This window comes from Phasianus colchicus, chromosome 1, assembly GCF_987193195.1.
Source record: "Phasianus colchicus chromosome 1, bPhaCol1.hap1.1, whole genome shotgun sequence".
NCBI classification, from domain to species: Eukaryota; Metazoa; Chordata; class Aves; order Galliformes; family Phasianidae; genus Phasianus; species Phasianus colchicus.
This window is the reverse complement of record NC_143436.1, coordinates 149,537,391-149,609,479: the sequence shown is the minus strand read 5'-3', so window position 1 is coordinate 149,609,479 and position 72,089 is coordinate 149,537,391. Positions and strand designations below refer to the sequence as shown.

The following is a 72,089-nucleotide window of genomic DNA, read 5'->3' as shown; positions in this document are numbered from 1 at the left end:
ACTAGCTGGGTGGATGGGGGAGAGCAGTGGATGTAATCTACCTTGATTTCAGCAAGGCTTTTGATACTATCTCCCATGACATCCTGATAAGGAAGCTGAGAAAGTGTGAGATAGATGAGTGGACAGTGATGTGGGTTGAGAATAAGCTGACTGGCAGGGCTCAGAGGGTTGTGATTGATGGTGCAGAGAGCTGTGACTAGCAGTGTTCCCCAGGGATTGGTGCTGGTCTGGTCTTGTTCAATATCAAAATCAGTGACCTTGATGAAGGGATAGCATCCCCTCTCAGTAAGCATGCTGATGGTGCAAAGCTGGGAGGAATGGATGACAGTCTATGCTTCCATTCAGAAAGACTGGAGAGCTGGGCAGCAAGAAACCAGATGAGGTTTAACAAAAGCAAGCATAGAGTCTTGCACCTAGGGAGGAATAACCTTATGCACCAACACAGGTTGAGACATGTCCTGCTGGAGAAGAGCTCTACAGAGAAGGACCTGGGGGTTCTGGTGGATGACAGTGGCCTGGTCACCTGGAGGATGGTGTCCTGGAGGAGGGAGTCCAGTGGAGGGCCACAAAGATGAAGGGCCTGGAACACCTCTTTTATGAGCACAGGCTGAATGACCTGGGTCTGTTCAGCCTTGAGAAAGGAAGGCTCAGAGAGGATCTGATCAATGTTTTAAGTGTCTTAAATGTGGGAGTCAAGGAGACATGCCCAACCTCTTCTTAGTGGTCTGTGAGGACAGGACAAGGGGAAACAACCATAAACTGGAGCACAGGAAGTTCTGCACCAATATGCAAAGGAACTTCTTCACTGTGAGAGTGACATACCATGGGAACAGGCTGCCAGGGAGACTTGGATTCTCCTTCTCTGGAGATATTCAAGACCTGCCTGGATGACTACCTGTGCGACCTGCTGTAGAGAGGGGTTGGGGGAGGAACTGCTTTGCAGGGAGGTTGGATTCAATGATCTCTGGAGTTCCCTTCCAACCCCTCTAATTCTGAGATTCCATGATATTTAATTGCAGGCCACGAGAGAACATTCTGGTTTTTTTGGTTGTTATTGTTGTTTTTCCTTAAATCAATTGCCTTTTTCACAGTCCTTTATAACTTTGGGCGTCATCTTTCTAGACAAAAAGAACATGAGAAGGAAATGTGACTACCCTTATAGGACAGTTTCCATACATTCAGGGCTTTGAAGTCACTCACTGTATGGAAATTTGCCATAAGGGTTTTGCCTGAAACTGGAGATGGAAATATGTGCTGAACTGTAGCAAATTATGCACAAATTTTCTTATGCAGGGAATTTCTCAGTAGGTATCATACATCAAGCTCATTCCCATACGAAAAAGAATGCTCGTTTTCATTTTTTAAAAGATGAGAATTCTGTAAAAAAAAAAAAGATACCTATCCATTGAATTTTGCCACTTGTCGGAACTTAATTTTGACTGGAAGTAGTTTTAAAAATCTTATTATTGCTGTAACACTGGATTACTGTACAGGCAGTCACATGTGGGTGGCTGTTAACAAACTATACTTCATGACATTATGCCTCAGATTTGCAGTGAGCCATTATGAGTCATTAAGCGATCAGAGTCATTTGTGCTTAACTGTAGCTTCTACATTTATCTCACTGTCTATTTTTGTACATAAGATGTGTTTCTATATTTATGTCATGCATAAAAAAACATTAATCACAGTGATACAGAGTGAACAAATTAATTCAGCTTGAGACTAAGTTTGTAATTACAGAGATCTTTAGTACCTGGAAAACAGGTGAGACAAAATTCTGTTGTTTTGCATGAGGATAAAGGTCTTTTTTTGACATGATTTCTTTGCAGCTGAAACTAATGTACATAACATGAATCATTCATTCGAGTTTAAGTAAACTAAAATGTCCTTGAACATAGGAGTGAATCTTGACAGCTATGAAGCCAATATTCTAAGTGCTCAGTGCTTCATATAGCTTTCTGTAGAACTGAGCCAGAAGTGAATATACTTTGCAGTATTCATGCTAAAATATCTGTTTAAATGCAATTAGTCACAGCACTCAAGAAAAGTAACAGATATTTTCCTCAAAACAGTCACAGACACATACTTGCATTTATAATTTTTCCTAAATCTGACACATAAAACAGTGTTAAAATACTGCTTTGGTAAAGTCAGTACTTGGAAAATAAATATATTTTAAAACATTTTGTCAAGAGATAAAGTAGAAAAATCTCAAAATCAGACTTTTAAATGTATGAATAAATTATGTCACTTCTTTAAAAGAAAAGAACAAAAATTATTTATTGTAATTATTCAGTCATAAGCATTTTAACTATTGGTACTGATCAGAAAATTACATATATACTAAAAACAAGGACTAGTCTGTCCCTCAAATCAGAATTTAAAGCAGATTCAACACTGTTCTAACTTAAACATTCCATTTTTTCTAAATAAAATCTATTTTTATCACTTTTGTCTCTGAAAATATAATGTTTGGTGAACTCTACAGCCTTTTTTTTGAATCAACATTAATATTATACTTTTCCAAGCAGAAACACTGCCTTAGTGACAGTAACAAGTTTCCTTGTCCTGTCTTTGTGAGAAGGTCACAAAGAAAACTGAAGCAGGATAAAGGTAATATGAAGAGGAGGAGGATCTCTTGCTCCTTAACTAGAATAGGAGTAGATGTTTTATTTGAAAAATGGCAGTACTTAAACACAGGATGCAGCACTGAAATATTGCTTCCAGGCACAGTCCAACTAACTATCCTACAGACTAAATGATTACCGTTTTATAAGTCAAACTGAAGGTGACTGTTTTACCAAGCTGTCTTCCTGGTTGTATTACAAATGGAAATTGAAAGAGTATCTGTGTCCAGGACACAGGGCTCATAGTGCCAAGAATATAAAAGCCTAGCAATGCAACTGTGAGTTTGGGACACAGATGAGATTTATTCTGTTAGACTGGCCTCTCAATATATTTTGCAGAATGCTTTTTGTCTCCCTTCATCATTACTCTTAGTAGAGCACTGCCAAAAAGCCTTTATCAGAAAGGAGGGATGTGTTTTATGCACAAGAAAAATAACACAAAAATCTATTCTTATTTGAGATTCTGCTATCATTAACCACTGCTGGTAATAGAGAAGTAATATCAAATCATCAATTATAATTAGTTTAGATTCTATAGGAAAAAAATCCAGGATTTTAAAGTTAAAGGATTTTGCTTTGCAAATATCCTCATAGAATTTCCCATGTACCGAAAAGCATTTTTGTACTATTTACATACCAGAGCTTCAGCTGGTCTAAATCAGTGCAATTCTATGAAATCCAGACAAGGTATGCTGTTTAATACAACAGAGGAATTGGACTATATTCTAGCCTTCAAAGAGAATGCTTATCATTGATCTTACTTGAAATCAATGAGTCTATTTGTAGAGCAAGCTGCTTTTTAATGTGAGATGTGCAGTGACAGCACCTGATCTATACTGCTGAAAAACACTTTAATAACAAATAAAAGTTCTCTTGTATTACAAGCACCCTATGGATTCTCACCACAAATATCCATAGGACTGGTTACTGTTATTTAAAATGAGGGAAAACTTTGTAGTGCCACTTGAGGATGCAATTTTAAAAAGTATAGCTGAGAGGAATAAAAGTGTTTCTCATACCGGTGATCGTTTTCAGAAAGTTTCATAGCAGCAATCACTCTCTAAACCTATTGCTTACCTTAACCTCAGGCAGAAATGCAAAGACGACGAATAATGTTTCAAAAGCAGAACTTATAGCTTCTTTAATACATGTCCTTCATTCATAAATCAAAAATTAAAATACTGCTAAGTATTACACTATTAATACTTAGAATACAATCTTTAATACTTTGCTGTTTTGCACACTTCAAGGACAGAATCATAAAGGTCACATGAATACGTATGCCACTAATTTGAGGCTCTGGAATCCCTACTCTTTTAATTGGCTACCAGTATAGATGAGAGTCATTATAGTCAATACGCGTTGACCTTGGTAATAGCATATTGCCACCAAAATAAAGTTATGCAAATCACTGTTATTATGTCTCAAGTTTAGAGAGGATAGCTTTTGAAGCCACTGTATATTACTTGATCATACCCTTTTTCTGAAAGATTTCACAATGCAGATGCAAAACTGCATAAACTTTTGTAGTTCATTTCAGTACAAAACTAGGAAAGAGATTAAAGTAATTCATATTCACCACCAACTGCTATACCTGAATTTATGACAATGCATTTACCAATTTCTTAAAGGCAAAAAAATTAGTGAACCAAGTCCATCTCATTGAAAAGAGGGGGAACGTCATACCTCCCAAAAGCCTCCAGTATTTTGAGAATCCATCATAGAACATATTAACTTCTAGTTTCAATTAGCATGGTTTATTATCCCTCAAGGTCAGTACTTTAATTTAAACTTCATTAATTATAATTTCATCTCAGAAAAAGTCATTATCTAATTATTATTTAATTGTGCATTAGTGTTACTTAGCTTAATAAGGCAATTGAGGATAGACTTAATATAGGAGGCTTTAAGCAAAGTTGAACTCATTTCTTTTTAATGCACATTGTTTTAAGAAATTGTGATAAAAATAACAATCAAATGGTGAGCAATGAAATAAAACAGGATTATGGGAAAGTAAGAAAGGCTCTGTGGTAGATATTTTTCATATAAGAGGTGCATCGTGAAGATTGTACTTTGTACCCCACAAGTGTTCTAACTCAGCCTTTAGAAAACACAGCTTGAATCTTGAATAGCCATGTAATTCTCTGCTAAGAATGTCTTAACAGGAGGCTGAATGCATGTTGTTATCTTCTTATCTCTACTACCTCTTTGATCTCTTACCAAGAAGGATAACAGTTTAAAACATTTACACCAGTTGTAGTAAATACTAGAGTATTTTAGGCTTTAGAGTTGCAAGCTACTTGTTCTTCACACAGTTGAATTTAGTACAGCTTGAGTTTCCTTAAGAACAGTTCAGAAGTTGTGTGATCAGAGCTAGAACAATGTCCCATTAGATTGCATTCCCCTCACTGCTGATTCATAGTCCTCTGTTTAATATTTACTGAATCAGGAACAAGTTGCTCTTAGAGGTGGTGGATATTCAAGGTCAGGTTGGATGGGAGCTCTGGGCAAACTGATCTAGCTATGTATGTCTCTTATTCATTTAAGGGAAGTTGGGCTAGATAACCTTTAAAGGTCCCTTCTAACTCAAACAATTCTATGAATCTATGACTGTCACTGTCTAGTCTATAATGAGTATTAATTTCCTTTTTCTCCCACTAAACAGATAGCTAACAAACTCAGAGTATATTATATTTATATCACTATGATATGCACAAAGGTATTACCAGCTTAAAATCCATCTATCACATGAAGATTTTATTCACACCTGAAAAGACTGAATTGGTGTTAAAAAGCCAAGGGGAAGAAGATTATCTTTGCAGTGGACTGGGCTATCAAAGTTCTAACTTGTAATTCTTCTTTCGAGACCATGACAGGCACTCATTGCAACTGAGAAGCTTAGTTATTATAGTTACAAGGGTGATCCACTACAAGGAAGACAAATTGTGCAGATCTATCAAAGGATAGTTGCTTGGATTATTTTTTAAAAGTAGTGATGACTAAAGTACCAGTGTTCTTCAAGATGATAACTTGACGTTTCATCTGAATTTATGTTGCAATTATGAATAAAATACTTTTGTATGTATTCCTTGAATTTGCCTTCCAAAAAAAAAAAATCACTCAGTCATCCGCAGATCTTGCTAACTGCAGATTATGTTATCCATACTTTCATAAATAAAATGTGGAATTCCTGTATTTTTTGAATATTTTCAACTCATAAAAATTGAAAAACATTTCAAACATATGTATACAAGTCTGAATCTGATATGATAGCCAGGTTAAAAACCTTCTCTTATTTTTCTGTGAACACTGGGGTGTTCAAGTAAAACAAGCACATATACTCATAGAAAAGAGTATATTTCGCCACAAATATTTATTAAAAATGCTTTTTTGTGTTTTATGTAATTCATGTAGTTAAGGAATAAATTTTTTTTTTTAGGTTTGCAACTAATAAGAAGTCTGCTAATTCTAATCATTGCTATGAATTCAAAACTCATAAATTGGAAGTCAATACATTTATATTTCACTGACACTATTTATACCCAATTTTTATTTTGTCCCATGCCATTTAGTCATGGTAGCTATCTGGGATATCTATTCATATTAATTAACTTTGCTATTTTTCTCATTTTTTTCCCCAAAAATCCAGTGCTTAAATTAAACACTGACTGTTTATTACAAGAATCAAACTCCATTAGACTTTGTTCTCACACAAAAATAAATCAGATATTTTACCTATGAAATAAATATTCTGTTCAATGAAGAAAACCTTAATGATTTTGTTAAATATAATCCTCTCTAAAGCCCTGTTTCAATTTACTTCCTTTTTAATGTGTAGGGTTCATACTGTAAAGGAACATTTTGTACTTAGTGAATTAGTTAAGAAATAAAGTGCACATTATAAATGATATGAGGAACATTGTAATAATATCAGTTAGTAATTGTAATTCCTATCAAGATGAACACAATTTTTTTTCCTAATGCTTTATCTTTAAAGGTAGTGTTTGAAAATAAATTTGAGGCATTACTTTTGGAAGAACCTATGTAATGCTATGGAAACAACACTAGAAGGATCACAATAACACAATTTAACAGATAAAATTCTCAGCTACAAAACACTATTTTTCAACGTAGTCACCACCATTAGCTGTGCGTTTCCACCAACACTGAACAAGAACCTGCTTGACTCTTGTAAAAATCTGAACCAGTGGATGTGACTTGCTGTCACTGTCACCACTGCTGAAACATACTACCCACCACCCATTGGGCTCACATCCACTGTTTAGTCTCCATAAATGTTCAGCAAGCACTGATGAATGTCAATGGGTGCCATTTTTTCCTGCATGGAAGAATTCAGTTCCACAGATCTGCTTCATACACACCTGAGTTGAGGCAATCCCAGATATGAGTACAGACAGAACTCCTTAAGAACAGCCCTGCATAAAAGGACTTGGAGGTCATAATGGATGAAATGTCTGACATGAGCCAGACATTTGTACCTGTATCCTGGAAGATGAACAGTGTCTTTGGCTGCATCGAGAGAGATGACCAGCAGGGAGGAGGTGATTATTCCTTCTATTCTGTTATTCTGAGATCCCATCTGGGGTACTACATCCAAGTATGCAGCCTCAGTACACAAATGATATGAACTGTTGGAGCATTTTTTGGTCCTCCTCTGGACCTGATCAAAGCTCTGGAGCACTTCTCCTATACAGGAAAGATGAGGGAGATCTCAAGCTGGATGGGAACTGATTCTTTAGAAGAATAATAGTAATAGGGTAAGTGGGAATGACTTGAAAAAAAGAAGAGAGGAATTTAGGTTAAATATAAGGAAGAAATTTTCTACTCAGAAGGAAGTGAGGTACTGGAACAGGTTGCCCAGACAGGTTGTGGATGTTTCATCTCTGGAGACTTTCAAAGCCAGGTTGGATGGGATCCTGATCTAGTGGGTGGCAACTCTGCTCATGACATGGTAGTTTGCATTAGATGATCTTTAAGGTCTCCTCCAAACTAAGCTATTTTTTGATTCTATGACTGCATTTCTGAAGATGAAACTATGGGAAGCACTTAATGATCTGTCACCTGTAGTAAGCATAGAAGGAGCAACAAGAGATTAAGTTGACTTGCAAGAGAACAGTATGTCTATTAGAAAGCATGAGAAAATGACTGGAATAAAATAACTGGAATATAATTACTGCACCTGCTTTCATTTATCTTTGAGAGATACTTGGACACTTAAGATTTTTTTAAGCTAAATATTTCCTTAACAGTGAGAGATGAAGATGTAAAATTCTGATAAATTTTCTAAGCCTGCTATTTATTCTGTTTAGATACTTCAAAAAGGGAGAAGCTTGTTGAGGCAGACTGAGAAATACTCTAGAACACTTTGTCTTCAGATGTGTCTGAGGAGATCTATGTTATTTCGCTATCATCCCTTTCAAGGCATTTTCTGTTCCAATAACACATAGTTTAGTAGAGCACTAAGTCAGTAATGCTTTGTTATTCAACATTGTGATCAGAATGGAAAGAAGGTTTTCAAATAGTTTGAATAACAATAGAGGCCAGCAACAGTTATTTGGCAAAAGAAAAAAAAAAAAAGAGAATCCAGCAACCTTTCTGGATACATTAAAACTATAAAACTGAGGATGGCTGAATAAAGATGGGAGAAGATAAGCTTTCTTCTGACTTCATATATCAAAGAATTTCAGAGACAGGTTATCTTAACCTAGGTGAATAAGTACCATATGGGACTGTAGCTATCAGTGCTAAATGTGTGGCTCCATGGAATTACATACAACTCATACATACAGAGTACTAACATAGAATACAAGCATTAGGAGTGAAGAGTATGTGTACCTTGTTATTCCTTACCTGTTACTGGTCAGAATCACAATTACCATGAAATGTTTTAATAATGAATAAATTTATAAAAGCCTTACTTTAAACAGTAACACTGGCCTGATTTGCCAGGCTCCTAAATCACAGTGATTCTCATAGTACCTCAAGCAATGCACATATTCATTGAGATGCAACAAAGGAAAGTTAAGTAGTCTAGACCTCAAATGCATTCTGAAAGAGTCTCAGGGCTACCACTGATGCCTTTCTGTGGTCTACACTCCCCACAAGGTAAGAACAACAATTATTCTTCCCTTCTCTGAAACACTTGTATATGTATACCTTCCAACATACTACAGGACAACTCCATTATTCATAGACAGATCTACACCAACCACAGGTGCAGAGTTGCAATCTTAGGATTACGATGACTATACTGTACCTGCACAGACTGCACAGAGAAGCAACCTAGTCAGATCTCAGGTCATGTCAGAGACCACAGCAGCATGAGATAAAAAGAAAACCAGCATCTAAGATAACAATGCTTCTGAGGAACATCAGTATAAACATCCATCCTCCTGAAGAAGTAAGACAGAAAAGCTATTGCATAAACAATATCAAACATCACTAGAGCTCAGCTGAAAAGACATATATCAGTCTCAGTGTTATTATTGATACTACCTTCACAAGCTGTTTGCTTATTGGTGATTGGATTGAGATTACACTACAACTTTTGCAAGGTAGTTTGACCATCTACCATTAAAACAGTTTTTAAATGCCCTCAAGAAGTTAATTTTATTTCATAAGCATTATTGGTAGCATCCAGTAAATATTTTTTTTTATGCCTTTTGTGAACAAATCATCTTGCCTTAGGAGAAATCTTAAGGGCTTCTGTTATACAATAAACACTATTCATCAGTTAAATATTTATTTTCCTGAAAGTATTAGAACTTTTAAAAGCCTTTTTTCATGTTGCTATGATTTCACTTGGCAGACAGATAAACATCACATTGTAGTTGACTTACTCTGCTAAAGTGGGATGAGGAAGAAGATTGAAAATAAAATACAATTAAGGATTGAGATGAAAACTGTATAATCAAAGAATGTTAAGATAGTGTAAAAGCAAAAAAAATATATTAAGATGTTATAATAATGAAATAAACAAGAGAGTTAGGCAAAACAAGACAAGCAGAATAAATAGGATGCTTACCCATATCCTGGGCTCACTCAGGAAACTCCAGTGGAGTGGATCTCCAGAAAAAATCCTTCCCAACTGGTAGTCAGCTCTTAAATGGGTCTAGGAGAGGTGGAGCCAGGCTCCACCCCTTCCTGCAGCACAGGTGAATTGCTTTCACCTGTGCTCCCATGGCTCACTCATTGCTCACCTCAGGTGATCAATCAGAGGTTCAGGCTGTGACTCAGCAGTTCCCATACAAAAACAAAGAGAAAAAAGGGAACAAAAGCCACCCAAAATTATAACTGCATATACAATGATAAAATACATATATACACATAATGCAATCACTCACCACTTGCTGACCAATGCCCAGCTAGCAATACAACTCCTTGAAGACCAATACCTTACTAGCAATGTAACACATCACTATCCTCTGACAGAGCACCCAGCAACACCCAGGCAACAGCCACCACTACTAAACTCCCCACAGCTTTATAGCCTTCTGCACAGTGTCATGTGGAATAACCCCTGGCCTAAGCAACACCAGCTGTCTAGGCTCTGCCATGGCCTATTTGCTGTGCCATAAAGGCAGCAGCTCTTTCTTGCTGAGTGGCTTGACCTGGTCCTGTTATCATCACTCTGCAACAATAAAGGCATAGATGTGCTATTAAGGCTGTTTCAGCTGAAATGTGAACGTATAGTGAATGTATAGCTTTGGCTTTATAGTAGATTTAAAGTCTTTTTTTTGTTTGTTTGTTTGTTTGTTTGTTTGTTTTCCTGATCTGTTGAACCACTTCAAAACGTGGTATGGGATCAGAATTAGACTGTCTGAAATAGTTCTTTAAATACATCCGCTACTAGTATGTTTTTTCAGTACGGGATGTGACTATATACAGTGTCTGTGCTGTGATGGACTGTAATGTGACTATTGTAGTAATCACATCCTACAAGCTAAGAATGTCTCATATTCAAAATGGAGTATTTTAAATTACAAAATAATCTATTATATACATGTAAACTATGATAAGTTTGAAAGCATTCATATTGAGCTGTATAGCCTCAAGATGGTCAACAAAGCACAGTTATTTTCTCTGAGGCATTTCTAATAAAGATTTATTGTGTATTTATGTGCAACAGAAAAAAAAAAAGCTACAATCAGATAAGCATTGTTTTGTTTTGTTTTGTTTTAGCAGTGTCATTATTTTATGAGTTTTGGTTATCAGTATTCCACATCATAACATCATGTAGTGCACTGGGAGTTAAACTGTTAATGCTCCAGATCCAGGCACCTGTCCAGAAGAGAAGAAGAACTACATACCCCAAGGGGCTTTGCAGTCAGAGAGGAGATATAACCCCTGGCAAGGTCAACTGATGTGCTCTTCTTTGTCAGGCTCTCCTCCCTGGCGCTCAACTGGACTGCGCATCTCACCTCAGTGTTATGGTGAGGCCTATTCACCTTTCAGACTCTCTCGATCATTGTATTTGATTTATTAGCTTCAATTCTAATTACATTGTATTATAGTGCGTTATCTTGCATTCCAATACCATATTTAGTAAATTAGTTTGTTTCTTCTCAGATCGTTACCACTGTATTTAATTATTTTGTGGTCCCCTGTTTCCCTTTTCCAGAGGCACGGATTCACGAAATCTGTCTGCCCCACTAGTCAGGGCCGAACTGGGCCAAACCAGCCCATAAACCATTGACAGTAATATTAATAAACATAGTAATATTTTCTCTCTTATTGTTTGAAACAATACTGAAAAATAAGTGGTTACATGTGTTAGAACCCCGTCACGGAGGGAAATCTTTTTTGTCACTATTTCCTGTAGGAATAACAGAATAGAGTAAGATATTTACTAGTAAATCAGAAGGATATATTTAAGTTTGTTGTTGTTTTTTTTTTTTTAATGTCAAGAAGTTCTAAACGCTAAAAAAAAAAAAGTACAAGATACACTGTCTTCTGTTCAGTTAGTTAAAGTTTCAGTTCAATACAAGAACATTACTGATGTTATTCATTTAATCTGCCATTCTCACACCACTTTTTTAAAAGAAAAAGATGAAGATATAGTTTGTTTAGACAAGAATTCTGATGTTTCCTCTTTCATCTGTTTTTGATGACAGTTAGTCTAAAATGTCTCAGAGAAATATTGTAGCTTGGATGAAACAAACACAGTAATGCATTGAGAACATACAGCCTTACAAATGGGCTATGCTATTCTTCTATCTACCCATGTTTCACAGAATTGAAAAGGAAATACAAGAAATTGTATCACTTATTTCATGTATTGAAAAGCTTGATTGGAGGTGTTTGGTATATAATTGTACTTGCCTACAAGCACACTGATAAGTTATTATGCAAATGGCATAGTTCTTATTGTTTTTTATTGTTATTATTGTTTATTGTTATTATTGTTTATTGTTATTATCTGAAATTTATATGCACAAGATTATTTGTAAACCTTCCTTAGTTTTCGGAGTTTACTGAATTGTTCAGAAGACTGTCTTTGACAGGAAAAGATTTAATTTCAAAGTAACTTAAAATTTTTTTCATTGTTTGTTTGCAAACTAAACTTGCACACAGTCTCATTGAATTTAATGAGTGCATGGGAAAGTACTATTTTGAAAGTATATCTGTGTCCTAAAAAGCTGGTTATACAACTCATAGTTTTTCACCTTACATGTATTTAGACAATAACCACAATTAGTAATAGTAGTAATTTATTTTATTTTATTTTATTTTATTTTATTTTATTTTATTTTATTTTATTTTATTTTATTTTATTTTATGACAGTGAATAACAACTGTGGAATTTTCCAGAGGATTAATGCTGAGCGTTTTTCATTAAATGATTTATTGATTCATTTCAGGTATCTTGTCTACCTTCTATTGTATCAAGTGCATAGAGTATAATTCAGTATCTTTCCTGTATTGCACAAAATGAATTGCCTTGCTTTTCACATCTGCTAGCTATAAATAGGCAAGTATCTTGTTAACCCACTCTGTTTTCACTTTTATCACATTTGTGCAATATGTGGATGCCTAAGTATGAAGAAAATGCCTTTATGTGATTTCTAAGATTTTCTTTCAGCCTAATACATGATTGAAATACATAAATTCTGAAGTTTAGCAGCATGCACTTTATCTGTATCTACCTTCTTAGATGTTCTGGAGGAAAAAATAAATAAATAAAATCATACCATGATTTTTTTGGAGACTTCACAAGAATAACAAAAGAAATATAAATGAAACATTAATAAGGGACTCTGCCCATCTAAAGCCATTCTAAAAATTAAGGAAGTGGAAAAAGCTTGTAAGTTATTTTGAAATGTACTGCTATTGTGGCATAGTAAAATGTTTCACTTTAACAAGTTTCTGAGTAATACGCTAATTAAACAATAAGGAAAACCACTATTTTATTTATTAAGTGACACTCATATAACTCTAGTTATAAGCTATAAAGGTTTAGAGATTATAGAGGTTTAAAGATTCCTTGCCATATTGCTGCCATCTACTTCAAGAGCAGTTACATGAAAGGCTGCTGTTTCAGTCTATATTAAATGGTAGCATTTGAATTCTAATCTTGTCATACTGGATAAAAGCATCTGGTCCACTGTCCTAACCCTAGTAGCAAATTCATATACTTAATATCCTTAAAGCTTCTGAAAACAGTTTCTAATCTGCCATCCAGAGACAAAAAAATTAATTTTTGTTAGTGGTTGGCCTAGAACCAGAACTTGGAGGTTATATTTCCCTTTGTGCCTTTGCACTTGTGCTTGCACACATGAGTGTGTGCTGTGTGTGCATGCATGAATGTGTGTAGATATTATGTGGAGGGGCAGTTAGTACATTACTATTCCCATACATAGATGTTAATTTTGTTGGTTTTTCTGTTTTTAAGAAAATGATAGTACAGTTTCTAAATTGCTTAAAAACAAACAAACAAACAAACAAAAATAGAGAGATAAGAGAGCAGTGATTTTTCTCATACTTTTAGTACTACTACAAAAAGAACATCAGAAAGTTAAGTTGATCTTTCGTTTGTTTAGGTGCGGAGATCTTAAGAATGTGATCTATGGAGACCTGCAATACATACATCAGAAAACAGTCAGAAGATGCTTTTCTCATGTTCCCTCAAGATAACCTCAACAATTGAGTAGTCTGACTTCATGCTGACAGTCTCAGACTTTACAAAAGGATGTCACTTTTAAAAGCATATATATGCTCTATTGTCTTGGAATATAATACACACTAGACATCTGTGCCAGCACTGTAACATATGATGTGCATGTTTACTTCTCTACATAATTACCTTGTATGTAGATATCAATATCAAGAAAATTGTGTGATTATTAGAACTTGCATTATTTGGGGCTTTTTGTGTTTACTTCTTCTTTCTTTTATGTAAGTTTGATAGAATATTGCTTTTTTTTCTTCTTAAGCCACACAGATAGCATTGTGGATAAAAGATCCAATAGCTTTGGAAGGCAGTGAAAAATATCGTGAAGTTGAGAAATGTGTAGACAGTGAGCATAGAACTTTCGAGTAGTTGCTAGTAGTAACCAGATAAGAAGTAGTGACGCAAGTGCTTACGTACGATAAGTGGGGTGTAGACGAAGTTGTACAAGGCTATATAAGCTGTTGCCACGAGTTAATAAACGCCATTTTACCACCCACCACATTGGTGTGCACCGAGGTAGATGGACAGACCAATGAGTCCCTAACGATTGCGAACACCTGTATGAAGCTGAAGCGGGCTTCCGGCTTCATATGGTGACCCCGACGTGACGTTAGGGAATAGTGGTCGGCCACAGGCGGCGTGGCGGGTTCCTGCTCTCGTTCCACCTCCCTTGGGGAAGGAGGTGATGACCCTAGAAGAAGGGGCTGCGGCTTAGGAGAGTGGAAGCTGGGTAGCGTCGGAAGGTACGGCCGATAGCCTATAAGGCCTGTCCGAGGACCCAGGAGACCATCGGAAGAGGTGCCCGGTGGTCGCTTGTTCCGTCGGGGAGATTACGCCCGGCGATGGAAGCCGTCATAAAGGTGATTTCGTCCGCGTGTAAGACCCATTGCGGGAAAAATTCTCCTTCTAAGAAGGAAATAGGTACAGTGTTATCACTGTTATTAAAGGAGGGGCTGCTTACATCTCCCTCGGATCTATATACCCCGGGGTCCTGGGATTCTATCACCGCGGCGCTTGCCCAGTGGGCGATGGTACTCGGGAAGACAGGAGAGCTTAAAACCTGGGGCTTGATACTTGAGGCTCTCAAAGCGGCAAAGGTGGAAGGAGGGTTCGGGGAGGAGCGGAGCGTGACGGGGTTGCCGGGAGCGGGTCTTTACTTTCTCATAGATCCGGCGAGGCAAAGATGGCGGCGACGGCAGAGAGCGGAGGTGGAGAGACGGAGAAGAAGGAGTCGCCGAGTCAGTCATGTGAGCCGACAGCTCCGCCCCCACCTTACCCTGTCCCGTCTTTATGCCCTTCTTTGGACAAAACGTCTCAGCCAGAACCGCCCCTTGAAGAACGCGATAGGGCGGTGGGCGGAGCGGGGCGGGGGAGCCCGCGGCCACGGGGGAGCCCGCGCCGGGAGGGGGGGCCTGGTTACTGACTGGGCTAAAGTTAAAGAGAAAGCGAAAGAAAAGGGCGTAGCGAATCCAGCCGCGTTTATAGTTAGCCCTACAAACACAGGCGCTTTCTCTATCGCATTGGGTTATTGCGGAATCCGATTGGCCCTCTACATGGCCAACAGGGGCGGCACAGATGATAGCGGGAGTGGGAGGAACAACGCCCACCCGGAGGTCCGCCCAGATGGTTGAGATTATCGTAATCAGCAGGGATGGTTCCCTGGAAAGGCCTGTTCTGCTTACCCCGTTAGTGGCGCAGGTGCCGGGAACCCTCTTAGGGAGGGACTTTCTGCGGGGTGTGGCAGCACGCATAACAATTTATAGTGGGGGCCACGATCTGTCAATTGTCAGCGCAGTATGCGATCCCACTGCGCTGGAGACAGGAAGTGCGACCTGTCTGGGTGGATCAGTGGTCCTTACCGACGGAAAAGCTTGTAGCGCTTCACGCATTAGTACAGCAAGAGCTTCGCTTAGGTCGTATAGAACCCTCTCTTAGTCAATGGAGCACTCCTGTATTTGTGATAAAGAAGCGGTCAGGATCCTATCGCTTGCTGCACGACTTGCGCGCAGTTAACGCTCAGTTAGTGCCTTTTGGTGTAGTTCAGCAGGGTGCGCCCGTACTATCCGCCGTGCCTGCAGGCTGGGGGGTTGTTGTTATCGATTTGAAGGATTGCTTTTTCTCCATACCCCTGGCTGAGCAAGACAGGGAGGTTTTTGCCTTTACGGTTCCTGTCCGTAATAACCAAGGCCCGGCTAGCTCAGTCGGTAGAGCATGGGACTCTTAATCCCAGGGTCGTGGGTTCGAGCCCCACGTTGGGCGCCAGCGTTCAGATGCTCAAGGTCAGGGCTGTTGCGATGGTGATTGTTTATTGGCCCTCCCTTCCCTGTAACATAGTCACAGATTTTGCTTTTGCAGCTAAGCTCGCTTTGAAAATAGGCCAAGAAGGCATCCCTAGTACGGAAGCAGCGCTTATCTTAGAAGATGCTTTGTGCACCCGAGTAGAGCCTGTAGCAATTTTACATGTAAGAAGTCATTCGGATGTACCAGGATTCTTTTCAGAGGGCAACGCAGCCGCAGATGCGGCTGCAGGGTCCCGTGTCCTGACGATCCGGAAGGCCAGAGACCTCCACTCCACGCTTCACATAGGTGCCCGGACACTCGCTCGAGCCTGTGGTATTTCCATTACAGCTGCAAGGGATGTGGTGCAGGCCTGCCCTCACTGTAATTCAGCTCCTGCTATTGGGGCGGGGGTCAACCCCCGCGGCTTAGGGCCGCTGCAAATATGGCAGACGGACTTTACGTGGGAGCCGCGAATGTCACCTCGGTCGTGGTTGGCAGTTACTGTTGACACAGCCTCCACGATGATCGTGGCTACCCAACACGGAAAAGCTAATTCTACCTCGGCCCAGGCCCACTGGGCTGTAGCTATTGCGGTCCTTGGCTTGCCAGTGCAAACCAGATCTGATGAAAGAGAACAGTAACGGGGGACTCTGAGTTTTACAGGTATGGCTCCTGTGAACGCCGAAGAAGGAGACAGCTCAGGAACCCCGAAAGAAGGCCGGGAGAAGCGTGGAGGAAACTCAACCGTTGCTGCCAACGAGAAAACGCGTTTCTAACAGGGGCATGGATGTGAAGACCTAGAAGGAATGTACTGTTTCAATCTCAGCGATCACAGTGAATCCATGCACAAGAAGCTCCAGTATCTGAAGGAACATGTCAACAAGATCGGCGTGGAGACGGACACCATCGGGGACTGGCTGAGAAGTGTGTTCGGAGGCATCGGAGAATGGGGTGTGCACTTATTGAAGGGACTGCTTTTAGTGCTTGTAGTTATCCTACTTTTGGTAGTATGTGTACCGTGCTTTCTACAAATTATGCTAGGTTGTATTCAAAGGATGATTGACCGCACAGTTAACTATCGCGTAGAATATAGTAAAATGCAAAAGGCTTGTAGGCAGTCAGGAAACGCGGCGGTATAAGGGTAGTGCGGGATTACTTTGCGATTCGGGATGTAACGGGGCAAGGCTTAACTGAGAGGACAATGGCATGTATAGGCGCAAAGCGGGGCTTCGGTTGTACGTGGTTAGGGTCCTCTCAGAATGGGATAATTACGCTTGTGCATAAGGAGGGGGAGATGTAGACAGTGAGCATAGAACTTTCGAGTAGTTGCTAGTAGTAACCAGATAAGAAGTAGTGACGCAAGTGCTTACGTACGATAAGTGGGGTGTAGACGAAGTTGTACAAGGCTATATAAGCTGTTGCCACGAGTTAATAAACGCCATTTTACCACCCACCACATTGGTGTGCACCGAGGTAGATGGACAGACCAATGAGTCCCTAACGATTGCGAACACCTGTATGAAGCTGAAGCGGGCTTCCGGCTTCAGAAATGGAAAGCAAAGAATACACCAAAAAAGCAAACAAGCAAGCAAACAGACAAACAAACCACAAACACATATATATTCTGTGCTTTCACAAGATAGGTATATTTTACACTGGATATATTTTATTTATGATATAAACTAAAGACCTTCTGTTGGAGTCAAGTTTAACTAAATTCTAACATTTACCAAAGATACTAGTCAACTCTGCATCCAAGACAGTTCCTACACCTGAAAATATATATATTATCATAGGTTACTCCCTACTCTGAAGACACTGTAACATTCATCTCTGCAAATGCCTCTTCTGGGGAAATAAGTCACTCTTGCAAACAAAATTTTAGTGACAGAGCACCTAATCATTCTTTATGTTACCAGAGAATCCAAAAAACATTAGCTTTATTAAATCTACTGCTGACTTCATTAAGGATGTTGTTCATACGTTTTATGAGATTACATAGTTCAATTTATTCAAACATACTTGAGCTCTAGTTTTTAATCAGGGCTTTTCACTTCAAGACTATGTAAAAAGTTATTTCCACCTCCCAAGAGAGCAACTAAATTTGTTAGTCGTTGGGTCATTTTGGAGAGGGAGAAGAGCAGGTATACTTAAACTGTATTAAACTGTAATTCCCAAATACAGTTGGGAATATCATTGAAACAAATGATTGTAGCTTAGTGTTAAAAATGCATTGCTATATATAATACTTTTAATCTTCTTCTGGATCCTAAGGACAGTTTTCTTGATCTTTTTGTTGTTCGTTTGTATTTGGTGGGGTTTTCTGCATATTTTTAGAGTCAGAGAATATGCCAGGCAAAGTCCTCAGCATCAGAACGTCATTTGTTTCTTCCCTTATCCTTCTTTATGTTGACATTATCTCCTAACTTTGTGGCAATGTTTTCTATTTGTTTGTTTTCACATTGACTTGTTTATTTGCTATATAAGGGATTTGAATCACCCTCCCCTCTCCATTTTAATACCCTTTCACAAAACTACAAATGAAAGCTGTCTATACTTTAAGAATAAAAATTTACCACGTTATAAACTAGCATGTTTATTTCTGAAATGAAGAGCATCCAAAATGTGTAATTATGTGTTCTAAATATTTCAAGCCAATTCTGATATGTTGACTAGTCAAAGAGCTCAGAAATCAAGTAAATTATTTTTTCACTCTGATCATGTACTCTTACTTGAAGATTTTTCATTGTTAATCTCAGCAGGAAATCTTAAATATAATATGCTTGAGATTCCCTTTGCAACTGTCTTCAAGTACAACAGCATCTGGATATGCCTTAAGAAACATTTTTTTAAGTCCTTGATTTAGCCTTTTCTTGATAACTTCAAAGACTTGAAGCATACAAAAAGAGGACTCCATATAAAAATTATTCATTCAGCCATGTTTTCTTTACTCTTTGGTGACAACTATGAAATGAAATTCCTATTATATTTTTCAGATGAGATTTGGTGTGTATATTGAGGAATCCCAAAAGACTGAAGCAAACACATATTTTACAGTGTATGCATAATAAGCATTTTGCCTCCAGCATAGCTGTCATTTGACTATAAAATGTTTTTTTAGATTTACATTCTGAATATGTAATCATGATTATAATGTTTCATATCAATAAATTAAAAGATAACAGTTATGATAGGAAAGCAGCAAAATAACATGTCAAAGTCAGTTTACTTTCCAATTTCCCTTATCAATCATCACACAATCATAAGTCTTCAGAGTCTCTACAGGCAAATAAATCTGTAGACGTGTTTATTTTTGTTGTGAGGATTTTTTTTATGCTTTTATTTGCTCCCCAGAAAATGTTTACATGGTGATGTGCTTCCTCATCATGTGCTAATTTCCCATATTAGTCGTGAATAAAATGAAAAATTGATGTGTGGACTATTTTGTGCTGTGTTGTTATTGCTGCAGTGCGTGTCTTTGCTAACTTTGTCTGGATGACTGAATTTCTGGCTTCTCAATTCACTTGCTTTTCATGAATCCACTTCTTTTACTTTTGATTGGAGACTACCTTCCTGTCGTAAACAGCAAGCAATCTTGTTCAGCAAACAGTGATTCCGTGGTATGCTAGAGATACTCTTACTTACCATGGAATGAAAAACAGCTTATTGTGAATGGCTGTTACACAGAGCTAAATGCTCCTTCATTGTTCCTGCTGACTTAAACTAGTCTGGAGAAATTTTCTACCAAAAGATTACCCACAGTAAACAGTTCAACATCATCCAGCTTGTTCTAAAGAGAGAGATTTTGAAAGAAATTACTTAAACCTTTTTAATAAATAAATCTATTAAAAATTCACATGCTGATTTACAGTCATGTTGGAAGCACATATTTCAAAACCTTTCATTTTTGTTAAATTTCTCAACAGAAATATGTAAGTTTAAGCATTACATATATTTTCTGTGCAGAACTGTACATCCAGAAATAAAAGACTTCATAAAACATAGTGTATCCAATGATTTATAGTGAAAAGCTATACATTCAGTGAGATAGGTTCTGACTGAATACCCCCAAGAAGAAAGTTTCATGAGTGTTATATTTTGAACAATATACAGGAAATTATAGAGATGAAGTGAAATAATGTCAAAAGATGGAGATAAAATTTATCACTTGGATGCTGTTCTTCTGCTGTCTCACAACAGATTTTCACAAATTCTTGTATTGCCATTTTTTGTATTTTATCTTTTTGTGTCTTATTTTTGTGTTGCCAAATTGTATCTTACAGTTTGCATTTTGAGCTGCTACAGTCTAACATTTCAAACAGCACATTCTCACTTAGAAGATCATGCTTTAACTCGGACAGAACTTAGGAAGCTGGATGTCATCACCCAGATCTTAAACTGCAGGTCTTCATGTGGCTGGAACAACAGAGTGTGGCCATATCTGTGTGAGCTGTACTCTAGGTACAGTATTGCCAGCTGAAGGAGCAATGGGAAGAGGTGAGCAGACTGCATAGCAAAGAGAAGATTGCACTTCACAGAGACTTTGTAAAGACAAAAATCTGACCAGCACGTTACAAGTAAGAAAGAATAGCAAGAGGATGTACTTGAACAAGAAGATTGAGATACCAAAGATGGAAGTGTTTGGAAGCTTCTGACTTTTAGAATCAGAAGAGCCTCCATCTTCAGACCTGACTTTATGAAATTGGTGCAGTACCCTAATCACCAAAGAGAAGGGTCAGACTCCATTTAGGAAAGCTTCAGAGCCAACTGGGTTGAAAACATTATCTTCTCCTCCTTCCCAGTGGAGGGGAAATGTGTGGATTGCATCACAGTTTCATAGAATCATAAAGAGGCTTGTGTGAGGAAGGGACCTTAAAGATCACCTTATGACAATCCCCTTGCTGTGGGGAGGGCTGCTAACCACTAAATCAAGCACTATATCAGGTTGCTCAGGACCCCATTCAACCTGGCCTTGAACACATTCAAGGACGACACATCCACAGCTTCTCTGAGTAACCTGTTCCAGCACCTCACAATCCTCAGAGTGAAAATTTTCTCCTTAACATCTAGTCTAAATGTCCCTTCTTTTAGTTTAAAATAATTCAACACTGTCCTGTCTTAGTAAAATTCTGTCACTCTCCTAATTATAAGCTCCTTTAAGTACTGGAAGACTGCAGTGAGGTCTCCCCTGAGCCTGCTCTAGGCTGAACAAGTCCAGCTCTCTCAACCTTTCTTCACAAAAGAAGTGGTTCAGCTCACTGATTTTCTCCACGGTCCTTCTTCGGACCCACTCAACAGCTCCATGTCTTTTTTGAACAAGGGACTCCAGACCACAGTAGAGTGAGTTGGGGTTCAGGATGCAAGTGTACACTGTTGATTCATCTTAAGTTTTTTGTCCATCAGAAACTTTGCCTGCCCCTCCTTCACAGCTTAGCTCTTCTGAAAAGCCTGCAGCTCCTGATTGTAATGCCTCAGTTGTGCAATTTGTCCCATTAAATTTCTGTAACAGCAGTTAGGTTATAACTTTCTAATTGCACCATTGCTTCCAATCCTCTTTGTAATCAGTGAAAACAAAGCACTATGGATTAACTACACTTAAAACCAGCAAGGGAGAATGATGAGGACATGAGGACATTGTTGCTGGTGCAAAGTCCATGAAGATGGTTAAACAAACAAACAAACAAACAAACAACTTAATTTCCAAAATGTCTTGCAACCTGTGACAGACTATAACCTAACTGGTTATAGGAATTGCTGTGGAAGGTAGGGGGGGATAGAAGATTTTAGACTGTATAAATATTACTGTGAGATATTTTTAGTGGACTGTTGGAAATCTATTGCAAAATATGTAGGGTGAGGATCGAAGTGGAAGAATGAGATATTCCAGACTAGTAAGGGAGAAGGTATAGGAAAATTCCAGGAAGGAGTTCTACTTTTTTGAGAAATTTTATGTTTTTCAGATTATGTACATGCAATACGCACCAATTCTGTTTTACATGCAATTGTGAAACTTAAATAGTCATCACTGTGATACTTAAACTAAAAAGAAGCAAATAAGATTAGAACCTCAATTAATGTATTTTGGTTTTTTTATGAAAGGATGACTTTTAAATAACTTTCTCAGCAACTCTTGACAGTACCATATTAGAGCAACTGTCAAAATAGTATCCTTATTTTCACTATCATTCTGAGGATCATCTATTTCATTACATTATCACATCCAAACTTTTATGCTTTTTATTTTTGTTCATCATTTATTTATTGTTATTGTGTGGTTCATCTTACATAGCTTTGGTGACCCCAAGTTCATCTCCCTGTAGTACACTATTCTCACACAAAATCACAGAATCACAGAATCACAGAATGGCCAGGGTTGGAAGGGACCTCAAGGATCATGAATCTCCAAGCCCCTTGACACATGCAGGGCCACCAATCTCCACATTTAATACTACACCAGGCTTCCCAGGGCCCCATCCAATCTGGCCTTGAACACCTCTATGGACGGGGCATCCACAACCTCTCTGGGCAGCCTGTTCCAGCACCTCACCACTCTCTCTGTAAAGAACTTTCCCCTGGCATCCAACCTAAATTGCCCCTCCCTCAACTTAAAACCATTTCCCCTTGTCCTGCAGTTATCAACCCTTTCAAAAAGTTGATTCCCTCCTGTTTGTAGGCTCCCTTTAGGTACTGAAATGCTGCAATGAGGTCACCCCGCAGCCTCCTTTTCTCCAGGCTGAACAAGCCCAGCTCCCTCAGCCTGTCTTTGCAGAGGAAGTGCTCCAGTCCCCTGATCATCATTGTGGCTCTCCTCTCTCCAACTGGTCTCTGTCTTTCTTGTACTTCAGATGGGGCCTTACAAGAACAGAGTAGAGGGCGACAGTCACCTTGCTGTCCCTGCTGGCCACTCCTCTTCTGATGGAGCCCAGGATACCATTTGCTTTCCAAGCTGCAAGAGCACACTGCTGACTCATGTTAAGCTTTTCATCCATCAAGACCCCCAGGTCCCTCTCTGCAGGTCTGCTCTCAAGGACCACTCCTTCCAGTCTGTGTAGATGCCTGGGATTCCTCCGGCCCAAGTGCAAAACCTTGCACTTTGCCGTGTTGAACCTCATCAGGTTCACCCGGGCCCACCTTTCTAGCCTCTCGAGGTCCCTCTGAATGGCATCCCTTTCTTCCACTGTGTCAACTGCACCACTCAGCTTGGTGTCGTCAGCAAACTTCTCAAAGGTATATTCCCTTTCCTTAAGCTTGTTGGCTTGTTATCCTTTGACGCTCTTATTGAATTAGCATGAGACTTTGATTATTGCCAGCTTTAATGTCAAAAATTTAGGCAAATAAATAATTGTTTCAAATATAGTTAACAAACATACAGAGGAGTTGACTTAGTCAGGACTTAGGGACTCCATTCTCAATAGGACATAACACACTAAAATTCTATACTTTAGAATAACAAGAACAGCAACAACAACAACAACAAACAACCATAGTAAATGTAGTAGCTTTAATAGGCATGTGTACTTAAGTCTGAGGAAGACAGTCAAAAGAATATCTGAAAAATTATCTGAGGATAGAATAAAGGTCAGGTAAAGATGCTATAACCAAAACTCAGAGTAAATGTATACTATCTATCAAATACCATTCAAAACCAATATAATTCTGCAGGAGAGAAAAGCTGGTAATAAGGATATAAAGTCGAAGGCTTATCCAAATGAAGAAAATAGAGGCATAAACTCTAGCAAGTTAAATATGGAATTGTTGTAAGAAAGGCCAATAAATATTTGGATGAAAAATCTACCAAAACCATAAAAACAAGTAATGAAAAAAATCTTATCTGTTTCAGAAGATGGAAATATACCTTTTGGTAGATGCAGCCAATAGAAAAAAATGAGAAGTAAAATTGAGTATCTAAAAGTAAAAATTCTAGGCAAAAACACTACAATATATTTTCATGATGGTGTCCACCATGGGAGATTCCCACAATGAATCAGATGGGTGTTTCAAAAATAAATGTAAGTAGAAAACTTCTTAGAAAAAAAAAAAAAAAAAAAAAAAGAGAAAATAAAATGAAATGGACACCTTAGACAAATGATATTTGTCCAAGTAAGTAGATCTCAAAGAGAACTCACAGAACTCAAATATAAATGTCAGCATCCTATCTGTTTAAACCAGCCTTTGTAGAAAAATGAAAATTGTCACATTTAATAGCACATTTGAGAAAAAGGACTTTAGCTGTTAAGAGGAAACTACAGCAAGACAATTTTTATATTTAATGAAAGATGGAATTTGTAGACAATTAATATATTTGTAATATAAGAAGGATACAACTTCAGATCCTTTTTATTAGAAATTCTTAGCTCAAAAATAAATAGGAACTTTCATAGTAATCAAGCAACACATTGTTCTGTCATCTATTCTGCAGTGCGTTTCAAAAACGAACTTCAATTCTAATGTATTTTAAATAAAAGACTATGAAAGAAATAAAGAAAACAACAGTTCCTGTAAATGATTAATAACTGACTACAAGATAGGAAATAGGGGATATGAAGTGAAAATCTTCACTGTCTAGGGAATTTACCATCTTAATCATCAGAAAACTGCACTGTTCAATGTATTAGTAAATGACCTGGAAAACAATGCTGGTAGCATTAAATTATTCAGGATATATGCACAGAGGTCTTTAAACAAATATCCCACAGTACTACAAAGAGCACAATGAAAGGGAAATCTGCTGATAAATGCAAAGCAGTTAATACAGGAAAATGTTTTAACAAGACATATCATTGATCATCAAATGAATTATCATTTTAGGAAAGAGGTAAAGTAATTAATCAGGTTTAGTTTCAGACTAAACATAATTAAATTATGAAATTTGCCAGCGTGTATACATGTGAAAGATATTACACAATTAAAACAAGATCAGAAGCAGTCAACAAATAATAGATTTAGTAGAGGCAATCAAGAACAATAAACATAATCTACATCTGAAAAAGTACTTATTCCCAGATATAATGACAGAGAAAATACCATTCTTCACTTACTGTTATGTTGCTTTTCCTAAGTATAGGCTAATAAATTCTGGTAAGTCATGACTGTTTTTTAACCCTTTTGTACTATAAGGGTAATAATACATTTTAAGTTTTCACTGTCAGAATGAGTTAGGCTTCACAAAACAAGCCTGAGTGATATTGTTGTATTTGTTATTAACACGTTTAATAGCATTTTGTCCTTTCTGAGTTTAAAGACTAGGATTTAAAGCTAGTACGAAAGGGAATTCCAAAAGTGTAGTACAGCATACTTTTAATCATTTTTGAATTTCAAAACTAGTTATTATTTTTTATCTTTTCATTAAACAATAACAGAATGTTGTTTTTATAATCTTAGTCTCAGACTATCCACTGTGTAAATGGATGTGGTTTTCACTCCAGATTTGCACAAATTACTTTCCTGTATCTATGATGATAATTTATTTCAATATTTATCATATCTTGCTTTAAATAGACCACAGATTCCACTGAAACACAAAAAATTTCTTCTGCTAAAGCTGTCCAGAATTAACTAATAAACAGCATACTTAAGTTTATCTGTTTACATCAACAGGAAGCAAACCTTATACCTTTTAACTAGAAACAAAGTAAGATTGATTTGCATAGCACCCACTTTTGATGCAAACTAAATTTTGAATAGAAAATTTCAAAGAATTTCTGATCTACTCAGTCATCTAGGAAAATCCAAAGGTATTGAGCCCAATTCACAATAACTTATAAAATTCTAACTCTGAATTCTGTTCCACATACATCATTTTGTTTAAATGAAGAATGAAATTACACCTGTTACAATGCATAGCCCAGCTGAAAAAAACTTTGGGGGTAACAAACATGGACTCACCAAGGAAGAGTCCTGCCTGATCAACTTACTGGCTTTCTATGATGGTCTAATTGTGTCAGTGGGCAAATGAAGAGCCAGATGTCATCAATCTGGACTTAAGTCTTTGTCCTGGTTCCCCACTATATCCTTCTCTCCAAATTAGAAAACTGTGGATTTGATAGGTGCACTGTTGAATGGATGACGAACTAGTTGTGAGATTGCACACAGAGAGTGGTGGTCAGTAGCTCAGTGTTCAGATGGAGATCAGTGAGGTAGGTATCACTGAGATAGAGATCAGAGAGGTGTCATGACTGGGCCCAATGCTCATCAACAACATAACAACATTGGCAGTGGGATCGAATGCACTCTCAACATGCCTGAGGGACGAGATGCCATCCAGAGAGAGACTTAGACAGAACTGAACAGTAGGCCTAGGAGAACATCATGAGGTTCAACAAAGCCAAATACAAAGTCTTGCACCTGAGTTACTGCAACCTTTACTATCAATACAAGCTGGGGCATGAAAAAATCTAGACCTCTTGAAAAGGATTTGGGAGTACTGGTAGTTGGCAAGCTGGACATGAGCCAGCAATGTGCCCTCGCTGCCCAGAAAGCCAACTGTATCCTGGGCTGCATCAAAAGAAGTGTGATCAGCAGGGCAAAGGAGGTGATCGTGCCCCTCTACTCTGCACTGATGAGTCCTCACCTGGAGTACTAAATCCAGATGTGGAGTCCTCAGTACAGGCAAGACTGTTGGAGCTTGTCCAGAATTCCACACAAATGATCCAAGCGATGGAAGACCTTCCCTACGAGGACAGGCTGAGAAAGTGGAAATGTTTTCAAACTAAAAGAGAAGAGATTTAGATTAGATACAAAGTTTTTTGGAATAAGTAAAGTGAAGCACTGGAATGGGTTACCCAGAAAAGTTGTAGATGCTCTGTTTCAGTAAACATTAAAGGTCAGGCTGGCCAGGGATCTGAGCAACCTGATCTAAATGTGAATGTTCCTGTTCATTGCAGAGAAGTGATTAGTTGATCTTTTAGGTCCTTTCCAACTCAAATGATTCCATGATTCTATGATGTTTCTATTTTTTTCAAAATAATTTTGTGCAGAAAAGACACTCTAAGTGCTGTAACAATTTAAGATTGCGCTGCCATAAGTCATTAAAATATTACAAGGGATTAGAATAATAGAATCAATCATAGAGTACTCAGAATTCAAAGGAAACCACAAGGATCATTGAGTCCAACTCCTGGATCCACGCAAGAATCTAAAAATTAAACCATGTGTCTGAGGGTGCTAATTACAAATAACAAATTATTTTTCAGATATCCTAGAGATGCAGTAGAAAAAAATTGGAAATAAATAATCAATCATTCAGCTGACAAAGGTTAAGATAGCATGTGTAGCTTAATCTTTCCACTGTGAAGGTTTTCCATTTTTCTCTTGTTGCCTTTGATTTTCTTTCTTTCATTTTTTTTCTTCTTGTTTTGCAATTTAAGTAAGATTTCCTGTATCAGATATTACAAAGATAACCCAAAATATTATATTGGTCCAATTTGCTGTATGAAGGTGACAACACTATTCAAGGGAGACTAACTGAATCACACAACTGTAATTCCATAATACAGAAAAATATTTGCTATTCTAGCAAGTGGGAGACCACTACAGCTATTAACTACAAGCTAATTCAATTTATATATTACTTATATATACTGGAGAATAAATGGCTCCATATTGACAATACTAGCAGGATTTTTCTTTAACAATTTTATTGGAAAATGAAGAAAAGTTCTTGTCAGGAAACTGAGTGTAATTAAGATGCTGCATGCATACTATAGGAAAAAATATCAAAATATCAATGAAGTTTTAAAAACTAAAAATGGAAATTAAGAGAATCTTTCCATGAGACTAATATTTAAATTAATGTAAAGCACAGAACTGAACAATAAATGTACTTATTCTGTTTATTTACTCATCCATTTTCTATGTTAATACATTCTTTAGTGCTTAAAGTACAAGTCACTAAAATTAAATATAAGGGGGAAAAAAAAAAAAAAAAAAAAAAAAAAAAAAAGCCAGAAAGATAAAAAGCCCTGTAACTGTGAATTTCTTACTTGAAAGGAGATATTTTATATTTTAAGGCTCCAAGTAAAGAAGAAGAAGAGGACAGATAAGCTGGTATGTAACCATAAAGAACTTATAGCAATCAGTCCATATTAAAATCATAAATTCATATATCTTTTCTTTCATGATTTATGCATGAATATCACCTGAACATCATAATAGTGTCTTCATTTGAAGTGAGCTTCCAAAAATGAATTTCTTCATCTTGAAATGCCTCTCAAAGTTCAAACTACATGGTTTCTCCAGGCAGATATGATCTTTACTACGCTACTTCCATTTCATCTTTATCTACAATTTATTGATTCACAAGGGTCAAAAGTATACATCTAGTATTAAATAAATAAATAAATATCACAGAAGAAGTCAAATAATATTTAAAGAAATTTAATATTCTACTCTTTCCATCTTTTGGAAGATGGATCAGTCCCTATTGACTGTAATATTAATAATAATTTTTGCAAAATCGATGTCCTCAATTTTTCAATGTAAATTGAAGGTAAAAACAAAACTCTTATTAGTATGCATTCTTGCATGTCTTTGTCCCTCTGTACATTACCTATAATAATATACTTTCTCTTGTACTTATCTCAAAGATCTACTCCCTTAACACCTCCAGAAACTTTATAATAGCAATGCGTTTAGCTCAAAAGCACCTGGATTTGGTGTGCTTCTGAATGGCTGAGGAGAATTTTTATTTCCCCTTAGGTTTTTTTGGGTTTTTTTTTTTTTGTCTTAAACAAAAGAGGAATATTAAATTAAACATTTGAATGTTACAAGCATTCAAAAATATCACTTCTAGAAAACTGTTACCATATATATGCAATTTGAAAAACTTTTCTTTCTCACAGTATATTTGGTTTTATTTTAGATAATTGTCATATTAATAAAGACAATTAATGAATAATGCTATATTTCTGAACAGAGCCGTACAGTGTTCTCATTCCTATCTTTTGTTCAAAGATTTTCCTATATAAAATGTGAAACAAATCTGGCCTGGGGGAATTAGAATGCTGTAGCCATAAGAACAGAACCACAGCTTTCAGTTATACATGGTGTCAAATCTACATGGTCTCAAATTAACTAATACAGAAGGTGGTTAGTGAACTCTCTTCCAAGCTTCTAAGCTACAACAAAAACACTCTTCAAACTTGTAAAAAGTAAGGCAGCAATCCCCTGCTCCAATTTAGACCTCTGTCATGGATTCAGAGTATCCCTCTATGTAGAGACAACTGGCATTTGTTACATGTGCCATAATCAAAACCCTCAAATGAATTGCACAAATATAAAGTTGTTAAAAGCTACATGACAACTCTGGTCATCTGTACATCTTTCTTATCTGTGAATACGGAAGTAATCATAACAGGCAGAACAGCATAGACATAGTCCAGGTTTCATTTTACCTGATCAATGATTTCAGGGATAGACCTTTGTAGGTATGCAAAGTTTGCAAAGTTATGACTGATCAAGGTCAAAAATCAGTACACAAGGCTTGCATGAGAAATTAACAATGATGAGAATCCAGCAAAATGCCAAAAAGAGATTAAGGGACTGAAGCATCTTTCATGTAAGAGGAAGCTGTAAGACCTGAGAGAGTTGAGCCTGAAAAAGGGCAAGTTCAAGTGAACAAAGAAGAGGGAGTCAGATTCTTCTCACTGGTGCCAAAAAGCATAATGCACAGATTGAAATGGATGCTATTCTTCCTGAACATAGAAGAAAGGTTGCTCACTCTGAGAGCAGCTGAAAACTGAACGGGTCTACCAGAGAGGCTGTGATGTATTCAAGTGTGGAGATACCTGACTGGATATAATCCTGGGCAACCTGCTGTGTGTTAACATAACCTGATAGAAGCATGGCTAAGAGTCTCCAAATGTGTCTTCGGACTTAACCATTCAGTGATTCTATCCTCTCCAGTCACCTCAGCACTTTCATTTATCCTCTTTGCCTTTCCCCAAGTAGCCATCATAAACCTAACAGACACATTAGTTTCACACCATGTGTGCCACCTCTAGTGAGTTCAAACTAGTTAACACCTCATACTGCATTTTTAACTGTGTTAATTAATGGCTGTGATTCTACACCAGGAAAGCTGCACAATCACAGCAGAGGAATCCAGACTAAATATTATTTAAACCAAATTTGCATTTCTTACTGTAATTACAAATGAGAAATAATCACTCAGGGTTAGCAATTATTTGTTTTTAAATTCACAAATAACTTGCTTATCTAGGTTACCTTGAGAGATTTATAACAAATTATGTTTGGTTTTGCTTTTTTTTTTGTTTGCTTGTTTTCTGGACATGCTGAAATACCATTGGAGATATCTGAAAAATCTAGGACTTCATTCAAGATGTTCTTGCTCAAACCTCACTGGTTTAAAATAGTATAGGTTATAAAAATGTAATTACATTGGTAATGAGTTCAAGATGTGTCTTAGAACAGATAGGATGTGATATGAACACTGACACTAATTCTTGATATTCATTGTTACAATTGGTATGTAGTAGTAGTAAAGTAATTAAGAGCTAGAATCAAATTATCTTGCTTAGACCTTACTGTCATTTTATTTATCTAATAAAATCCATTTATCTAAAAGCATCAAGGACTGTCTGAAGAACTGTGTATTGCATTATTTAAAAAAGAGAAGAAAAAAAAAAAGACATTAAAAAACATCAAGAAAAGAATAAAAAGAATATTTAGAATGATCCAATCTATAAGTAATGTAAATGTTTTTTTCAAACATTCTTAAAAGCTTTACTTTCTGTGTTGTGCTTTTTTTACTGTATAAACAAATCAGAGAAAAAAAAGGAAATAAGAGTTCTATTTCCCATGTAAGTTTTCTTACTTTATCCTTTTCTACACATGACCTCACCTCAACAGGAATTCAATCATAGTACAATGGTTTCTAGTTTCTAAATATCCTACCTAGCACAATTAACCAACCATTTACAGGACACTGGAAAGTAAGAGTGAAACAAGAGCAAGAAAACGGTTGGGGGATGAGGGGAATCTCCTTAAAAGCAAAAACCTGCTAAAGGACCACAAAGTCATTCATCTGCAGAACCTGCACGTGCCTTTAATGGTGCACAAATAGTGCCTGGTTAATTCCAGCATCTGCATGGTCTCTTTTCTTCTCTGAATTATACAAAATTCACAAGCAGTACAGATGTGTTGTGGTTTGTCTAAGGCTTTTTCATGTTCTTCACTTCTCCTACTTTTATAAGAATTATTAAAAACAAAATGAGCCATTTTAATTCTGTAAGTGCTAAATGCTCCATTTAAAATCTAATTGCAGTCCAACCAGTCATAGTTAATGCAACAGCTAAACAAAAGATATTAAGTATAAAATAATAAAATTCTGCGTTTCAGAATTTGAAAATTAGAAAATAACTTGATTGAACAAGCTGTAGTGCAACAATACATACATCACAGAAAATATGAATCCATTCCAAAACAAAATGCTAAGTAGGATAATTTATATAATCATTATCCCATATTTTCTTTTTCTGAATTTTTCTCTTTGACTTTTTTGCATTAAAGTATGTATATATATTTCATTTAAATTATCAAATGTTTACTCATTATGGTTATCACTGTACATGGCTTTTGGGACTAATACATCACTGAAAATATGCTGTTTATAATTTCGAATCCTCAGCTTTATCAATTCAAATTTTAACTTCCCTCTGAAACTGGAATATCAGCATTCCTTTGTGCTCAGCAAAATGTTCTGGTGTAGAGAACATAGGGATTTTTCTTTTTTATTGTGCCTTCTCATAGGCTTTTATTCAGAAAAATAGTTAAACATGCTCCCAAAGTAAGAAATGTGTGCTTCTTATTCCTGTTCTAAAATTTCCCAGCTTTCCAGCTGTGAATATATATAAACCATTCTAAAAGCAAGACATATGATGATGTATTTCATTCACAAGGGTTGCTCACAGCACAGTGTTTTCCAGAATAAATTAATATAATTTGAGAACAGATACCAATAAACCATGCTTCACAAATTAAAAATTATAAATCACATCTCGCAAAACTTCTTTGATTTTCCTTTATTCATTTTCCTCACCACTGACTCTCTTCTTTTACAATATTTATAGAATCATAGAATCATCTAGGTTGGAAAAGACCTTCAAAATCATCAAGGCCAACCACCAGCCTGATGTATCAAGTCTCATAACTAAACCATGTCCCTTAGTGCCACATCCACACATCTACAAGGATGATGATTATATCACTTCCATAGACAGCCTGTTTCAATATTTGACATCTCTCTCCACGAAGAAATTCTTCCTAAACTTCTCTTGGTGAAAATAGAGACTATTTTCTTGTTCCCCTGCCCTATGATTTGTCAGTTGAAAACAAGAAATCAACACCTTTCTCAATGCAATTTTCGTTCACGTAGCTCTAGGGAGCAATCAGATCTCCATTCAGCCTCCTTTTCTCCAAATTGTTCCTGCTGGTCACACTATTTCTGGTGCCAGCCAGGATGTCAATGGCCTCATTGCCACCTACAGGCACTACTGGCTTGCATTCAGCCAGTCATCAGTTGGCATCCTCAGGTCCTTTTCTGGTTGGCCATTTTCCAGCCACCCTTTCCCAGGTGTAGGAATCAGCATTGTAGAATATCATGCAATTGGATTCAGCCTATCAATCCAGTCTATCCAGATCCATTTGCAGTCTTTCTATTCTCAAACAGATACACAACATGCCTAGCTCAGTGTTATCCACAAACTTACTGAGGGTGTATTTGGTTCTCTCATGCAGATCATTGATCAAAATGTTAAAACAAAACTGATTTCTGATACCAAGATCTCCTTTCTTCATCCCTTAAGTCTCCTTCTCAGATGTTCTTCAATCTCTTATGCCTCTTGACATTTCAAGCTGCTCCAAGGTTTCATCTCCCCATTTCTGCTGTCATAATTCTCAAGTCGCTTATGCATGCAGACATGCATAATTGGACTTTCCCTACCCTTTACTAGCCTCCTGGCTTCCTACATTTAAACAATAGATACTACAGAGAGGAGGCAGTAAGACACATCGGAGTTATCATTCAAAAGACTAACACAACATCAGACACTAATCACAAAAGATTAGTGATAATAGACTATGACTATATCTGACAGACTATTCTTTTGCAGAAAGTGAATAACCCATCAATTTTAATAACAGAATTTAATGCTAGCACAGTAATCTATAGTTTGCAATAGAAGGTAATGCCCAGCTGTGTATGGAACAATGTGTATCAGCTAAAAAGATAAAGAAAAAAAAAAAAAAAAAAAAAAAAAGAAGAAGAAGAAGAAAAAGAAAGAAAGAAAGAAAACAGGGATATGAAAATATTTTGCTTACTTATCACTTCAAAATCCTGAAGCAAAGAGAGCTTAGAGACTGCACCATGCCCTGAGATGTGTAGCACTAAATGTGTCCGATAAGAAGGGTGTGCTGTGCTTATAAATATGTAAACCAGCAGAAGTGATTCACTGTCACATTGCCACTGCTGAAATGCACCACCTACCACCTCACTTGCTATTAGGCACCGTTTGGTCTGCATAAAAATTCAGCAAACGTTGATCAATGTTAATGGGTACATTGTTTTTCCCACATAGAGGAATTACATTCCACACCTTTATTTCGCATGCACTTCCAGGCCAGACAGTTTTGTCAGAGTGCCCCTCTACTGCCATCTGTAGGACAGCAACAAAATGTAGCAAAATATTGGTGGGAAAGTTCAACCCCTCCAATCACATCACCAACATCTGCTTCTGAATTCATGGGAAAACATAATAAAATAGAAGGCCTTACTTTTGGAGAAGCCCTCATGTATTGTTATTAACACTTTTTCTTGTTCCCATTTTGTCTGTCTTAGCAAATCATTTTTATCTCACAAGTTCTACTTTGTTTCCATTTCTCTCTTTTATCCCAGTTTGGGGAAGCTGTGTGATGCTGAGTTGTCTGTTGAGTTAAACCACAGCAACCACGACGCAGAATAAGAGCATTTAAGGCATCAGTAGCTTATATACTTGGCCTTTGTGTACTGCAGATGAATCAAATGTTATATGTCTGGTATGGAAAGAGAAGAAAGCCTGACAGCAAAGCCCTAAATCCTGTTCGGCATTATGATTTTTATTTTTTTTTAAATACAAATGTTTACCATTACTGAAGAAATCTATGATGGCAAAATCAGATTTAAATATATGGATTTTTTTTTTTTTTTCCTGTTTCTGAAGAAACAGTCATAAAAAGAAAAGGGTGCTGATTTTCAAAGGAATATGACTAGGTTAAATTGTATATGCATATGTTTTGTCCCAAGTTTTGGAAGAATTGTTTGTTTTTCAAGTCACAGTAACATTCTGGCTATCTTTGCTCAAATTTTGCAGTACTTGCTGATAAAAAATATTTCATTGTTTCCATGGAATCACATTAATGATCTAATTTCATCCAGAAATGTTTCTAGGTATGTATTTAGGTCTAGGTACATACTTTCTGAATTGCATAAGAATAAATGCATTCCTAAGCAAACTTAGATACGTAATTAGTTAAGATAGGAATTCTGGTGTTACTACATAGGAGTAAGAAAATTGCATTCAATTCACATTTGACTCTCCTAAAAATAAGTTTTAATATACAGAGCCACATGATCATAGAATCATGTAGGTTAGAAGTAAGTTCCAGACCTCAAATAGGCGTCTACATGAGTTTGGTGCTGTAAATCAGTTAAACACAATGAGCAGCAGCTCAGACACTTGCATTAAAATAGTTATAATCTGCTGTTCCAGATGTCAGAGAGTGCTTAAGACAGCTACATTGTTTTGGCAGATATGCTTCAGGACAGATTCTAGCTACATGCCCTCCTGGAATGACAATTAGGAGCCAAGCAGAGCTTATAGCATCCACAGATGACAGAATTTTGGTAATGCATATTGTAAAAACTAGTCAAGATGAGTGACTTCTTTGAAACCTTTTAAAAGTTTATAAAAACAAAACAAAACAAAAAAACATTAAAAAGTAGTTTCAAACTTTTCTTAATTCAATCAAAATTAAAATTTAAAAGTTTAATCTACTGTTTCTTTTTATTCATGTACCTCAACAGAAAAACAAACAAACAAACAAACAAAAAAAACTGTAGCTTCAGACATATTAAATATAAAAATGAACTGTATGAGCGCTCATCAGACAGCTTATTTTTATATTTCTCCTTTTTTATCTCTTTTATTTTTATCCTAAAATAAAAAGAATCACAGAGAAAGTAAGCAGTTGACCTTCTCAGCTGTTCAATTCAAAGATGTCTGTAGGCAGGAGACAAATGACTATGCCTGAATACAACTCTGAATGCAATGATGAAAACTAAATGGCAGTTAAACAGTGTTAAAGAGGAAGCTTTGCAAGAATAAACATATGGGATGGATTAATTAGCTCCCAAACTTTTGTAAATGCAAAAAAAATAGCATGTATCAGGGGTCGAAGTGCCAGTCTTGTTTAGTAATTATGGTGTGAGTGGAGTGAATTGCCACTCTATTGACAGATGCTTTTTTGACTTTAATTTTTCTAAGGAAGGAAGGAAGTCAGATTTAAACCTGCATGTGGGAAAGGCATTTAGCCTGCACTGGCATATTGTCAGTTCAGTTAGGAGGAAAGTAAACATGACAATAATAAAGTCTGTTAGTATTTTTCTCCTGTGTAGTTAATATAAATGTCTTTTAAAATCTGCAATGCCTAAAGCATTAGGATCAGCATTAAGAATATGTAATGAGCAAAATTATTTAATGCAATTTGAAAATGAAAGACAGTCAGAAAGAGGTAACAGAGTTTCTTCATGAACAGTATTGGCAAGAGACTGTGGAGGTACAAATGTGCAGCAGAAGGAAAAATACGACACAGTAAGTGCACTGCCCAGATTTTCAGAATGTAGCTCTTTGTTTTCCTACTTATTTCACTATAACATCATAGACTGTGTTTTTTGTGCTTAATTCTTTACAAAGCAGTCTTGATTTAACAGCCAAAATCCTTAACTGAATTATAACTCAGAACACCAGGGTAAAGTCCCCTAATACCTGCTAAGGCAACAATTAGAGAAAAATAATAATGATAATAATAATTAATTAATTTTTAAAAAGAAGTTTAATAAGTATCATAGAAAGCATAAAGAGTGTTCAAGGGAACAGACGTGAGAACTGATGCTTTTTCCTGTGCTCAGTTGTCAATTCTGAATGCTGCATTTATCCTACTTCCTAATTAGGAAGTACCATCACGTCAGAGTACTTGGTTATTTAAAACGATACAAAATAAGTCCTAAGTTAGGTCGAAAGTCAGTAGAATACTTGTTGAAGGTACTGTACTCTGATTTATTGTAATGATAAGGGAATCAGTAGTTAATCTCCTGTCACTGATGGAAACTGCAGCACTATGAACTTCACTCGTAAGAGAGTCAGGAAGGTAATTACTGACATAAAATAAATGTACAGTAATTTAAACAACAAGATTCAGAAAGGCTAGATACCCTCGACTATTTGCTACACAATCAACCAACCCATGATGAAACCTTAGTGAAGCTAGTAAGCTTAAAACTATAACTCACCCAGCAACTTGCCAGCATGTCAAGGTGGATCTCTGTGCAGAAAGAAATAACCTAGAGAGGTGACCCTACTCCAGGGGAGATCCTCATGTACAGCCAACTGCTTGGTAGGAGAGCTCAAAGGGGCTTTTGGGCTACCTCCTATTTATTGGGTAGGACGATTGACTCATAGCGTATAACGCTGGCATCAACTGAACTAGGTGAGCGCTATCAGTTCATTGAGCACCCACTTTGAGACAGAATTGTGGTTGTTACCTGTCTTTAGTGGTACCTTGATTGTTATCAGTCCCCAGCCAAATGAAAGGTCTTTTGCATCTCATTATATGAGCAAGGCCTTGAGCCTAGCAACCAATTTGAAGGAAAAAGCTGGGGGTGGGAGGGGAAAGCATCTCTCATGTCTGTGCATGCCCTCTCCCCACGCCTTACATTTGTGTAAATGGCTATGGAATAACCCTCAAAAGGTGTATTCTCATCTGGGACAATAATGACAGCTAATGAAGAGAAAATCCAGAAACATGCCAATATAGAAAAGGAATTTATGTCTGTACACAGAAATATGTTTCCCTGACATTTATATCCCTGAATAACAATATTCTGCTCAGTTTTACAATTCATGTTTAACAGAAATCCACTCAAGATTATTTTCTTCATGTTCCTGAAGACAACAGTGAATGAAGAATGACAAGAATGATCAGAAATACAAAGGTTCTATTATTTGTTTAAGTAGAAACAGAATAAAAATAAGAAAAAAATAGAATTTATTTACTTGGAAAAGAAAAAGAAAAGGAAAGAAAAATACAGTTTTCACTAGGAAAGACCATTCTGATGGTGATTTGAAGAAATAATTAAAGTCAGGATCCACATACACCAGGTAGAATTCGACTAAAATATGACAGTCAGCATTAAGACTGTCTTCCAAATTTGTGTGTGCATAGATTTCTTTGGTTGTCCTTGTAATCCACAGCAGTCTTTGGGAAAAAAAGGAGTGTTGGGAGGAAGTGAACGACCCCCCGCCCCCCAAGGACTAACAATGAACCAAAAATGGACATCACAGTGCTAGGAGGATGCTACATGACAACAAAAGCTACCAAATAATATCTGGTAGGCAATCATGGGGAGTGGATAGGATTATTAATTTGGGAACGTAATGAATATGCAATACATGTGAAAATACAACCTGCTCACGAATGATCTACTGGTGGAGTATTCTTGGAGAGTTACCCCGATGCTACCGTACCCACATGCTGCCAAGAAAGAATACCCTGCTTAATGTTAAAAAAACTTCTCTGTTAAGTTTCCGTGCATCAATTTTTTCAAACCAATGGACATGGAGAGAATGAATTCTCATGTTAGTATAAAAGAGTGAAATAGAAAGGAAGGGTAAGGAATGCAGGAAGGGAAAAACAAACAAACAAACAAACAAAAAGCTGCAAGCAAAACCTATATATCTTGGGAGAAATTTTAAGCATGAGTGATATTAATTTAAATGGAGTTAGAAACATACCGTAAGTCATTTCTTCAGGACTAATTTCTACACAAGACAAAGGAAAAATACTAAATCTCTTAAAAATGGTGCAATAAGTTTTTTGCTACATAAAGAGTTTTAGACAAGCTTGATCACAAACATATAATTGGATAAATAAGTATTCTAAAAAATTGCTTTGAGAGTGAAATCAAAGTTAGTGAGATGGTGTTCAAGCACAGAATGTTCATTTTCAGTGCAGCAAGAATGCAGATATTTCTTTTTATTTGAAGAAGATAATATCAGAATGTCACATAGTCAGAAATAAAAGCAAATTTCATTCAGTGTTTTCATCCAGAAATAATAAAATTGAGAATCATAGAATCATTTAGGTTGGAAAAGACCTCTAAAATCATCTAGTCCAATCCTCAAACCAAATTTTTTCCAGCATTCTTGAGAGATTTTTTTTTCTAACATTTCTATATGCTTCATTTTATGAATGTTCTCTGGCTTTTACAGTTTACTTTTTTCTAACTTCTTATAGAGCATTTTCTTATCCCGTAACTTTTATCTTTGAGATCTTTTGATTCTGCTTTGCCTTTTTATAATAAGAATAACATCCAATGTGCTTGGAAAAAAAAAGAGGGGATGGGAGCTGTGGGAGGATCCGTGCTAATAACTCATGTTTTTAATTATTCCTGGACCAAATTACAATGAGTTTAGTCAGGATATTTTCAGTTCCCTTGTCTAGCACTTCTTGATGTGCCCTAACTCATTCTACAGAGCATTTAATTGCTAGATCAGAAAGCTAAGTTTTCCTTAAGCACTGTTTTGTCTACCAGCTCTGTTTGAATATCTGTGATACGTTACTGTTTACTAATAATGATAGAAACTATTCAAATGAGTGAGTGAGTGCCTGAGTATCTTCTGTATGTACTAATGACAGAGAAGGATTGGAAAATATGAACATTACAGCTGATATGCATAATCATTATCAAGATGGGAAACATTTAATTGCTAGAAATCTGACCTTTTCAGAAAGGTTAAGTGTTATGGCAGAAAAGCCTCTATCATAGCATAGAGTACTACTGTAAGTTAGCATTTTAGTTACTTTACTGATTTACGTTTCCAGTTTATTTACCTCTTCTCAAAATTCAGCTCATCTTTCATCTTCTATGTGAAATCACAGTATGAAATGTTATTAGAACACGTAGGCATAATTGATAAAGAGTTGATTTCCCAGCATGCTTAAACAACTTTCAGTGAGACGTGTTTTTGTTTGTTGTTTTTTTTTTTAACTTTTAAGAAAATTTTATTTAAGATCCTTCCTGAAAGATGTTCAATAACTTGACATCTAAATTCGGGATATCTCTGTTTTCTTATGGAAGATACTGTCTAATTCCATGGATTAATGTAAGAGAGTAGTGTACAAAACAACAGAGGCCACAAAATAAGTACAGAGATGCAGGATACAGTGCAAAAGATAGTCTCTGAAAACAAGGAAAAAAAATCAAGGAAAAAACATTGCAAAAAAGGACAAGCAACAATAAGTATAAAATTATACTCTTTTGGAAATCAGAAAATTGGGAAAAACTGCCCAGAAATTTGGAGAAGTGTGATTAATAGTGTAGCCATCATTTGCCTGTTGCACTGATGTCCCTTTTCAGTCAGATGTGGTCCATATGCATTCCTGATTACCTGAGGATTAAGAAAACAAACTTTCTTATCTTACTCTATCTATTCTAAAACCATTTTTTTCCGCAATATTCATTAAGGCTAGTTTTCTTTTCAAAGTGATTATTACTTTATGGAGCCATAAAGTGGACACGGGGATAAAGGTTTTAATCCACATTGCTTGTTCCAAACAATGTATTTATTTTAGGCAAAACTAAGGTCATATTCCAGCACAATTTTATAAAAAGAGAATCTTAAAACTTCAGCAGACAAGTGACCTTATCTGAACTCTGCCTTCATTACCTAATCAAAGAAAATTGTGCATGTCTAAGGAAATAAGCATTTTGTTGAAAAGACCATATTGCTAATGGATGACATCTACTCATCAAGGGCAGAATGTTATTAGATTTATGAGCTGCCAGGCATCATAGAAAAAAATGCTGGTTGAAACTATATACTGTTTGCCATGTGATGTTACACTGGATATAATGTAATAGGATTTGGCATAACAGTGATATAATTAAAAGATATTAGTTGTGTGCCTTTCTAACTAAGGAACAGTTTGGTTCCTGGATAAATGAGGAGTCTGTAGAGGTATTTGCTTATGTCCTCAGGTTACTGCAAGGAAAAATAATCCTTGACTATCTCCTCTATTTTTATTTCATGAATGTCCATCAAAAGTTGATAACTGATATTTGCAAACACTCCTCAGTTTTAATTATGTGTTTAGAATTTGCTTTTGGTTAGCTTAAATCAAATAGTAATTCTTTTAAACCTTGCAACATTAATTTTAGGGTAATCTGTGTTTAGAATGTCACTTGAAGAGATGATACTTCACTCTCCATTTACAAAAGAAGTTCAGATATAAAGGAATGAAAAATTCTGTATTTGCATTTTACTAAATCTGTATTTTCTAGCGTGATTTCCATGCTTGCAGCTGTAGAGTCACATGATGTACTAATAATACAGATTACAGATATAGGTGTTTTTTTGTTTGTTTGTTTGTTTTCCAGAGTAGCTCCTACATTTTCCTAAGAAAATAATCTCCTGGGCTTCTTGGTTACTTGACAGTCTTTTGTCAATATCTCTGATTCTGGGGATGATTGAGTCTCAGAAAAACTGAAGTCCTAATGAATACAGTGGCAAAACTAACTTTAGTGAATCTAGGAATTTATCTTCTCTCTTTTTAGGCTGCAAATGAGTTCTATCAACAAACAGACCACTGTTAGGAAGAGATAATTGCATACAACATCAGCAAAATTCAGTGCACATAAATAATAATGGCATTTTATTTTCCATTAAGAATCAAATCGATTAAGTATTGCCTCACTGCCAATGAAGAAAGGACTCAAAAGGAAATTTGTGATGTTCCAGTCAAGGATGGCAACTCATTTTGTTCAAAACATTCTCAGCATCAAACCATGAGAAGGCAGCAACAGAAAAACAAGGAGACAGCAACCATTTTAAAGTGGCAGCAGGATGATGAGATGAACCCAGCTATTTCATAAATGACTTAGTTTTCACATTATTGAAAGTGACTGGCTCATGGGAGATAGAACATGTGATAAGGTTTAGGGGACCATCTCATGCATTTTTCTTAGCACGCCACTGCTGATCTTAGAAGCCATGCATATGCAAGAAAAACAAAGTTGCTCATGCACAAGCATGAATTCTGGGCTGTGATTAGACAGCAAGAGTTTGTTGGGGGCTAGTGGCCTGCTCTCAGGCAATTCTTAAGTACAGTTCAAGTTACAGCAAGTACAAGGGATGCGTTAGTAGGCAACCCCAGGGAATTCATCCTGGTCTGCCCTGGGAGACAGAGTGAGGGGATAATGTCAATTTATAGAATAGGAGCTGTACATAGTATATGGTTCTAAAGACATCAAAATGTTCCTGGCCCATTTCTTTACCAATAGAGACAGCCTGGAATTTGCACTAGTTCTCTGTACTTTAATTTGGTATAATGCAGTTGAAATCTTTTACAAAGAAGTTTGGAACCTACTCAGAAAAAAAAATAAGTTAGGACTAGACTTCTTGTTCTTACGTTCTTTTAGCTTAACCAATGTTATATTAAGTAAATTCTCTTTCACTCTGTTAAGGTCTTATTCTCATTTTCAAAATCTTTCTCAATTGTCCTCACCAGTTATTCATTTTCATTTCTTACCATATTGCCATCAAAGCAATCCCTCTGTTCTGCAGATGATGATAGCATAAGTTGTCTGTCATGTTCCTGCACAGAATCACAAAATCACAGGATAGAATCATTGAATGGTTTGGTCTGGAAAGGACTTGAAAGATTATCTAGTTTCAGTGGGCCTGCAGTGGGCATGGACACCTTCCTCTAGGTTAGATTGTTCAGTTCTCATCTAGCATAGCCTTGAACGCTTCCAGGGGTGTCTACAACTTCTCTGGGCAGCATGTTCCAGTTGCCTCAACACCTCCATGGTAAAGAATTTAATCTTACTGTCTAATTTAAATCTACTGTCTTCTAGCCTAAATCCATTACCTTCTGAACTATCCCTATGCTCCCTGATAAAAGACTGTCCCCATCATCTTAGTAGGCTCCCTTTAAATACTGTATGGCTGCTATCAGATTTCCTGGGAACCTTCTTTCTACTCTGAACAACTCTTTACTTTCTCAATCTGTCCTCATAGGAGAGGTGCTGAAGCCCTCTGAGCATTCCTGTGGCCCTCCTCTGGACCTGCTTTCTTATCCTTTGTGAAAGGATGTCTTTCTTATCCTTTGTGAATATCATTCTACTTTCTTCTGAGACAACTTACTAGAAATGGTTGATTAATTTATCATATTCCTATCTTCAGTCCTTCCAGAAGGTCAATTTTGTGAAACATCTACACAAAGTCAGTCAGTATATCACTTAGAAGGGAGCAGCACAAGAAGTCTATTCTATGCCATGCAATCACTAAGAACAAATGAACAAGCAAGTCCTTTGTTGTTTTTCTGCTTAAAAATGATGCATGTTATTTGAGACATGAATTCTGCCTATCTCTTTAGGTCTATAAACTTAAAAATTACAGACTCCAAGCATCGTGGTAAATCTAGACAAAAAAAAACCAAACAAACAAACAAACAAAAAAACAAAAAAAACCCACAAACATAAATTACAACACGAACGCAATTACTTACTGCACATGACATTATTATACTACCACACCAGTATGTTCCAATTCTAAGCATAAGAGATATCCTGCTTTTATTGTCATCTGTGAAAACAGGTATAGCTGCAAACTCAAAACAATATAAATATTTTGGTTTTAGTTTTATTTCAGTGGTTTTTAACAGGAGCTTGATCTTGCATATAATGAACTCATTCGTTTTACCAGTTGAGAATAGAAAATGTAATTTTAGGTGTTTTTTGTTTTTTGTTTTGGTTTGTTTTTGCTTTCTTTTTAAAGTTATGTGAAATACTACTACAGTCTATGCCTGCAATATCGTTTATGGTCTTCTCTGTCTTTAACATACTTGTTAATTTTTCTAATAGGTCTTCTGCCCCACAACTCTTTTTCCTTCTTAAATGTAATGGATCACTAAGTACAAGGTCTCCTTCTCTTCTAACAGTCCTCTGTTTTCCCATCTACAACATTGTTCTATTGTGAAACAATATTTTTACAAAGAAACAGAAAGGTTTTTTTTATTTCTGGGGCTAAATATTTTCCTACAACTTTCTTGATAATCTGGTAGCTCCTCTGTTACAGGTGTTTGTTTGTTTGTTTGTTTGTTTGTTTTAATTTGATCATTGTTTAACACAGGAAACAAAGTCCATCAGGAACTATGAACAAAAAACCTATAATTACATGTAAACCACATATATAATTAAAAATAGAATTTAAAAGCATTGAAGACCTGACACCATTGCCATTAAAGGCAAGTAAAAAGATTAATTGCTGAATAAATGTGTATAGCATAGATAGCAACAAAGATGATTCTTTCCCTATACTCTGCTTTCATGAGACTCCAGGTAGAGTAATATGTTCAGCTCTGGGCTCCACAGCACAAAAAAGACATGGATCTGTTGGAGCAAGTTTAGAGAATGGCCAGAAGCACCTCTCCAATGAAGACAGAACTGAGAAAGTTGATGTTATTTAGTCAAACGGATAGAAGAATCTAGGTAGACCTTATAGTGGCCTTCTGATATTTAAGGGGGACTTATAGAATTGTCAAGGAGAAATGCTATCAGGAAGTGTAGCAATAGGACAAGATGTAACAGTTTTAAACTAAACAAAAGTCGGTTTAAATTAGATACAAGAAAGAAATTCTGCACCATGATGATGGTGAGGCACAGGTTGTCCAGTGAAGTTGTAGATGTCTGATCTCTGAAAATGTCTAAAGCCAGACTGAGTGGGGCTTTGGGCAACCTGCTCTAGTGGGACGTGTCACTTCCCATGGTAGCGAGTAGCTGATTTAGAGCTAGATGATTTTTAAAATTCCTTTCAACTCTAACCAATCTGTGATTCTGCAACAACCTGTACTACCTCATACAGACACCAAACTGATGACACTAGTCCTAGAATAAGAGGAAATAGTGGAAAAGTGAACATGTCATAAGCGGAAGAAACAGAAACTAGGATCTATGTATACAACATTTATAAACCATTTTAACAGTATCATTTTGAATGAGACTTTTTACTGGTATTATAGTGTTCATTTAGGCATTTTTCTGTTATAATCAGTTATGGAGTAATAATAATTATTCGATTGTTAAGATTTCAGCTATTTCAATTTTTTTTCTAACAGTAGGTCCATAGCTTTACATGCATCATATGATTCCTTTTAATCCATAGGAAGATTTTTAGAATAACACTATTCTATCTTGGTTTGGTAAGGACACAGATCATATTACCTGTGTTTTTTTTAATAAGAAGTGAAGACAATTGTAGCAGCTTACTTAATCAGCAGATATTACCTTGTAAAAGGAAAATATTAATTGTTAAGTATATTGTAATTTTTCGATTCTGATAGTAAGGGAAAAAAATATATATATAAGAAACATTAATCTGAATGCAAATCATACCAGCAAAGGAAGAATATGCAATAAAAAACTTGCTTTCACTTGTCTGCTCTTTTTTGTGAGACAGTTACTTTTGAAACTTGATTGCATAAGCATTAGCGCTTTTAAAGCAAATGAATAGACATTTTATTCTTGCCACATACGAAAAATAATTCATAACATTTTTGGAAATGATATATTCAGAGTGATCACTAGCAAAAGCAAGAATTTTTATCACATGGACAAATTTATCCTATTTTAAAAAATATGTAATATTGTACTCTAAAACTCATTTGCACATAGATTTTGTCCATCATCTCAGTGTCACACAATAACAGTGTCATATAGTTATCAATTAAAGAACTCTCATGCATCTCTCTTTTTGGATGAAGATTAGATATTATATGAACTTTTCATAAGTGAACTAATTTTGAAGAACTTTCTTTTCTCCTGACAAACTAGTATAGACTTTGAGACAATAGAGAAGTACTAAAATTAAGCAAATAAATAAATAATATAACTCATCTATCCTTCTGTGGAAGATTTCAAATAATAATTAAAAAGCATGAAATGCTGAAAATTACAGCTCACAGAAAACAAGAGCACAGGTTGGTAGTTAGTTCCAGCATTGTTTGATATCTTAATCATAATGGATAGAATTTTGTTTTGAGAATAACCTCTCTTGAAGTAAAACAATCAGTTGTACTAATTGCTGTTCGTTATGTATAAAGCTTCCACCATTTGGTCACGATTATTTATTCAGCAGTCAAAAGATAAATTAATTCTACAAAGATGTAATTATGTTTACAACATTAGAAATAAGATATTTGTAAAACCAAAAAGTTAACTTTGGGAATTAAACTTAAGCAATGAAAGTAATACTTTTACTTTGCTTTTCTATACAGTGTTCATGACTTCATCTTATTGGAAAAATGTAATGGTGAGTTTATTTCTGTTGGTTTTGATCATCTGACAGAGTAAGTATGCCATTTGCACACGTCAAATTCATGTCTTTAGAGGGAAGTTTGTAATTCACAGTTCTGACGATTTGGTTTTGATAGAAATGTTTGTGACAGAGTGGAATCTACATTGATGAGACCTTTAAAAGCTTTTCTGTGTTTTGGCAGTTTCTAAGAAGCAGGAAAAACAGTCGTTTCTACACAAGTCAAAACTAAACTTTTCTAAAGTTTAAATACTATTAATCTGTCTGCATCCAGTGAGCCTCACCTCTGTGCCTGGGAATATCACGGAGCACATCCTCCTAGTTGCCATGTTAAGACACACAAAGGATGAAGAGGTGATCCAAGACAGCCAGCATGGCTTCACTAAGAGCAGATCTTGCCTCACCAATCTGGTGGCCTTCTTTGATGGAGTGATAGCATTGGTGGATGGGGGAAGGGTGATGGATGTCATATACCTGGACTTGTGCAAAGCCTTTGACATGCTCCCTCACCACATTTTTCTCTCTAAATTGGAGAGGTATGGATTTGAAGGACGGACAGTTTGATGGATTAAGAATTGGTTGGCTGGTTGCAGCCAAAGAGTTGTGATCAATGGTTCTATGTCTGAGTGGAGGCGAGTCACAAGTGGTCCCCCAAAGATCAATCTTGGAACCAGTGCTCTTCAACACCTTTATCAATGACACTAACAATGGAATCAAGTGCACCTTCAGCAGGTTTGCAGACGACACCAAGCTGAGTGGTGCAGTGGATACATTGGAAGGAAGGGAAGCCATCCAGAGGGAACTGGACAGGCTGGAGAAGTGAACCTTATGAGGTTCAGTAAGGCCAAGTGCAAGGTGCTGCACTTGGGTTGGGGCAATCCCAAGTATTTGTACAGAGTGGGGGAAGAATTCCTTGAGAATAGCCCTGTGGAGAAGGACTTGGGGGTCCTGGTGAATGAGAAGCTGGGCATGAGCCAGCAGTGTGCACTTGTAGCCCAGAAGGTAACTGTGTTCTGGGCTGCATTAAAAAAGGGGTGGCCAGAAGGGAGAGGGAGGTGATTGTCCCCTTCTAGTCAGCTCTTGTGAGGCTCCATCTGGAATATTGTGTCCAGGCTGGGGGCCCCCAGCAGAAGAAAGATGCTCTTGGAATGGGTCCAGATGAGGGCTACTAAGATGATCAGAGGGCTGGAGCCCCTCTCCTATGAAGTAAGGTTGAGGGAACTGGGCTTCTTTAGCTTGGAGAAAGGAAGGCTCTGGCCTTCCAGTACTTAAAGGGAGCATATAAACAGGAGAGGGAATGACTGTTTACAAAAGTGGATAGTGATAGGACAAGGGGAAATGGTTTTAAACTAAGACAGGGGAGATTTAGATTAGGTACTAGGGGGAAGTTTTTCACTCACAGAGTGGTGATGCACTGGAACAGGTTGCCTAAGAGAGGCTGTGGATGTCCCATCCCTGGAAGTATTCAAGGCCAGGCTGGACGTTGCTCTGCACTAGCAACTCTGCTCACATCATGGGGGGTTGAAACTAAATGGTCTTTAAGGTCCTTTCAATCCAGGCTATTCTATCATTCTATGATCATCTGGAATGCTATATCACTTAGTACTTGCTTCTATTCTCCTCAGCTCCATCTATTACTGGATGCTTTTTGGTCACTTTAATTATATAGCAGCAGTTCAAGAAAGAATGTATAAACACAAATCATCCATGTATGGAAATAAGTGCTCTTTTTTTTTTCTTTTTTTTTTTTTCAAATAATATTTAAATGAATGACATGGAATGCAAATATCCATCCCATCCAGTTCATTTCTATGACTATATGTATGCCATGAAATAAAAGAAGGGTAGGAGTTATTTCATTGCTCCTGGAATACAGTAACTTGCATCCATGGTTCTTACACTCTGCTTTGCAAAGAAGAGGAATTTAGATATCTACCTCTTTGTACCTCTTTAACTATGGGTCAGTATTTGATCCCACATTATTGCTCAATACTCCAGTAATAATAATAATAATAAATATATAATAATATACAATATTGTCTTAATTTCAACTGGGATGGAATTGTTTTCTTCAGAGTGTCTGGTATGATGCTACAGTTTGGTTCTAGGAGAAAAAAGGATGTTGATAACACACCTATGTTTATAGTTGATTGCTAAGCAGTGCTGTACAGAGCCAAAAATATTCACGGAGAAGGGACAAGGAGCTGGCAGGGTACAAAATTAGGACAGCTGACTTAAACTGACCAACAGGATATTCCATACCATATGGCATCATATGGATGGAGTTTTAAAGAGAGTTGGAGTTTGTCTGGCACTCTCCCACTGTTTGGGGAGATAGCTGGGCATCAGTTGGGGAATTGGGAGCAATTACTCACTTGTGCATCACTTGTATACATTTTTATATATAATCATAAATATTTTCCTTGGCCTTTTCTCAATCATAATAAATGGTTTTATCTCAACCCATGAGTTCTACTTTGTTTTTTGATTCTCTCCCCCAACCCACTGGGAAGGGGAGGAGTGAATAAGTAACTGTGTGGTGTTGTACCATCCACTGGGTTAAACTAGAACAGTCAATCTGGCATTCAGTGTGGTGCTGTGGGTCACTTGGTAGTGAGAGTTTACAATTGGATTGTAATCCAGAAAATGCGATCTCCAGAAAACCACAACAGGGATCCTTGCAACCAGGGATCAGGTTTAGAAAGATAAAACCGAGACAAAATTAAATCTATCCAGGGACATAAATAGGAACAAGAAGAATTTCTCAAGTATATCAGTGATAAACATAAGACCAGGGAAGATGTGGGCCCTCTCTGTGGGCCCTCTCCGGAAGGAAACTGAAGACACAGAGCTGAGGTGCTCAGTGACTTCTTTGCCTTAGTTTTCACCAGCAAGGACTCTATAACTACACCACCCAAGCTACAGAAAACAAAGGGAAGAACTGGTAGAAGGAAGATCTGCCTGCTGTAAGTGAAGATCAGATTTGAGACCATCAAAAGAACCTGAAGGTACACAAATCCATGAAAAGGGGAAATATAATCCCCACTGTCAAGAAGGGAAAAAAACAGAAGATCCAGGGAACTACAGGACAGTCAGTCTCACCTCTGCCTGGCAAGGTCATGGAGCAGATCTTCCTGAAGGTCCTTTCAAGGCACATGGAAAACAAAGATGAGATGAGTAGTGGTAACCAATATGGCTTCACCAAGGGGAAGTCATGCCTGACAAACTTGGTGGCCTTTTACAATGAAGTTATAGTATCAATGGATAAAGGAAGAGCACCTGACATCATCTACCTGTACTTGTGCAAAGCATTTTGACACTGTCCCACATGACAACCTGATCTCCAAATTGGAGAATTCTGCCCCTCTGCTCTTGTAAGACCCCACCTAAAGTATTGCATCCAGTTCTGTAGCCCCCAAAGCAAGAAGGACGTGGACTTGTTGGAGCAAGTCCACAGGAGAGCCATGAAGATGATCAGGGCTCTCCATCCTGAAGAAGAGAAGGCTCCCGGGGATGTTATTATGGCCTTCTTGTACTTGAAGGGGGGCCTACAGGAAAACTAAAGAGGGACATTTTATAAAAGCATGTAGCAACATGACACGAGGAAATGTTTTTAAAATGAAAGGGTAGATTTAGTCTAGATATTAGGAAGGAATTCTTTACTCTGAGGATGGTGAGAACAGGCTGGCCAATGAAGTTGTAGATGCCCCCTCCCTTGAAGCATTCAAAACTACGGTGGATGGCCAGCTTGTTTTTTGTCTCAGTCTTGGGCTACTCCAGCATGCTCTATTCAGTGCTCTCAGTTAGTTCTGAGCTCACACTGAGGCTGTAGGTTCTCCATCACTGTAGCTGAGACTAAGGTGAGCCTAGTTCCTTTCAGTAGAATCTTTCAGTAGAATCTGTAGCTCCTATCTCTACTAGGACTTCTGTTAGACCAGTTGGGCCCAGGTGTGGAGCTTGAAAACAGCACTGCATGCCAATTAACAGTAAATGCCAGTGTTTCTGCAAGTTAATTTAGCACCTATCTGCACAGCTCTCTTTACTTCACAGAGAGCTCAATTAGATTGCCATTAATGTTTGATACACAGTAAGAAATTCTACCAGACCATTAACTTCAGCTCCTATAAGACCACGGATTTCTTTGGTTTTGTGCCACATCTGTGAGCCCCACATGGGCATCTCAGTTGCTCCTTTGATTTCAACAACTGAGTGTAATTCTTGGTCTACAGATATACCACCAAAATACAATAAGAGCTTATATGCAGTAACCTCCTACTCTAAATCAGGAACAGTAACCCATCTGCTACTGAAGATGAAACATGACAATGTTCATTAAAACAAACAAACAAACAAACACAAGCAAAAAAAAAAAAACAACAACAAAACATGCCAAAAGCCTGAGGAAATCAGAACTGGATGAAAAAGAAGTCAGGTATGCAATATGCATGTTTATAATTTCCTCTGTATGCGTTAAAGTACTAGCCCTTCTATTTCCCAAGATAGTAATCAAAAATAGAAGCAAGGTAGCAACAATCTCCTATTTTGCGAGAAAAAAATAGTATGCAAATTCACAAGATGTAATCCCATATATACCCCACAAATATAAAAGTTCATCAGATGCAATCATAAACTCATAGTTCACAGAAGCCATTGTGAATCATAGACTCATTTACTGGATCATCTTCACGGTTCCATGGTTAAACCAGTGCTGTTAAGATTTATAAAAGTGGATGATCTGCTTCAATACAGCCAGTAAGAGACATTTATAAGGAATTATTTTCATACCTATGTCTATTGCAATGTTTCTTTACTATTTCTTTACTATTACTTTCTTTCACTGGAAAAGACTATAAGCAGAAAACAAACAAAACAAAATGCAGATATATAGCTTTTCAACTAAAACGTTCTGTGTATTGTCGTTGAAAGAACAGGGCTATGAGTTCTCTTCATCACTATACCATTCTTTTATATTTTACCATCATAATATCTTTTTAGAGTCCTAGAACATCTCAAAGTATGATGACAGGTAAATTTATATATTTATATTAATATAAATTTATTGTATATATATTGGTTTTCTTGTAGTAAATAATAGGGTAAAAACACTGGAGTCCATTTAGTTATATTTTAAATGCATGTCTGTGTGCTGTTATTAATTCTAGAGTAGAATGGGAAGAAATATAGACTGGAGGTTCCAAATTCTCTAGTGCTAAAACACCTACAATAAAATTGATTTTAAACCTTTATATGAAATATTTCTGCATCTTATGGACATACTTATTTGTATTTATTTATAAATATCATACTGTACTCTGATCAGAGAAAAATGTTTTTGTAAAAGTCAAGATTTTCATAAGAAATAAATTAATTCTGAAGGATTTGATACAGACATAATCCTCTGTAGTTTCTTTTCTCTTTTAGACACAAATAGTTTTCATTTAATGAGAAATGAGAAATGATTTTCAGTGTACTCAATTTCTTCAGAATTTCTAACTTTAAAAAAGAGTTTATTTGGAAAAGGCATATTTCAGAAGTATAGGTATATATATTTTTCATAAATTGAAAGTAAAAGAACACTCAATAACAAATAAAAATGACATTTTTCTGCTTTACTTGGAGCACTGGGATTCTGATTTGAACCTTCTGATATTTAACTAACTTGTAGGGTACACATTGTTTGAACAACATTCTATAAATTCCGAATGAAGTCAATCTAGTGTTTGGGTTTTATTTCTAATACTAAAAGTATTACCTTAGTTAACACAAAGATTTGGCCTATAGGAATTACTTAGTACATCACTGAGAACAGAATATTGTAGATACCTCACATGCTTGAATGTAAGTACCTTACTATTTAAATTACACTTCAACATTCAGCAACATTCAACAGTCTTAAAGATAAATCCCATTTCTGTTATTTTCCCTTATTCTTTGATTTTCAGTATTTCTACCTCTCTTTCATTAAAAAAAAAAAAAAGGAGAGATTTTGTCAGACATTACAAATATTCTTTTTAATATTTGATGATATTTATTGCTACCTATTTTGCCAATTGAATGGTCACAACCTTTTTTCCTCCTTTCAGTTCAGAATCATAGAATCCCTAAAGTTGGAAGGGATCTCTGAAGGCCATCTAGTCCAACTCCACTGCAATGAACAGGGACACCACAGCTAGGTCAGGTTGCCCAGGGCCTGATCCAGCCTTGCCTTGAAAGTCTCCAGGGACAGGGCATCCATCACATCTCTGGGCAACCTGTTCCAGTTCCTCACCACCTTCACTATAAAAGACTTTTTCCTTCTATCCAACCTAAATCTACCTTTTTTGAGCTTGAAGCCATTTCCCCTTTTTCTATCACCACAGACTCTGCTAAAGAGTCTGTCCCGTTCTTTCCTGTAATTTTGAAGGGAACTATACAATAAATGACTCAATATACAGATGTTATAAATGAAAAATTACCGTTTTTTCTTCTTTATTACAATTACTTTTTATTTGTCTGACATCATTCTATCTTGCTTGTGTTAGCCATATTAGAGACTTCTGTTTTATTTTGAGTTGGGATTATTATAATCAATGTTCAAAATCCCTCCTTTGCTGTTCTAGAAATAATTTTCTAATAATGATACTAAAAATAAATAAAATAAGTATGCAGTTTTATTGATCTTTCCAGTTCTTTCAAGTTATCTGTATATACTATATTGTTACAACAGCTGAGAACAAAAGATTTAAATAGGAAAAATTTGCTAATATTATACAACATAAAAAAAAATTCACGTTATTCCCAAAGCAATAAATTAAGTTAGCTTAGAGTTACATTTGCTATAATATGCAACATAACATCTAACTAAAAAATGAAATAAGGGCATAGTCTGTTGTAGTAGTCTCTCATTGCTCGTCCTCTGCCGACCGAGGGCGCCACTTGCCAGCGAAACCGACCCCAACCGGGCCGGGACCAAATGCTCACACAGACCCCAGAGTGTGTGAGGCAAAATGGCGTTTATTAAAATGTGGTAGGCACTTAAATATTCTTGTCCCGCTTTGTCCACACCCCTTGCTTACCTGCTGTCCTATTGTGGGGCAGCGTTTGGCAAGCCCTGAGCATAGGAAACCTGACCCCGTCACATACCGTTTCCTCGCCACGCCTACTACATTTCCCCCTCCCTATGCTCAGGAATATCCCGTAACAGCGCGATCGCAACGCGAGTACATCTCTCACAACTGTTCCTTCGTTTTGTGATACAGGATCCGTTGGTCCATAACTTGCCACATGATCCTTGTGAGGCAATTCTGGAAACACATGATTATGCACGGCAAAATGGCCGCAATACAAATTATTGCGAGCAATACTAGCGCAACTACCTTAATAATTTTCGCAACCCATCCTCCAAAGTTGCCAAACACACTTCTCAGCCAGTCCCCGATGGGGTCGTCCTCCACTTGGATCTTCTCCGTATGGTCTCGCAGGGCTTTCAGCGCTTTATGGATGGATACACTGTGGTCGCTAAGATTGAAGCAACACATTCCTTCTAGGTCTTCACATCCATGCCCCTGTGCCAGGAGCAAGAAGTCGATGGCTGCTCTGTTTTGCAGCACCGCATGCCGAATGCTGTTTGTGTCTTCTAGCATCGCATTCAATATTAATGTTGTTAAATTCGCCTGCTTAGCTGACCAACATGCTAGGCGTTCTATCTGAGCCAAGCTCTGTGCTGCAGCAACCCCAGGGGCGAAAAATGATGCGAATATCCGTGCTGTGGCACTCCATAACTCTACCTCATCGTTACAATTCTCCGGGAGAGGGCTCGAACGCTTTCGGCGACGATGGTGACCCGTGATGCTCGGGCCATACTGCATCCATGTCGTGAAATTCGGAGACAGTAATGTCAGTTCCCCTAGGTAACAGGGTCCTCCTAAGGCATTGTGCGGGATGCCCTGCCAGGCTCTATCCCCACAGATCAGGAAGATTCCAGGGGGCAACGCCTTAGCCGTTTTGTTATTCCATAGCACCTCGTTGACCCCCCGTTTGAAAGTGAACCCATACCCATAAAAGTCCCAAACTGCCGTACAATTAAATGAGGATCTACCGCTAGATTTAGAAAGGACCCCACCCTTTGACAAGCAGGTTGTATTGCGCCCTGTGAAGACCCGTGTTTCATTTTTGGTATACCCGCAATAACCCAAAGTAATGGAGAAAGCCTCCGTGTTCACAGGACTGACCACAGTCCAAGAGGTCTCGTTGTATGGCTTCAGCCGCGGATCTGTGCCTGCCCACCGGGCAATTAAGGCCTGCAGTTGTCCTTTCAATCCCTCGGAGCCGTCGAATACCCCGTCAAACAAGTCGCAGATAATAAAGTTACTTTCCTTCCAGCACACTGACCCAAAGGTAATACAGGTACGCGTGCCATTATGCGACCCATTTCGTACCTTCTGCGACCCCAAGATATCTAATTCTTGTGGATCCCATGGGAGAGACACATTCAGAGATTTTATCAAACATGCCGTTTGGCTTGCTAGATCGGTGTCGTTACAGCAAGCAGAATGGTTTGTGGTGTACCTCGCAAAGGCTTCTAACGTGTATTGAGGGATACCTACTAGGCAGGTGCGAAAAGGCGATGTTGCCGATTGTAAACTAAGGCAAAAGTCATTTTGGCCCGTCTTATTTGCCCAAGTAACCCATAAATTCCCTGGCTGCGATATGAGGTGAGCACACTCCGACCCCTGCACCGAAAGAACGACCACAAGGCTTATACTGAGAAGGAAGACACAATTTCTCGTTGGCTGCGTCCTCGGTCGCGTCCTTACCCCGGCCGACATTCTTCCTTCCGACTGACCAAGTTTCCCTCCGGATGGCTCCATAACACTCCGTTCCTGCAAGAAACTCAGTGTCCCCCGTTACTGGTCCTTCTCAGACAAGTCAGGTTTTACCTTCCTAGCTGGCACCCAGATGACGCTCCCAGTGTCTGCATTCCGCACTGCTGCGTACCCCCTACCCCAGACTAAAACTTTCCAGCCTGACTCCCATGTCCCCGTCTCTGTCTTAACTTTCACTGGGGGGCCCTCTTCTAGGACAGTAGGCCGCCAGTGGCTCTCCACCGGGGTCCGTCTGGCATTTCCCCGTTCAAAGTGATTAAGGGAAAACAAAGCTTTCGCTAGTATCTCTGGGTGTCTTGATACAGGGATCTTGTTCTTGTATCCCTCCCCCTCCCTAAGAACCGCAATCTTCTCTTTGAGCAAACGGTTGGCTCTCTCCACGATGGCTTGCCCTTGTGAATTCCCTGGAATACCTGTAACGTGTCTGATCTCCCAGGACGCAAGCCAGCGCCGTGTGGAGTGCGATGTGAAGCAGGACCCATTGTCCGTTTTGATCTGCTCTGGTAGCCCAAGGGTTGCGATTGCCACCGCCCAATGGGATTGGGCTGCAGTAGAGCTAGTCTTCGCGTGTTGCGTGGCCACAATCATGGTCGATGCCGTGTCCACAGTGACTGCTAACCATGGCCTTGGGGAAAGACTCGGCTCCCAGGTGAAGTCTGTCTGCCAAATCTGCCGCGGTTCTAGGCCTCGAGGGTTTACTCCAGCCCCTATAGCTGGGGCCGTGTTGCAGTGAGGACAGGCCCTCACCACATCCCTCGCAGATGCAACAGGAATGTCGCAGGCGCGAGCCAGTGCTCTCGCCCCGATATGGAGCCTAGTATGGAGGTCTTTCGCCTTTCTCAATGTGAAGACTCGAATACCTGCCGCGGCATCTGCCTTGGCGTTACCCTCCGTGAAGAATCCTGGTACCTCCGAATGACTTCTCACATGTAAAATTGCTATAGGCTCCACTCGGGTGCTCAGAGCATCTTCTAAAATAAGCGCTGCTTCCGTACTAGGGATACCTTCTTGGCCCATTTTCAAAGCGAGCTTAGCCGCAAAAGCTGAATCTGTGACTATGTTGCAGGGAAGGGAAGGCCAATAAGTGATTGCCATCGCAACAGCCCTGACCTCAAGCATCTGGACACTGGCACTAGGATCTGTGAAGATTGTGGACTCCCAGCGGCCATTTGTTTCCCACACCACCGCCCCTTGGCCTGTTGATGATGACGCATCAGTAAACAGGGTAGGCCCTTCCACGGGCGAGTCTTGCACCCTACACCGCAGGGACAAGCTTAAAGGCCTGGCCAGTTCGAAGATGGGGAGGGAGGTGCAATACCTAATGGACGCCCCTGTCCCCTCCAGGGCGAGCACAATTGCATCCGGGAATGGCTGAGTATCCCGGAAGGACGATGGAAGGAAGATGGTTGCCGGCTCCTTGCCGAAGACATGAACAACGGTATTCCGGCTCTTTCGCAAAAGCCGAGCCAGTATTTCTAGCCACTCAGAGAAGGCTCGAGATGGCTGGACAGAGAAATGCCACCACAGTGGTTTTGGCCTTGCGTCAAGGTCGTGGCCTATAACTGCCGCCGCCCCTTTTTCGCATCGGCACACGGCCACTTCCAGCCCTTCATCTGGATTGTATCGCGATAGAGCGGATTGCATGCAGGAACCAATTATCTCTTTCCACGCCTCCTCCATTTCTGGTGTGAATGACCGCGGGTCATTCGGGTCAGAGCCCTTAAGCTGCTCATAGAAGGGCTGCATGAGGCGCGGGGGAATCGCCAAGGCTCCCCGCACCCATTGGAGGGCTCCAACGAGCTTCTGCACGTCCCACAGGTTACGCACTCGGGGCGCGATATTGATACCAGCTGGGGTAGTTGTCGTTGACCCCAACCGATATCCTAAAAACTGCACTCCACTCCCCCTCTGAATTTTTTCCCCTGCAATCGAGAAGCCCGCGGATGTCAGGGAAGCTATCACCTGTGTTTCTAGAGCTTGGAGTTCCTGCGAGGTTGCAGAGGCTAGCAGCAGGTCGTCCATATAATGCATCAAAAGGGACCGTTCCAATGTCTGCCGGACAGGGTTTAAGACCCTATCCACTACTAGCTGGCAAATCGTGGGAGAGCAGGCCATACCCTGCGGAAGAACCTTCCATTGATACCGCTGGGTTGGGCCTTGGTTGTTGGGAGCTGGGACCGAAAATGCGAAGGCTTCCCGGTCCTCTTTGGCAAGGGGTATAGAGAAAAAGCAGTCCTTCAGGTCGATAACCACCACCCCCCAACCCTCTGGGACAGCCGACAAAACAGGGGCTCCTTGTTGGACTGTACCGAAGGGTATTAGCTGGGAATTGACTGCACGCAAGTCATGTAACAAGCGGTATCGACCCGATCGTTTTTTTATGACGAACACCTGGGTGTTCCACGGGCTAAGCGAGGGTTCTATATGCCCCAAACGGAGCTCTTGTGAAACTAATGCTTTAAGCGCTTCAAGCTTTTCAACCGGCAAGGGCCACTGATCTACCCAGACAGGTCGCACGTCCTGCCTCCAGCGCAGCGGGATTGCATAGCGCGCTGATAACCGGCAGACAGTGGCCCCCTCTATAAATTTGTTATCCGAGCAGACACACTCCGCAGGTAATCTCGCCCCAACAGGGTTCCCGGTACCTGTGCTACCAGCGGGGTTAGCAGGACGGGCTTCTCCAGGGAACCGTCTCTGTTGACCACGATTATCTCGATCTGCTTGGCTGACCTCCGCGTTGGAGCAGTTCCCCCCACTCCCGCTATAGTTTGAGTGGCCCCCATTGGCCACGTGGGCGGCCAGTCGGACTCCGCAAAAACCGTCACATCCGCTCCTGAGTCCACCAGGGCGTTAAGGAAAATAGATCGCGGCCCTGGGGAGCCAGCGGGAAGCTCCGTAATTGCGGCTGTAATCTTCACCAAGGGGCGCTCCCCGCAGCTCAACGATAGCGCAGCTAGTGGCAGGCCTAGATCCAAAGCCCGCCTTTCCTGAGAATCCCGTGAATCGTAAGAGGGACCCTCATCCCCCCTACCTCGAGATCGCAGCCCACGAGCTCTACATTGCGGTGCAGTGTGACCTCTCCTCCCGCACATTTGGCACACTATACCCCCGTTGCTCTTACACTGTGCCTTGAAATGACCTAATTGACCGCACCTGAAGCATGGCCCAGGCGGGCGATCTGGACTCTGCCGCCCGGCAACCCCATGCGCTAGCATCACCTCAGCTACCGCTGCAGCAACCTCGCTTACCACTGATGATTGAGACTTTTGCTTGTCCATCACATACTTAAGGACCTCACCGGGGGTGTGGAACCTGTCTGGCGCCGCCCGTAATAGAGCCCGTACGTCCGAGCTCGACTTTTGATAGAGGCAATCCAGGATCACGGGGCCGTGCACTGCCCTAGGCAGCTCCGATCCCTCCACTGCCTTGATCAACCTATCCGCAAAATCCTGGAAGGATTCAGTGGGACCTTGTGCAATCTCCGTCCACGGAGTAGACGGCTCAGCATTTCTTGCGAGCCTTCTGAACGCCTCAAGGGCAGCGTCTGTAGTGGATATTAGTTCCCCGGGCCTCAGCTCCGTAAGCTGGGCATGTGCAGTGATCATACCCGGCGTACTACCCGTCAATCTCTGCAGGTTAGACGCGTGAAGCGGATTCCCCTGATCGTTCTGGGCTGTAACCAGCATTTGTCTAAGTCTAGCCTGCCATTCCTCCTTCCAAAGCGTATACTGCACCGGTTTCAAAATCATGCGCATCAGATTCTCAATATCGTATGGTAACAGGGGTCCCGGCAATATTAATGTCTCCAAGGCGTTCATTGTCAGGGGGGACTTCAATCCTTTCTTTTCAACTGCCTCAAGCACCCTCGCTATCGCTTTCGGGTCCAGCGGGACCCAGATCGGGTTATCATCATCGGAAATCACTACCGGAAATGCCTCCGGGTTCGCAAGGCCCCGGTCTTGTGCCTCCTCCTTTACTTTAGCCCAATCAGTCAGCAGACGCCCGTCCCTCCCCCCTTTGGGACGAAGCCCCGCCCTTGCCTTTTCTTCCTCCAAAGAAGGATATAACGACCGCGGAGGGTAGGGCGGGGGCGGAGCGGGCGGAGTGGGCGGAGCGGTTGGTAGACATGCGGTCGGGAGTTCCTCTTCCCCGCCCTTCGCCGCGGCGACCGTCGCCATCTTGTCCGCCACGCTTTGGTCGTCAGTACTGCAAGGTAGCAAAGACCCGCCCCCCGGAGCCCTTTCCACCCCTTTTTCCACCTTAAGCTTACCCTCCTCTTTAGCCGCCTTAAGGGCTCCAAGTATCAAGCCCCAGGTTTTAAGTTCAGCAGCCTTTTGGTTATTCATGGCGCGTTGGCATAAAGCCGAGGTGAGCGAATCCCACCTACCCGAATCCAGCACTTGCTGAGGGGAGTCCAGCTCCCCTCCCTTTTTTAAAACCGAAAGCACCGCGGCTACCTCCTTCTTTGAAGGGGTATTTTTGCCGCAGTAGTCCTTACAAAACTGCAAAAGTACCTTAATAATCTGTTCCATGGTTACACACGCGACCTGCCGCCACTTCACAGGCTCTTCTCCGCGATGTGTCTTCCGTGAGCGACCTGCCGCCACTCCGCAGGCTCTTCTCCGCTTCACGGGCACGCCGGGTGGTTAACCCTCGATAGGCAGATCACGTCGGGGTCACCACTTGTTGTAGTAGTCTCTCATTGCTCGTCCTCTGCCGACCGAGGGCGCCACTTGCCAGCGAAACCGACCCCAACCGGGCCGGGACCAAATGCTCACACAGACCCCAGAGTGTGTGAGGCAAAATGGCGTTTATTAAAATGTGGTAGGCACTTAAATATTCTTGTCCCGCTTTGTCCACACCCCTTGCTTACCTGCTGTCCTATTGTGGGGCAGCGTTTGGCAAGCCCTGAGCATAGGAAACCTGACCCCGTCACATACCGTTTCCTCGCCACGCCTACTACAATAGTCAATATTCCTCAATATTTCAGGTACTCCAGAATGCCATTCAGATACTTTGATAACAAATATAAGCTTTAAATATATGTCAAAATCCAAATAATTTTGAAACACAAAGCCTTGAAATATATGGAATAATAAATTCATTTTTGTGAATATACTGAAACTGTTGTAATTCATACACAGTAGTGATGAAGCATATAAACATTATACATCTGGTAATATAAGATTCTCCTGTTTTGAATGCTGTGCATTATGCATTACAGACATTGTAACAATGTGTGAACACTGTGGGCAGACTATAATGAAATTATATACAGGATTTGGATGTATAGACCTGACATTCATATATATATTTTTTTAAAGTTAGCACCCTAGAACTATGAGTCATCACTGCATTAGAAAGTAATGCCCTTTAATTCCTTGGTGTAAGAGTTTGTTTACTGCAATGACACAGAAAGACTTACAAGTCACGGCATTGCACTTGACATCTTATATATAACAGAGACAGAATTTGATGAAGATGCTTAGCAAAACTTTACTTACATAAACTATCTTAATTTGAATGTCTTTAATTTCATTTTAAAAAAATGATAATAGTAAAGAGCAAAAATTCCTGTAGCTTTGGGAACAGCTAGAGACTCTACTGGATTATACTGTGATACAATACAATAGCAAACCAGTGTGTGAATAGAAGTAAAAAGAAAAATGTGGTCCTGAGAAAAGAGAGGGGAGAAGATGATAGTGGAAATATGAAAGTGCTTGGGAATGCTCTAAATTCTAAATTCTAAAGTCTCAGAATTACTGAGAACAGACAATGATGAAATGGTGGGAATACTAAGAAATAATAATAATAATAATAATAATAATAATAATAATGGAAAAGAAAAAAAATGTGCAGCAACTGACAGTTTGCACAGCTACAGCAGTGTCCTTACTACTGATTAAAAGAAACATACAAACTACAAGTAAGATGTTTTATCTTCAACTGCGCTGCCACTGAAAGAACAGAATGAGCTTTCCTCCTGCACTTTGCATTGTTTATAATTTGCCTCCCCATCTTGGAGGCTGAGATATACTGTACTACTGTTTCTTCAAGCTTTCCCGTGACCTTTGGAAATCTGTGTTCTTTTAATTATCTTGTTCTCCACTGAGACAATGAATTAACTGAGTTGTCCAACTGACACAAGGAACAAAACTAATGTTAGCTAGAAGAGTACTATCACTTGTTCACTCAGAAACTGCATACATTGCACAGTCTTCATTCCTATACTGTATAGTTTTATTGTTTTTTTTGTTTTGTTTTGTTTTGTTTTTTTAAGATTTTTTAAATAATTATTTTTAAAAGAATTATTTTAAAAAAGAATCATTTCTTTTTATTAATATATATATATATATATGTGTTCTAATAAGAATGCCTCATTATGTTCCAGATGCACTTTTCTGCCTTTGGGTTCTGCGTGGATGAATTGCTTTGTAAGTGTGCCAGATGCTGGTAAATTAAGAATTCAAATCATCAGCACTTTTCTTGAAAAGTTGTTATTTTTGTCATATACCCTCTTGTTTTCTCCCAATACGTGTGCTAGGATCTTCAAGACTCAGTACTTGTGACTGTTTCATGAACAATTCCAGTTTATGTCAGAAAACCAGAGTAAATAAACTATTTGCATAAAATAGTGTTAACTGATGTGCTAAACATGAGAAATTACAGAAGAGTAAGTAAAATAATTCAATTTTGATGATCTTGTAACTTACATAATCACCCAACAGCTAAGCAAGACAGTGCAATATATGACTGAAATATTGACTTCCTGGGCTTTTTAGAATGTATAAGCATCAACACAAGCTGAAAACACAAACTTATCTGGAATGGACTGACTTCACATTACACTTACACATAGAAGAAATATGTGTTCTTACATGCAGCTCAGACTAACTCCTAGTTGTGTACTTGCTAAAATGCAGGGGAAAGTTGTGAGCTTAGTTTCTTCTACCTACAAATATGTAGCGGAAGTAGAGTTGCTTTGATGATATTGCCTCATCAAAGATTAAGTGGGATGTACAATTCTGCACATCCCAGTACTTATAACATTCAGTAGTATCTCTAACTGCTTTGCTAATATGCTTTCATGATGAGCTGCATGGAAGGACTATTTATTTTCTCTGAATTCTGTGCTGTTACTCCTTTTGCTCTTCAAGCCTTGCCAAGCCAATTAATACACCTTATCTCTAAAAAGGATAATTCTTCTTAAATAAATGTGGTTTTAAAGCAGCTCCCAGCACACCAATACCAGTATGATTCCATTGTATTATGGATAAGTTTAGACTTTGCTGTACTTAACAAAAACAAAAACTTCAGAACACATTATGTGAAACATCAGTAGTACTTTAAGATTTTGCTTCTTTCCTCCCTTAGTTTTCTATCTTTTTTTTTTTTTTTTTTTTTTTATGTGTCCTTGACAAAGCTGAAAACAAAAATCTGGAATCTAAATGTCTGCAATGACATAAACTACAATTAATATATTCTTTTTTTTTTCAGACGGAATATTATCATTTTCTGTTCACATTGTAAGCCCAATCACTGCTTATGTAGGTAAGTGACTGAGGAATGGGAACCTGAGGAGCTCAAATGACACATAGCAACAGGTAATCAGTTTCACACAGATGCTCTCAACCCGTTGACCTGGATTTTCAACTGATGTTGCCTGGGTCTTCTACACCTACTCTAAAAGGGGTATATATTAATAATTCATTATAGCCTTTCTTCTTTAATCAGCTGTTTAGATAATACTAGGAAACTCCAAAATAGTTTTTCTTATGCTAACATCTTACATAAATAAAAATACAAAGACATGCACACCTACTCCAGTTCTTCTTTTTCCAGGTCTTAAATGAAAATTCTTTCTCTAATGATAACTGAACTTATCTCCTGTTAATACTGATAAAAAAATGAGCTTGCCTAGCACTACTATATGATTGTCTTACTGAATATGGAATAAAACAGAAAATTGATTTTATTGTGATAGTTTTTAATTACTTCGATAAAACAAAATTTTAAATAATAGTTTGGAGGTGAAGATAAAATAACTTTTCTATATATGCATACCGCTACATCTGGCATAATCAATTTTACATCTTAGTAAATCTGTAAAAGTCTCATGTTTATACTCTGCACAGAAGGTTATATGCATCTCATGTGTCCATGCAGTCCAAATAACCATGCAATCATTCTAACACATGTAAAGCTGAACTAAGCCTGAAAACCATATTAATTTACATGTAAAAACTGTCTGAGCCCAGTCTTCTCAATTTGACTATTTATTAAAATTCACACTGGCTCAGAAATCCGAGAAAGTATTCCATATCCATAAAAGGATAACAATAATTAAGAGCAGTTTCTTATAACCTCTGTCATTGGCAAAGATCAGAATACAACATTGTCCATTTTTCTAGTTACAAAGATGTTTCAAAGTAATTTATTGATGTGACCTTTTGCATATCCATAAGTTTTAGGCACAATTACTTAAATTTAAAAAATCCTGTAAGCAATTTCCTAAGCTTTGCCACCAAAACTACCAGATTAGTAGATGATAAATTTACCTCCACAGCAAAATGAATTTAGTGTTCAGAAGCAATGGCATTGACACTGTATTTTATCTTTGAAAAGCTATTTAAAGATGCAGAAATGTATGTCTACAGATTCCTCGTGAGGGGAGTGGAGGGGCAGCACTGAGCTCTGCTCTGTAGTGACTGCAGTACACCTACTGGAACTGCCTGAAGCTGAATTGGGGAATTCAGGTTAGATGTTAGGAAAAGATTTCTTTATTTAGGTCGTGAGATTTATGAGGATATCTGGTATGAAAAGGTAATGAAAATAGAGTAAAAGTAAATTTTAAGCTTCCTCTGAAACCCACTTTTCCAAACTTAAGACTGGAGCTTAGAAGACTGATATAAATAATGAAAACACAAATTAAATACATTATAGGGCTAGGAGCTTTGAATTTCTGTGTGTGTGTGTGGTTCAATTTCTTTTCCTTTTTTTTTTTGGAGGGGAGTGGGGGGAGATAGGTGGAGGGCAGGGGGAGGAGAGGGGAAAGGGTTTGTTTTGTTTGCTCATTTATTAATTTTGAAAAAGATACAATTTTTGGCAGCCTTCTAAGTTTAGAGGTAATTTGTGAAGGAGACAAGCAGAAGGAGCAGTTATAAACTAGGAGAACAAATCTTTTTCAGCGTTTTCCACTAAAGATGGAAAGATTAGCAGTACCTCCATTTCAGTATCAATTGCTTGAAGTTACCAGGCAACATTTTACATTTTTCTGTATTTTCAAAACTCTCAGCACTGCTACTAGTCAATGATTGAAATAGATGCTTTTTCAATAGCTTCCCGGATACCATGCATATACTCATCTGACGGCATTACAACAGAGTAGGCTTAGACAGCAAACGCAGAATAGTAGGTTAATAGAACACAATTTTCTAGAAATAGGATGAATTTTTTGTCAATGGGCATTACACTACTACATCCAACTCTATAAAGCAGGCCTTAGAAGTGGTAGGAAAATTATTATTATTTATTTACTTTAAATATGTTTACAATTTGACTCACCTGTTTCATATAAAGAATTGAAAAAATACGGAAGAAAATTGCAATTATAAGTATCTCCACTCTTTCACTATAAAAGAGAGAAGTTTAAAGTTTATTTTTTATTACTTGTTTAGCAATCAAATTAAGAGAAAAAAAAAAATAAAAGATTTCATTTGCATGACTAGGTAATTTTTTCTAAGAGGGAAAATATTATTGTGGCCCACTGAGAAAACTGCAGGCTTAATCATGTCCTAGTTTATATTTTAATGGCAGCTTGTAATGCTTCCAGAAATATTAAAGCCTTCTAAATCCTAGAGATCTGCTATAAAATTATATACTTGGAAGTATTGTGGTAGATCCTTTAAGTTTTCTCTTGTTTTAGGTAGAAGATTAAGATGGAGAAGGTATTTTAAGTCAATTTGATTGTTCACGTAGAATGATAAATACGTTTGGTATTTATTATTATGTGTTGAGCTTTATTTTTCAGGAAAACAACATCGAATAAAACAACTTTCCGAGAAAGAAAACTTCATAGAAAGACTACGTTAAGTAATCCCGTTTAGCTATCTACTTTTTCTAGCGTTATTGCTTTCTAAAGTGTTGCCATCCAGTTAAATATGTATTTTGGTTTACTCTTTCCTTATTTTGATTTTATTTGTCTTTACATGTAGAGCTCTAATTTATTCATGGTGTTTAGTTGTCATGCTAGTCTGATCAAAACATTTTATAAGGAGGACCCCTTGTTGTATTGTTGCAGTGTTGCTTGGTGTGATGAAAGGGTTAACCTTAACTGGCTTGAACTACAGTTCAACACTGGATGTGAATACATTATATCACGTACACGTACACAGTGCTTTATTTCATGGATACACAGTATATTTTTTAATGTTTTATACATTTTTATTAATTGTTGAGCACTTACATATAACATTAGTTATTTGGTGCTGAGCGGTTACTAAATAGAATAATTTCATATATGCCTTATATATATGATTCATTTAAGCAAAGGACGTATAACAGAGATTGTAATTCCTAATTAAGATACTGATATAAATGAGTGAAGAAGTTTGTCTCCATCATGGAACATTTTCAAAATAATAATGAAAATATTTGAATTATCTTTTAAACGTTTCCCAAGAGTCATGCTTATTTGTCTCTACTTTTTTATTTTTAATAGCACTGCAATGACAATTAATCTATTTCATTAGAAAACAATGGAAGAATTAAAATTGTTGTCAGCATCAAAACATTTCATGAATTATCAGATATGAAATCATATTCCAAAACATGAACCTATTTACAACTACTAATTTATTCTTTTAACAATAGCAAGATTATTGCTCTTCCTGATTTTTATGTGTTTAGGTTTTTATAGTGTAGACTAAACACAAATTTCTTAGCAGTGCTGAAAGAATATGAGGGGAAAAATAAAAAATAATAATAATTAAAAAATCAGCACACAGGAGAAGTGTTTGTGTCAAAAATATTGCTAGAAGATATGAGCAGAATAATCAATTTTTATTCATTCACAGTCATTAGTCATAATCTGTAACAACAGGGAGAATTATTTATCAGAAATTGAAAACGTTTTTTAATTATGAACCATTGAAATATTTTATATTTCAGTATATGCCTTTACATTATCTTCAGTTTGCAAGAATAGTTATAATTACTTAAAGATTAATGCCTGTCATGGATGTTTTACATTCATTACAAATGAAGATAAATTAGTTTTATATTTAGGAAATAGACCACATTATTTTTGCAGACTGTTTTTAACTCCAACATGCACACATGGTTACAGCATTCATAGAAGTCATTATATATTTCACATTTATAAGTATGAGCAAATACATATCACATCATGTCATAAGGCAAAGCAAATTAACCATTGCTCAAGTAAGGTAAGCCCCCTGAAAGATGTTGGACTGTTTCTTGCTGATTAGCCTCTCAGCTGCCTGTATACCATCTATGCAATCAGTAATCTGTTTCTGACAACTGTCATCCTTCTGATGTCAAATAGACTAGTTGTACTTAGATATCATCCTTGTTACTCTTTTCAGGTTCTGTATGTTCCATTATGAATCAGGTGCTAATTTGTAACAGACAGTTATTCTTGGGCATGTCCTATTACTTTCCAAACACATTTTGTGTTCTTGCAGGAGCAAGTAATATAAACTTGCTTTCTCACATCAGATAAATGACTGTAGCAGTGAGGATCATTCTCAGATATAGGCTTTCTTATCCATAAAATTATGGTCATGATATGTGCTGGGAGTAGGAAAAGAGAGGGATTGTGAAGTGACCAGTTAGTGAACTAATGCATTGTAAGTAAAATGAGCAGATAGCATGATCACATGAAAGAGAAATATTTTTTATATTTTTGCTCACAGAATGAAATATATATGAGAAATATCATCAGATTTTTCTGCCCTACATTTCAGTCCAAATTTTATCATGTTATTATAATCTTGATTTTAATCAACTGTGAGTGAAGAATGGAGCAGGATAGGAAGTAGTGTTTTTACAAGTAAATTTAGGAAGTAGTGTTTTTACAAGTAAATTTAGTTCTCAGGCTCATCAAAGACCACAAATAAAAAATCATATGATCATATGATTATGGGGCAAGTTTAATTTTTTGTAGGTAATTTCACTGTCAGTTTTGGTGCCCTAATATTTTTTTGTATTTTTTAAATACTTGTGCAATATATGCCTACTTATAATATATTCCAACAATTATTTCAGGGGATATGCTTTGTTCTTGTTAATTGGCTAATTGTTTTGTTATTTTTTAAGTGTTATTTCCGTTGTTAAGGACTCCTACACTTAAATCTGCTACAGTAGAAATATTAATTCTCTGAAAATTTTTCTTTCTGTTTGCTTGGAGATAGCGAGGTGGATATTAGTTTTTCCCTAGAGTTTTTTTGTTGTTGTTTTTTCTCTTTTCCCATTATTGTCTGACTTGAACATGCTTTTGCTCCTCTGAGCTTCTGTAACAATAAGCCTAGAGGCTTGCTGTAGAACACTTTAGCCTCTGGATCTGACCTTGCACACACGGGATGAATTTCTTATAAGAACTCTCACTTCTAACAGGAGTAGTCAGCCAGGTACAGATTTATAACTTATGTTGAAAAAAAAACAACTTCAGTCTACATTTTTTCTTGACTAATTCAAGCTTCTGTGTTTATCTCAGTGAAGTCTAATGTCAGGGAAGAAATTGAAAGTCTTAACATTTGCGCACTTGAAATAATTAAAAAAAAAAAAAAAAAAAAAAAAGAAGCTGCTTTATTTATTTAGGAAAATTACATGATTTTTCTTCTTATTTTATATTCATAATATTAAAGCATATAATTTACATGTAATCAGACAAATTGTTATATACCTGCTACTTTAATGTATTTTACACTCTTATTGTTTAATCTGTTCACTATGTAAAACGAGCAAATTTTTGGTTGAGTCCTGGAGAATAGTATCTACGTAAATAAAACAGAATGAGTTTTTAGTCTGTTTTAGTCAGAGTTCAGATTTTGCGCTTAAAGCTCTTTTTCCCAAACCAAGCTGACCTTACACAAACTGTGTCTGGGAAGCAATCTACAGCCTTTTCTGATCTCTGAAGCTTATCCACATGCTGGAAGAATGTGAGGTGGCACAGAGGTAAACTCTGCTTCTTGTCAGTGAAAGAATACACAGAAACACATCCATGCTTGAGCTTAATGTTCTGACTTTTCTATGTTTTCCAGTCTGGGTATCACTCATCCGTAAACAGACTCATGTATGTAAAGAGAAGCAGAGCAGCTAATGGCAGAGTACTGCCCCGTATTCAATTTTTCAGCATGTAAATAGAAGAAAAAGAGAAAAGATTGTACACTGTGAGCAGATTGGAAGCCTTGAGTGTACTTCAGTGATTCCCCTGGAATGGAAAGGCTTCTCTTTTATTTTAGGGAAACACTGTTGTATGCCACAGAGGATTAGGAAACAATAATTTTTCTGAAGTCCACGAGGAGATTTGGTCACAGTCTCTCTCTTTACTGTGTTACAAATGCACTGTAAAAATAGTCTGTAGCAGTGTTGTCTTTGATTTCTAGATTTATTGCAGTACATGGCAGCTGCTTTCCCAAAGTCAGGAATATTGTTAACATTTTTTTCATTTCTTAAAGGAATATTTCCAGCTTTGATGTTTCAGTGGTCATCAGTGGCTTACAAAAGAGCGGTATATCTTCCTGATGCAGTGAGCAGATCCTCCAGAGGGTGCACTTTGTGTTCTATGAGAATATAAGGAGAAAGAATCACATAATGCAGAATTGAAGCTGAAGTTCATAGTTCTCAAAGATAATGATTATTAAAAAAAGAAAGAAGGAAAAAAAAAAAAAAAAAAAAGAGTCTGGCTCTGTGGTGTATTCATAGAAATCATAGAATGGCTTGGGTTGGAAGGGATCTTAAATATCATCAGGCTCCCACCCCTGTTATGGGAAGGGTTGCCATGAGCAGGGACCCTAGGTAGGAAGATCTGCATTTTTTGCTTTCCTGAAGTGTCTCTAGACAGCTACTGTGGGTAACATATTCCCAAGTTTATCTTCTCTTCCTCAGATAATGACTGAGATGATAAGAAAAACTAATACTGAGCCTGTTTCTACGATTGATAGAAAGTAAAACATATGACAATAAGAAAGGAATGTTCTGAAGAGTACCAGGTAAGATGCTTCACTTAGAATAAAATCCCTACTGTTAAAAATTAAGTCTTTGAAATAATTTCTACTCAGTTCATAAGAAAAAATTCACAAAGCAACAAGTCCTATGTGAATGTTTTAGTATACCAGCCTACAGGATATAAAAACAGCACTTCTTCAGTATTGTGTTATGTTATATATGTTGTTATATGTTTAAATCTTTTTTGTTTTTTCTTCCCCCCTTCACACCCACCAAAATCACCTACTATAACAGCTCCTCTAGACAAGATTTAGACAGCTGTGGGCTGTTCACTAAAGAGAGATTTATAAAAGCAGCCTGCCCTATCAAACTTAAAATTTTAAATCAGTATTTCAGACTCGTCATGTACAGTGCATTGGCACCTAGCTAGGTGCTTGCTACTTAAATATATCCACTAACACATACAGAAGTCTGTTTTAGTTTCACAAACAACATACTTTGAATAGGTTATATGTATTTAAGTGTGTATGATTATATTTCTTCCCTAAAATCCTTTGATGTCTTCCCAGAGTACTAGACATCTCTTGACACTGAAATGTATTATCTATAAAAAATAAGATGTTAAGCAAATTTTTATATTACAAAATAAAATGAATAGCTTTCTCTTGACTGACATCACAACTTTCACGTGACTTTTCTTTCTGAGTCAACTTTCATAGTGCATTTTAAAATACCATTATTTTCCAGATGGGATAGAAATAATATCAAGGATGTAGAATGAGAAGCTTTTAAAGGTTTCTTTATTGCAGCTGAGAAGACGAGAGAGCAGGCAGCTGACATTTGCACTGTCTTGATAACATTTTTTTTTTTTCCTCACAGTATAACTTCACTATGCTTTCATTTTTTTTACCCCAGTTACTAACTTCTGAATTTTTTATCAAGAAGAATCTGCTATCTGTACTTCTTCCCAGATTCTCTGATGTTATCTTCACTTTCTGCAGTATTTTACTGCTAGTTCTTGACATTTATCCACCTCCTATTACTGATGAATTTGTTTTGATTCTAAAAAAAGTTCTCACTTTTTTATTATGCAGTGACAATATAGCTTTTGTTCTTTGAGTTACTTTGTTTCAAGCTTCTGTTCTTTATTGTGTTATTGATAAATACGCAGTTTATGAAGTAAAGGGCAGTACAGTATGAAACCTTTATTCTTACAGAGAGCAATGAAGTGAAACAGTGTTACATTTCAATGTCCCATTCATCTTAACATTTTCTGTGCAGTCTTTTAACACCATCATATTTATGTTGTAATCAGTTGAACAAGCATCCCTAGATTTTCTGCTGCAACTGAAGCACTTTCAAATCCATAGACATTTCATGAGAGGATTCTTCTCATATTACTTTAGGCAACTGAAACAGCTTAGAAAGATGTCATCCTATACTCTCTATTCTGAGAAGAAAATCTACTGAGTAGACTCAGAATTTAATTTTTTTTAAAAGTATTTTATACAGATTTTTTTTTTTCCATTTGTAAAAAATAAGTAATCTGATATTTCTAGCTCAAAATTAAGTATGTGACTTGGCAGTTGAATTCATTCTCAAGTAATCTAGTTCTATGTTTTTGCTTTTTAATTCAAAATTTATATTTGAACTTCTGGTAAGCAGTTTGTAGTTACGGCTAATATGTATTACGCACAATTTCCACACGCAAAACTGGTTAAAAAGTGTGAGCAAACTTTCACTCTTGATTTGATTGCAGAAAGTCTGTTCAGAAAAAATTTGAAAGACTGATATATTTCTGTATCTTCTTCAGGTGATTTTTTTTTTTTTTTTTTCCCCTCTCTATATGAGTGGAATTCTTAATTGATGTGTTTTTGTTTTTTTTTTTTTAATTTTTATTTATTTAATGTTTTATTTGATAGCTTTCACTAGGTGTATGCAATATTTAATATAATAATACAATATATAACAATAGCAACATGTGTTGTTTATTAGTGAATTTAGTGTCATTAAGTGGTTACATAGCTGAAAAGAATTGTTCACACGTGTATCCATGAAATCACCTAGCAATGCAAATGCTATATGCAAGAATTTAGGCAGAATTTATACCAGCTCAACTGTTTATCTTCATGAATTTATCCTCATTAACTCTATATTGTTTACTCTTTTATCTACTCTCAGACCTCAGCAAATCTCCACTCTCTGGTTGTAATCAAAGATCTCCTTATTTTATTTGCTGCCTTTTCCCTTTTTCCTGAAATCTCTTAAACAGAAATTTATTTCCATTAAAAATACACTGGGAGATGTGCTTTTAAACATTTTACTTGCTTTGTGTTTCAGAACTGTGTCAGGAGAAGAAAGATCACGTGGGCTGGTAGTTAATCAAGAACTGCTAAATTATGGGAGGCAGTGAGGTAGATGAAAAAAATAAAGGACCAAAAAAAGAAAACAAAGACACAAAAGACTATTTCTGATTTTATCATTTAATCAATTGACTACAGCTCAGAAGGTGAATTAAACTGCTAGAATGGATAAATATTTTTTGCATACCTCAATCTAGAAATAATTAGATCTAGAAATAATTAACTGATTAAAGCTTATGAGATTATTTTACTATGCTGGGAGAGAATTAATTCAGTGCATATATTGGCTACCATTTTTTCCAAGCAGACTTGGAGAACACGAGTCTTTTCTTGCCTTTACGAATGGTGTTTGGTTTGGTTTGTGTTAAATGAATGAAAGAGGCAGTTAGGTTTTAGAGATTTGTGAATGTGTAGGTGACAAGTCATGAATTATGAATCCAGAATTAGCTTATTTATCAACACACTAGACATAATATTTTGAATTAAAAATAATGTCTCTCGATATCTAACTGTAATGTTAAAACTCATTTTTTAACTAATTCTTGAACAAAGAACTTAAATAATTTGAGCAAGTCCTAGTTGTTTATTCAATTTTTTGATGGCGAAGATGGAAAAAAGAATAATCACAGAATCACAGAATCACAGAATTGTAGGGGCTGGAATGTAGAGATCATGTAGTCCAAACCTCCTGCCAAAGCAGTCTCCTTAGACCAGGTTGCACAGGTAGGCATCCAGGTGGGTCTTGGATGACTCCAGAGAAGGAGACTCCACAACTTCTCTGCACAATCTGTTCCAGTGCTTCATCACCTTTATTGTGAAGAAGTTCTTATGCACATTTGTGCTGAACTTCCTATGCTTTAGTTTGTGCTCTTTCTCCAAATTGCCATGCACTGCTGAAAAGAGTCTGGCCACGTTCCTTTACCTTG

At 37.6% G+C, this 72,089-nt stretch overlaps 1 protein-coding gene and 1 non-coding gene across 2 annotated transcripts; one reads left to right on the top strand and one right to left on the bottom strand.

The window, feature by feature from the left end:
• Nucleotides 1–16,007: 16,007 nt before the first annotated feature.
• TRNAK-CUU (transfer RNA lysine (anticodon CUU)) lies at nucleotides 16,008–16,080 on the top strand. Its single transcript has one exon. It is a non-coding gene; the product is annotated as a tRNA-Lys (tRNA).
• Nucleotides 16,081–52,721: 36,641 nt separating this feature from the next.
• LOC149920141 (uncharacterized) lies at nucleotides 52,722–59,569 on the bottom strand. Its single transcript, XM_090130114.1, has 2 exons — nucleotides 57,219–59,569; nucleotides 52,722–54,330 (listed from the first exon to the last, which is right to left on the bottom strand). Exons 1-2 carry the CDS (start codon nucleotides 59,140–59,142, stop codon nucleotides 52,955–52,957), a joined length of 3,300 nt encoding a protein of 1,099 aa, XP_089986240.1. The 5' UTR covers nucleotides 59,143–59,569; the 3' UTR covers nucleotides 52,722–52,954.
• Between the last annotated feature and the right edge of the window lie 12,520 nt (nucleotides 59,570–72,089).

What these genes read in the sequence shown, in the direction of transcription:
- LOC149920141 (XM_090130114.1), bottom strand. Translation starts at nt 59,142, where the DNA reads ATGGAACAGATTATTAAGGTACTTTTGCAGTTTTGTAAGGACTACTGC. An exon ending in GGGGCGAGATTACCTGCGGA is followed by an intron (nt 54,331 to 57,218) that starts GTGTGTCTGCTC and finishes GCACCTGCCTAG; the next exon opens with TAGGTATCCCTCAATACACG.